Raw genomic sequence first — 72,089 nt, forward strand, 5'->3', positions numbered from 1 at the left:
AGGTTAATCTATTATACGGGAATAGCTCAGGTCATGAAGCACCAGCAATAGAGGTCAATAATTGTGAATAGCGCATACGGTGGAAATAATAAACAGGCCAAAAGCTTTTTATGTTTAGGTACCCCCAATATGTTAACATGGTAGAAGTCATCACTGGATACTTCGCATGAGATCTCACCTTCAGAAATGAAGAAGGTGAAGTGGAATCGGCAGAGTACAAGGCCTAACGGATAATGAAGAAACGTTGAAACCACCAAAAAGTAATTCAAATGCATAATCAACAATCAACACTCCATATTATCTATCATCAAGCCCACTTATTCCCAATTTAATCTAAGTAAAGTTCATAACCGCCAGATTTTATTGTCTACTCTAGACTAATGTAATGGAATTGTGAAATATAACACAATAGGGTTGTTAATTTAGCATAAAAAATTACTCCAAGAACATCTATTATTGAAAAGAATGTAACGTAAAATATGTCAATCAAAATCTAATAAGATACAACAAGACAACAAAAGATTTAAGCACATGATTCCAAATTGAAACAACAATAAATCATTTGTGTGACATTTATGTAAATATGTGTATATGTATGTGGCAACACCATAAAGCTTTATAATTTATAATCAAAATTTAACATAGTACTGGCAAGTGTACCTCCAGCAAAATTATTGGAGATGCGTACACTTATCGAAGATGCACCTGCAACAGAAAAATTTAACTACATTCGCCGTAAAATCATCGAAAACTTCGCCGAGAGTCAGCAACGTCGGCTTCAACGCGTTTTGAAGGAACTCCCATTGGGTGACCGAAGACCTAGCGATTTATACAATGAAATGCGTCGCACTGCAGGCGCCACGCTCAGCGAGAGTATACTTCACGATCTCTGGGTCAGCCGCTTACCACCGTACGCACAAGCTGCTATCATCGCAACAAACGTTCCAATTAGCGACAAAATTAAAATCGCTGATTCCATCACAGAATGCTTATCTCTGAAGGATGGTGGACATATCTTTGAGGTTAGCTCCGAATCGAAGTCGCAGGGTGAGTTGAGTGAAATACGAAATGAAATTGCTGCTCTTTCAAAAAGCGTAGGAAAGTTGTTGCGGAATGGCCAATATACCGAAAGACAGCGCAGTAGATCTCCATCACGTGGAAGACCCGTTATTCAACATGCGCAAAATTTTTGTTGGTATCATGCCAAATTTGGTGCAAACGCTACGAAATGTCGCAGCCGTCTTTTACAGCTGTACCTATTTCTCGTCAATAGGCCAGCTCGGCTAATTCAATATCAGAGCCCGGCAAATACTCTGATATATCAACAAATGCCGCAAATGGTTCTCTCGTACATACCTACGGTGAAGTTATACTCAAATTAAATTTAAATCTACGTCGTGAATTTCTATGGAAATTCATAATAGCTGATGTCACGCAGGGTATCCTTGGTGCAGACTTTTTAAGTCATCATGGTTTAACCGTCGATTTACAGGGTCAAAGTCTCGTAGATCGCAACACTCTATTCAAAACGCTGTGCTCAGTTACGCAACTTAAACAAGTATCGAATCTATCAACGATAAATTTTACGGAACATTTTTCTGATATTCTAAAGGAGTTCTCCGAAATCACATATCCATCACAACTTGGCGAAATCACATATCCATCACCCGTGTCATAAAGTAGACCAGTGGACAACCTATCTGCCGCTTATACTGCTTGGACTACGTTCAACATATAAAGAAGACATCGGTTCTACTCCATCTGAATTGGTATATGGAACATCATTGCGATTACCTTCAGAACTTTTCATCGAACAACCCAGCAATCAAACCCAAACAGAAATCTTAGTGGAGCTACGCCGTATCATGCGAGAATTGCGTCCTGTTTATACAGCTTGGCATACGAAGCAAAACATTTTTGTTCATGGCGATCTCAATGCGATGACTCTATCAGGCCGTCGTTATCAGCACCGTATTTGGGACCATACAAAGTTTTGAGCCGCTCATCTAAGTATTTCGAAGTGGAAATAAACGAGAACAAAGTCAAAGTTTCCATCGATCGTCTTAAGCCAGTTTTCACACCACCTACGACTCACTAGAAGGAGGGTACTGTGGCAACACCATAAAGCTTTATAATTTATAATCGCTAATGCAACCATGCATTTTAACATTTTGACATTTTATTGTGTATTATCCTTCATACTATTGTACCCTTTTATGAACTGTCAATAAATCTGCCCTTTTTCTCATCAACCATCGAGCGTGCAACAAGTATATCTTTCAATCAAGATATATGTATATGATAAAAGAATTTGCGTATAAACTGTGTAAAGCACCGAGATGAAGAGTTGGTTGGGCTCTTAACACTTGAGCTAAAATATTGCATATTTTATTACAAGGTATTACAAAATTTACTTTTTAGTAACAACTTTTGCAGTAGGTTAGTAACTAACTTAAGAACTCATTGCAATGTTATAAAATATTTAAACAGATTTTTTTACACTTCCAGTGACCTTTCACAAGCCATTTTACAATTGACAGCAACAAATTGTTATGGGAATTAAGTCAAGCGAAATTTGTCATGCTTCAACAGCAACAAAATTCATTTCGTTAATCCTATTCGAATGCATTGCAAATAGTCGGTGATCCCTGTGAGACATTTTTTTATTTCTTAATATTTAGGGTACTCACAAGTTCTCATAAAGTTATAAATCATAAATGAAAATGTTAAAAAAATTCGATGATTGTGAGCAACTCTTTATAATTTTGTTGTGATGAATTTGAAAAAAGCTGATTCACAGAAAAACAAAAATTTTCAATATACAACGAATAGAACGAGTCACAATTGTGTAAATTGATTTTGTAAGCAATCCAACAACAATTTTTTAAACAAGAGTAAAAGTTTAAAATTTTATGATTTTTCGACACTTTACAACAACTTGTAAAATATTCTTACGTTCAGCTGTGATATACATATTTAATTCGACGTAGGGATTTTAACTTTGGACAATTATTATTAATTTTTATACTCTCGCAACAAAAGTTGCTAAGAGAGTATTATAGTTTTGTTCACATAACGGTTGTTTGTAAGTCATAAAACTAAACGAGTTAGATATAGGGTTATATATATCAAAATGATCAGGGTGACGAGACGAGTCAAAAATGTCTGTCTGTCTGTCCGTCCGTCCGTGCAACGGATAACTTGAGTAAAAATTGAGATATCTTAATGAAACTTGGAACATCGTGAGAGGAGAGTTGCTTTCGAAAATGGGCAAAATCGGTCCACTGGCACGCCCACAAAATGGCGAAAACCGAAAACACATAAAGTGTCATAACTAATAAGTACTAAGTAATATAAATAAAGTTATAAAAGTAAAATTTTGAACAAAGGATCGCACTAGGAGGGGTATATTTGGATGTAATTTTTTTGGGAAAATGGGCGTTGCCCCTCCACCAAATCGGTTATTTGTATATATCTCGCAAACCAATTAAGCTAAAAATAGTTGAAACCATGAAAATAGTTGAAATCGGTTAATAACCACGCCCACCTCCCATACAAAGGTTATGTAGGTTGAAAATTACTAAAAGTGAGTTAACTCACTAACAAAAAACGTCAGAAACACTAATTTTTTACAAAAGAAATTGCAGACGGAAGCTGCACTCAAATTTTTTTAGAAAATGGAAAATGGGCGCGGCATCGCCCACTTATGGGTCAAAAACCATATCTCAGGAACTACTCGACCGATTCGAATGAAATTCGGTATATAATATTTTCTTGATACCCTGATAAAACGATGGAAAATGGTTCATCCATCGGTTCACAACCACGACAACTTCCCATGTAACTCAAGTTTGTATTCCATCCGATTCCTTCACTTTATAATATATATAGTACATAAGGAAGCAATGAAGATAGCGAAATAAAACTTTACAAAAATACTGTATATGATCTGTGGCATCACTTGTGAAAAAATTGTTGAAATCGGACTATAACTTTTCAAAGCCCCGAATATGGAATATGAAGAACCCAGTGTCCCATGGTAATTTTTCACCGAAAATTTCGTTAAATCTCTCAGGTATCTTAATTCAATTCAGAGGAAATATTTTTCTTCTAATAGTGTGTTTCTGTAGCTCTTATATACCTAATTATAGGATTTTCAAATTGGGTCAAATTGTGTGTTATCTTAATAAAAATATATCAATAAATTGCGATTTTTTATTTTTAATTAGTTGTTTTTAGTTTTAAATAGTTTTAATAGAGAAACAAAATCCTTCGTCCACGTCCTTGTAAATTGGAGCGCGCAACTACTTCATATGTACCTCCCTCTAAAACTATTACTTGGATGGACTTGTTGTTGTAGAATGGAATAAGATAAAATATGGTTGATTTGTCAGGGTTTCAATAAATACCTATCGGCATTTAATATTGCACTATAGGGTGTGTATGTATATTAATCTTCCATTATAGATGTCAATTCGGATTATCATAACTAACTGAAGGCTACATCTTGTATTTTATTCTTAAGCAATGGCTTAAAATAAACTGATTTATTGATTCCAGAAAATTAGTACAGAAATATTACAAATAATTGGATTTCCATCTGTCATATTCTCATGTACATATATATATATATATATATAACTACAATATGTATACTTCTGACTTCTAGTAGTCTATAACATCTGTATATATTGCTTATACATACAGGGATCTGTGTGCCAATTATGAAGCGGCTCCGAAATTGTATGATTTTACAGAATAGTGTTTCATTTCCTGCTCACCTATGCAGAAATACACCTTTATTTGTCTGCATATGTATGTGTATGTATGTACATATGTACGCTGTATTTACAAAACATATATAATATGCACATATGGCGAATGTTTGTGCATTTACAGTTGTCATTAAATGCAGCAATTTTATGGTTTTTCATAATTAATTTAGCAGCAACACTTACTGCAGCACACACCCACTCATACATGCACGCGCAGAGAGATGCATTTCCACAACAATGATTACACACGAAGACACATGAAAATATGCTCCAATACATATGCGTCCCTCGCTTCAAATGTGACAATTTTAACAGCATTGTTTATTAATTTATTTATTTATTTACAAAACACAATGTAAACAAAATTAAATTGCATTTGCTGCTGTTTACACACACACACCCACTCATCCGCACATGACAGTGTTGCATGTATGCTGGATTGTTTTTGCATGGGCTTGTTGTTGGTCCGTTGGGATTGTGAGGATTTGACACAACACCTGTCTATGTGTAAATCCCTAATATGCGACTTCGGTGATTTCGACACCGAATGAATGGAAATTTTGAAGGTAATACCAGAAATTTGTGTCAATTAACAATTAATTGTTCGAATTGTTGCTGTCACCTGTGATGATCCCAAATGGGGTTAATTGAGTGAGTGCAGCAAAAGAAGTGGCTGTCGGTTGACTAGTGGGTGGTGTGCGTATGTGGGCAAGTGTGAAAGTGATATCAGTTGTGATAATGACACTGAATTTAATGCCCCAAAACTGAAATTCAATTATTTCATTTTCTGACTGCGCCATATTTGCATAATAACAATTATATAGAATTTAAAAATCTTTAATTTGAGAATAAATTTTTAAAATGATTTAAATAACAGATAATACCATTATCTATTAATGTTAAAAGTTTATAATACACTCAATTCAGAGAGAACCGAACATGTGATACTTATCCAATTATATTTTCTGTAGTTACTAATTATAACGTTGGGTTTACTTATTTATATGACACGGCTTGATATTTATTTAAATATTATACATGGGACCGAATTCTGTTGTATCGTGGCGAGTCTCTATATTTTGGGTATGAGGTTGACACACATCCGTCAATACATTCTCTTACTACCAAAGCTGTCAATTAGTTAACAAAGTTAACAAACTAAAGTTAGACTTTTAGATAGACTGATCTTACCAGTTCTTGGTACTAAACATCATTTATATTTTACTAAATATTATTTTGAGATAGTTTGTGAGCAAACTATAGAATTCTGAAATGAAATTCGGCGTTTACAACACTTTGTTAAATTTTCAACATGTTTTATGGGGAAATATTTTGTTAACTGATCTTGCAAAACTGGAATCTTGTAAATTAATTAAAAAAATTAATTTCATACACACGGCTTGCTGATTCTGAGCACCATGTACCCTTCAAAAGATAAACTTCGCAATAAAGGTGGAATATGTAATATTTGAACAGTTTTTATTCAAATCATGTATAATTAGGGCCGCATTGCATCACATGCAGCATCTATTGTGCCACAAGGACTTTCCAATTTGGCTATCCTACTTAGTGTTCTGAAGTGTGGCCCAATAATCCCATTTTAATGTAAGATTAGAAAACACTTTCCTTCTTGAATATAAAATTTCTAAAAATAATAGTAGTTGGTAGTTGTTATCCGATTTTGTCCATTCTTAAAACTTAGCTTTGACTAGGTAGGTAGATAAAGTGTTAACTTTTTTAATTAGTTAATTAACTAAGATTGATTGATTACATCATTGTAGTACATTTTATTATTTTTATTTTTGGAGGAGGAGTTCGGTAATTGAATTATTATTAGATTGGCGACAGAACCGTTTTGTTTCTAAGCAACATAGTTTTATATATGTATTGAAATATTATAGTGACTAAAAACATCCTTAAATATATTGATCTCAAAGATTTGAACATTCTTTAACTTTGAAAATCTATATAATAGGTATATTAATTTTTTGTTAATTTTTTGCCCGGAGCACATTATAGATATTGTAAAGAAAAAATGTGTGCGAAATAAGATATCTTCCAGTTTGATAATTCTCTTAGTTTGAGCGTAACCCTTTTTTAGGGGGCAGGAGGGTGTGTGAGAAGGAAATATCTTCACTAAGGTTGATTGATATCATTTAGAAGTAACAAGACATCCTCTAAAGTCAAGCTTTGGAGGGTGTTATTTATTGCTCTTATAATTGATTTATGTGCATATCATTGATCTGAAATCAATGTTAGATTAATAAACTATTTTATATACTTCGTGCTAGAGTATAAAATTGACAAACAATTGTTGGATGAATTGGACTACTTATTATCAATGAGGTATCAACCACTTACCAAATTCATATTTCACACACGTAAATTCATAAAAGTTTGCTGCAACAGCGAAAAATACTGAAACAAGACCAAATAAGTTTACTGTCTTTCCAAGAGCTTATCTACCCAGCGATTTATCATAATCAATCAGGCGTCATTATTACTTTCTAAACAGATAAACGAATGGGTTACAGCCTAGAAAATTTTATTGATAATTCATTTGCATTTATTTACTTGTAGTCTTTTTATAAAACCATAATAACCGGATGAATAACTTAAAGGGATGTCATATTCTGTTAATTAAATTTCCAAAAAAATAAACTTTCCTCCCCCAAACTGGCCGTTAACCAAACCCAAGAAGTTTGATTGATTTCATTTCGAATAAACCGGCTAATTACTTTAGCTGCTTAAATACTCTTATTGCCTTTAGCTATTACAAATTGTGAGGTACTTACTCAGTACTTTATCGTAATGTTGTTTTATTGGAATTTCGCTCGCCGCCGTACAAAATTACAAACACAAGTAGAAAATTTGTGGGGAGACAAGTTAAATCAATCACAAAAGTTGTAAATACTTCGATAATAGTTCATAATCCAAGTACGCCATTGGGCTTATTTTGTTTATCATACATAAGGGTTGTACTTAGAATTTATTTTTATGTAATTTTTAGTGCAAAACTAAATGCACAAAATGTGAGAAATACAGAAAACGAAATATTAGTAAATTAAACTATCAAGTATAGGTCGGAAACATAAAAAACCGCAGATAAGTATAATACGGTCTTCCTGATAGTCTAAGTACAAACATATTCCCTTTATATTGTAAAAAACCACCACCTGAAATGACATCCCTTATGTATACATTTGAGCCGAGTAATTATTTCCAATACATAGGTAATTATTAGCCAAGTATTGGTGATTGTATTGCCTCCCTTCTGTAGCAACATAATTGTGATTTCTAAATTTCAATGGCCATTACTCCAGCAAGAAGCATTATTCAGCAAGCAACATTCTCCAGCCTCCAATAACTTCTTGAGCGCTGCAAAGCATAGTTTCACAATTTAAACTTATTCGAGTTATTTTGGCCTTGGGCGATTCCATTAAGTGGTATCGTTGCGAATATGCTTGTGTGCTATTTACTCACTCATACAGATGCAGATAAATTTAACTATATATACATATATAGACATACAAATATGTATGTACCCCAGCATTATTCATGTTACATATGCATACTCTTCCCTTAGACTAGATATACTTACAGATACGATGCCAATCAGTTTGTGGCAGATGCGAATTTTCTCAATATCAAGTGATATTTTATGGATATATGTATGTGTTAAATATTGGTCTGCTTATATGAACATAATGTATTTATGGTATTTGTCCTGTTTATTTCAATGCAATGATGTATTTAGATACAGTTGTTGCTCAAAAATATTTCTTGTAATTCGGCATTTGTAACAAAGCTTTGTATTAAATATTGCTAAGCGAAAAATATTAAATTTTTTTTTTAGTTTTTGATGGAATTAAAATCCCGCTAGATGGGTTTGATAAGAGTTAGCCAATTCAGGATATAGATAACAAGTAAGGATGGTCTGCTTTTAGATGAGATGTATTTTTCGAAAATAAAAGTTTTTATTTTTTTCGGACATGCATCCAAGTTTGATACTCTATACCTACTATCATATAATTGATTATACATATTTGATAATTAATAAAAATTCTTTTCCAAAAGCCCTTTTTCGATTTTCGAGAATTAATTTTTTCGAATTCGGAAGCTAACTTCGAAAAACGAAAAATGTAGTTTTTAACTTAAGACTCAATCTCCCTAAAAAGTTTGGTCCAATACCCCGCCGAGTGTTATACAGTGATATTGGTGACAGAGAATTTTGAATTTATTTTGTTTTCCAATAGTGTGGGAATCATATATTCATTATATGAAGGGAGTTATGGATTCTTTTGGAAGAAAATTGTCACATAAAATTTAGATTTTCGAGTACATATTAGTTTGGCTAAAAGGTGTGGCAACTGCTTTATAATAGTTCCGCTTTAATAATCGGACAGTGCAGAGATTTTATATGTAGTGTCTTTCGGAGGATTATCATAGTATATACATACTTATACTCGTATGCATCTACCAAAATGTTGTTGTATTCAGTAGCCAGGAATATTCTCCTTTATATGTATAAAGCTAAATTTTTTTATTCTTGCTCATATCGAGGATTTTTATATTTTTTCATTCTCAAAGCAGCCACTTTGTTTTACCATACAACTATAATTATTTTTAGGTACCGGAACACAATTGTAAAGTGTTGCATGAGTATGTATTTCTTTTGTTTATCGGTGGGTCTGTTGCTACCAATTCTGTTGTGCAATATTTTCCAACGACCTCTCACACATACACCTACATATGTATGTACATATGCGCTTGTATTTTATCGCCCGCCTGCGATTGCTTAGAATATCTACTTCAGTAGCGCTGCGTCCGGCTTTTCAGAACTACTTTGCGTCCAGCCAAAGTCTGACACCCGGACTATTTGAAGAGGTTTGTCAATGATTAGAAAATTGTTAAGGCTAAGTCACGACACCAAAACTCATTAATTATTTTTGAATTTTATTGGGTAGATGGATTAAGCCCTGCGTCATGAAATTTTAATTTAAAAAATATTTCTGTCGGCGATTTTTAGAAATCAGGAAGGAATGAAAAAAAATCGGGAAACTTTCAAAGAAATTTAAGCACTGGTTTGAGATATTATAGCTTTTCAAAATAGTCTACTGTATATTACAAATTTTCGCTAGTTTAGGCTTCATCTGACTAGTTCCTGGCTTTGAGCCTTCAAACAAACTTTTGTTCTAAATACTACATCAGCAGCCATTTCCTGCTGGGCATCCACTTTATTGATTGTGTGTCTGTCGATGTGTTAGACAATATTATTTGCAATTTTAATAGAAAACGCAATTTATACGCTTGTTTTGGGATTTCATAATAACGTCTGTGATCTCGTCTTCATGCGCTTTACTGCCCTTCGTTCGCTCTTATATGTCTTTATATGTACATCTGTATGTATTCTTGTGTTTGCACAATGTTGTTGATTTTTTAATGCTATTTATGGCATGTGCACCATCTATTTGTGGTGGATTTCATGCTGCATCTACTTTCAATTTGCCCACTTTCACGCTTCATTGCTCCCACATTTTCTCACTCGAATTGTCGAGCATTTCGATAAGTACTAAGTACTTGCACAACTTATTGCTTCAAGGGAATTCATTGTTCGCATATTTGTCGCTGCATTACATATTATGAAGTGCTAATCGCGATATCCGTGGATCTGAACTTTCGGCTTTTAGACTAAGTAAAGAATTAAATCGTTTAATGTAAAACCACAAAGGTTTCTCTGTGGAAAGTAGATGTCGCGTTACTATATATGCAAATGACCAGAAATAATAAAAAACTGATGAATTTTTGCGTGGTTATGTGGCATCATCAATTCACCCTAGAGTCCAATTTAGAGTCATCTGCATGTGATGAACCCAATCCAAACTGCTTTAATAGTCAACATGCTTGATTCCTCTCTATTTTACAAAGCAAATCGTTTCATCGACTAGGGAACCAGTAAAAGCGACTATGTTTGTACCGATAGTTTTATTAAATTTAAACTATTTTTAATGCTTTCATATCCAGCACAATTAATTCAGGTTAATCGAGATAATTGCTATAGCTCCAACAGAAAACTGCAAATAAAACAAGTAAGGAAAGGCTAAGTTCGGGTGTAATCGAACATTTTATACTCTCACAATTTATTGATGTAATTTTATAAAGATAACACAATTCGACCCATATATTCGGTATAAAGTTCAATAGAATAACGAATCATAATTAGGTATATGGGATCAGGGGGAAGTTATGACCCGATTTTAACCATTTTTGGTACAGAGACAAACTGTTATAAGAAAAAAATTCAGAGGGAATGAATTACATAAAAATATCTGAGGGATTTACCTATATTTTCGGTGAAAAATTACCCTTAGGTATTGAGTTTTTCATATTAGATATCAGGGGCCTTGAAAAGTCATGGTCCGATTTTGACAATTTTTCCACAAGTGATGTCACAGCTCATATACAGAATTTGTGCAAAGTTTTATTTCGCTATCTTCATTTGTTCCTAATGTATACATATATGTATTATAAAGTGAACGAATCAGAAGGATTCAAAATTGAGTTATATGGGAAGTAAGCGTAGTTGTTAACCGATTTCGCCGATATTCCACCACCCGTGTCATGAGGGTGTCAAGAAAGCGTTACATACCGAATTTCATTGAAATCGGTCGGGTAGTTCTTAAGATATCTTTTTTGACCCATAAGTGGGCGATGCCACGCTCATTTTCCATTTTGTAAAAAATCTCAGTGCAGCTTCCTTCTGCCATTTACTATGTAAAATTTGATGTTTCTGACGTGTCTTGTTAGTGAGTTAACCCACTTTTAGTCATTTTCAACCTAACCTTTGTATGGAAGGTGCGCGCGGTTATTATCCGATTTCTTTCATTTTTGGACTGTATAAGGAAACGGATAAAAGAAACGACTGCAGAAAGTTTAGTTTATATATCTTTATTGGTTTGCAAGATATATACAAAAAACCTATTTGGGGGTGGGTCACGCCCACTTTTTCAAAAAAAATTACATCCAAATGTGCCCCTCCCTAATACGATCCTGTGTTTCAAATTTTATTTTCATAACTTTATTTATGGCTTAGTTATGACACTGTATAAGTTTCCGGTTTTCGCCATTTTGTGGGCGTGGCTGTGGACCGATTACCGATATGACCATCTTAGAAAGCAACCTCCTCAGGGTGCCAAGGAATATGTGTTCCAAGTTTCATTAAGATATCTTAATTTTTACTCAAGTTATCGCTTGCACGGACAGACGGACGGACAGACATCCGGATTTCAACTCCACTCGTCATCCTAATCATTTATATATATATATATATCCCCATATCTAACTCTTTTATTTCTTGGTGACACAAACAACCGTTAGGTGAACAAAACTATAATACTCTGTGCAACATGTTGCGAGAGTATAAAAACTTAAAAGTTTAATTTCAACACAATGATTGTAGTTTGTAATTAATGACAGGTACTTGAATGGTAAACTGCCGAATGCTGAATGCAAAGACCAATTTCGTTTAATCGTCATTTGCAATAAAGAAACTTGCTTGGGCACTGCAGTTAGGAATCTCAGCTGTATATAAAGGTTATTGGGCCCGCTCTTGTATTGCTGTTTTACAGTTAGATTGAAGCGGAAATGGCAAATGGCGTGATTGCAAATTTTGTGCAGGTGCACTTCCGCTAAGTGAGATATGAACAGCGTCAGCTAACAAATGACCTTAACTGCCGTTATTTGCGACATGAATTGTTGAAGTGATTGAGGTACATTTGAGGTTATATGAAATAAATGAAAAAATTGTGAATATATCATAACAGACATTTAGTAAGTTATGATTCCTCGAAGTTATCATTCCGCCATGTAGTGCGTGATTATGGCCTCGGGTTTTGCTGCTATACTTCCTAGGCTGTTTGAAATAACAATATACTTTTATTACAATCGGAACCAGTATCATCTTAATCGAATAGGAGAACTGACGCACCACAGTAAGACCATATCAGGATCATTAAAATTTTGTGGGTTTAAAATAGAAGCTCTCTAATATAACCAAAATCTTTAATAGTTGTTTTCTGATCCATCACATTCAATAACAAAGTTATTTAGACGATTAAATTCGGTACCAAGGGATTTCCTGATAAACGATAGCCAAGCTATTCCAATATTAGGCTAACAGAAGCCTGATATAAAAAAAATAATAAAGGAATATAAATTATTAAATAAGGACCCTTGCTGAGAGCAGTGGTTCAAGATTTCATTTTGCGTTCCGCCGGTCTAAAAATCTTCTATGGAAATTGCTTATGGTGCTCAGACATAATGAATACATGGTTCGCTCAGAGTCGTTCACAATTTGATGATATTGGGACAACTAACTAATCAACCTTAGTTTTGAGCGCAAATTTAATTCAAGGCCAACTGATAGCAATCCTGTATTCTTGAAGGTCGTCATATTGGTCCTCTGAAACTACATATAACTTTATAAATAATTCTCTCTCGCATCAACGTAGAGTTCCGATTAATCCGTTTGTTGACACCTCAAACTCAAAGAAGAAAGAATTGGCTCAAAGTTCTCTAAAATCGTAAATGAAGTTATGTAAGGCTCCATAGTGTCCTTCTAAAAATCTGTCCAGCTACGTGGCTTTCCAGGGTTCTGAGTCGAGGATTGAAGATCACAAAATCGTTATTCAACTAGGATTTTAACGAATAGAACTTATAACACAGCAAATGCCTTTACAGCCGTTAAATTATTGCTGCTTTTATGCTTTTATTGCTCGCACTGTCTATGGCTCTATCATCTCTCGGCCCTTCTCCTTCTTTCTGCAACATGTGGCAAGCGGAAAACTTCATCATGCCGAAAAAAAATTCGCAACGGAACGAGAACTTTGCGCTTCCGCATTTCATTTTTTTCACTGATGACTTCGCTGGTGTTGCGGACATCTATGGTTCTGATGTTGGTGGTGATGCCACTGCAACCTTTTCCACGGGTCAATAACAGCAGTCGACATCTAAATGCTGCTGTCAAAAGCACATCTACGTATCTCGCTTGGGACTCATTGGATGCTTCATGCTCCGCTTGTTGGTGTTGTTGTACTATTTGCATCGGTTACTGTTGTATCGAAATTTCGCCGAGTCATTGCGCCATTGCAGCACTACAATAGATGAATGTTCTCACATATTTTAAATTGTAGTTGCAGTTGTTGCATGTTGTTGTTGTTGTTTTTGTTATCACTTAATATTATTGTAGTTGTGCGAAATTACTTATTTGCCAATTGTTTGCTGATGTTGCCAGTTGTGTAGTTACAACTTGTTTGTTGAACAACAATTCAACAATGCGGCAATCTTGATTACTGTCAGTGGCATAAACAGCAATAACAATAACAAATATAATGTTAATAGCAAGAAGAAGCAAATAAATTCGTCGATGAAAGCATGCGCCTTTTCGCACAGCATTTTTCATTAATTTCTATAAATTTTTTATAATTTTCTTTTTCTATTTTCGAGTCTTTCAATTCGAGCAATCTTTGTCTGTGCTTATAAAACTACTCTCTCTCCCCCTCTCTCTCTCAACCATTATCGTTCTTGTCCATTTGTCCGTTTACTTATTTACTTGTCTGTCTGCACACTTTGTTGTTGTTTATTTTGTTTTTCTTTCTTTCATCTTTTGTATTGCCTGTCTGCCATTTGGTCTACGCTTATCAGCCTTGTCTTCGCCTGCTTCTTCCAAACCTATTTCTTGGCTCTTCCTTACTATTATCATCAATGTTTTGTTGTTGGCTGTGAGTTGTTTTTGTTGTTGTAGCAATCATTTGTCTGCGGCGCGCCATTCAATTCGTTATTTGTTTGTCCAATTGCTTGTTGATGGGGTTCGGCTAGTCGATAACGTTACACTCAATATACTCTCTCACACACACACACTCGCAACTCACTCTATCACATTGCCTTGCAATTTTCATTTGCTTTGCCTGTCAATGATAGCAGTTGGTATTTTATATCACTAAAGGAAGCGCAGTTTTTTAATATCTTGTCATTTCATTATGAGCGCAATTATTGGCCTGTCTTGTGGATGGTGGACTGGACGCAGTTGTGAGCGATGAAGGCGCAGACAAATTCACATAATTGTTGTTATGTCTTGAGGTTCGCCTTTATTTAGGGGCAGTCAACTTGTCGTCTTGCAGTTCATTACATTCCAGAAGACGATTGCTTTGTACAAGTATAGCGCACGGAGGTTCTATGCCTAGGTTGTTAGGTATTTTAAGGAAATATAAATATAAGGGAAGGTGGTTGCAGACAAGAATCAACTTCAATTTCTATTTAATATATGTTTTAGCTTACAATTTTTTCTTAATATTCAAATTTCATTTGTTAAAAGATAATAGGAGAGATGAATACATGTACAAGTTGCACATCATACCCGAAGGCCGCTCCTTATTAACTTGAAATTCTTTAAGATGTGGTTCAATACCGTTGAAAAATACTTAAGAGCGATTAGACTTTTGTACACTATATTGTAAATTGTATTCTCTTTGATACCCCAACTGGTAAGTTAATATAAAAGTAAGTGTATTGAATATGACTACAATTTACTTTATTTAAAACGATTAATTAATGTCAAAAAGTAAAAATTGCACCTCAGAGGTCAATGTAAGAAGCAGAGAGAGGCCTTTTAAGTAAGCTATAGCTTATAATTAAGTTAATAACTGGCGTCGCCAACTGATATCAAGGTCTCTCTCTGTGTTTTTTCCTCTTCAGTAAAATTTCACTTAAATCTTAAAGAAAATTAATTTTTTTTTTTTTTTTTTTTATTTAGAAGAGAAATAATTATAAATAATTACTCCACTTATATATACAAAGCACTGGCTGCCAAGGCCTTCGGCTTGAATAATCATAAATCTAAGGTATAAAATTAATACGATTACAATTCAAATAGTTAATAGTGTGTTAAGAATTTTATATACGATTACTTAAAATTTAAATATTTAACTTGCTAGACTTTAAGAATTTTACAGAAAGGTTAACGTTATTGTCGTCTGTACGATTAAGTAAGTCCGAGGGTTTCATGTTGCCAAAAATCAGAACTCTGTGCTGTTGTAGAGGTGAGCATCTGTCGAGGATATGGTTTATTGTGAAATCTCCAAAGCCACATAAAGGGCAATTAGGTTTGTTTGTACCATTCAAAAGGTGTCCATGTGTGGCAAGTGTATGTCCAATCCTGATGCGAATAAATGTTTTTATATTCTTGCACGTGTTGTTATTTGAATAATGTGGTGTTTTCCCTAATGGATTTGCAAGTTTGTAATGATGGTTGTAGCTTATCCAATCGTTTTGAAAACAGTCGTTGATGTGTTGTTTGACATACTGCTTAATATCTGTCATGGTAAAATAAGCTGATGTATGTAGTGGTTCTTTGCTAGCTGCTTTTGCACGTATGTCGGCCATTTCATTTCCTTTGATTCCAACGTGTCCAGGAACCCACATAATTTTGATTTTGTTATTACATTTGTTTATGAGGTTTCGAATTTTAGTGACCATAGGGCAATCGTTTAATTGGTTGAAAATGGCATCTATGGCGGATTTACTATCACTGCAGATAAAGGTTTTATTTCCACTATTCAAAGCAAAGAGTACAGCTTCTACTATGGCAGCTGTTTCAGCTGTGAATATTGAGCAGTACGATGGCAAAACAAAGGCAGCTATTGTGGCACCGACCTTATTTGTCACAGCAAACGTGGTAGAGGTATCACTTTTAGATCCGTCTGTAAAAATAAAATCCCACTCATCGCTATATGGTCCTATACTTTAATTATATAGTTGTATATATTCGGTGTTGCTGGTGGAATTCTTCTGGTGCTGTTGTATGTCGTTAATGCGGCACGACGATAATGTCAGCGATGGTGGAGTTAATGGTGATTGAATCAATGAAGGGTACGTAAATAATCCTATTTGTTTAGAAGTCATGAGACAGCGTACGATGGTTGAAGGTTTGTGGTACGTGCGTGAACTTTGGATAGCGCTATTTACGTCCTTAAGTATTAACTCATTTCGACACAGAAGCAACTTTGGGATGAGCAACATAGTGTTATATGAGATTCTCTGGGATATATCTGGTAATCCGGATTCTGCTAAAATTGCTTTGATCGGTGATGTTGGGAAAGCACGTATACTCCTTCTAGCTGCTGCATGATAAGGTGCTTTTAAGAGTTTGATATTGGTTTTGGCACTGTGTCCGTAAATAGCAAGTCCATAGTCAATTTTTGATAATATTAAGGCTCTTGTGACATTAATGAGCGTGTTTGTGTGACATAAACAATGTTTCGATGATAAAAATTTAATGATATTTAGTCTAAGAAATAAGTTTGGTCGGATATATTTACAATGTTCTTTATAAGAAAGAGTTTTATCAAATATAATACCTAGTATTTTTAAACTTTGGGTATGTGGGATTTGGATATTAGACATTGATAGAATAGGGAAGGAGCAGTTGTGTTTTCTACAAATATGAAATGTGGAGCTTTTGTTTAATGATATCTTCGCGCCGGATATTTCGGACCATTTATTGATATCATTTAGTATCTTTAGAAATATACGTTTAACTTGATTCAGATCTTTAATTTTTGTAAAAACCACAACATCGTCTGCGTAAATAAAGTGATGCGTTCGAGGGTTGGAACTTATAATGGTGCTGACTTTATTAAATGCTATTATGAAAAGCGTAACGGAGAGCGGTGAACCTTGAGGTATACCATTGTATAATTTAAAAACTTGTGAAGTGCATTTATTGACACATACGGTAAATTTTCGATTATATAAAAACGATTTTACAACGTTAAACATTTTGATGCCAATTTTCCATCGCTTAAGTTCACTGAGTACCATGTGAGCTCCGACTCTATCAAACGCTTTCTTGAAATCTAGGCTAAGTACCGAAGCGTGGTTACGGGTTGCCAAGTTTGTGGATACGAAATGTTCGAAATGTAGTAGGGGGTCTATAACTCCCAACCCTTTTTGAAATCCGAATTGGTGCTGGCTTATGAGTCCATTTGCTTTAGCGAACCACATTAGTCGGGTAGAGATGATTTTTTTCTAAAGTCTTAGATATACAAGGTAAAAGGGAAATTGGTCGGTAATTCTCAATGTAGGAACTTGGTTTATTGGGTTTAGGAACGGGAATGATTGTGGAAATCTTCCATTGTTGAGGGTATACACCAGAGTTTAGTATTTTATTATATAGTATGACAAGTCTATATTTAAGGGAGTATGGGATATTTTTTAGGATGGGATACGATATTTTATCAGAACCAGGGGTTTTTCCTCTTAGCGTTGAGATTGTAGTTTCGAATTCATTAAGCGTAATATCAGCTTCAATTTGAAGCGCTTTTGATGAAGGTGTTGGGTTAGTATATGTTTCATTCTCGCTTTGAGCTTTCAATGAGTTAAAGTTAGGGGGGAAATTTGGATCGGAAGAGTATGATGACCACGTTTCTGCAAATTTTTCTGCGATTTCTTGAGACATATAAACAGGTCCAAATTGTGTGTTAATATGGGATATATTAAATTTTTGTGAGGACCCCCTGTTAGCATTTTTATGTCTGACCATATTTTTTTTAGGATTCGAAGTTGGGTTTATGTTGGCTGTTAACTCTTCTAATGATTGCCTTTTAGCCAATTTTAACTCCTTTCTAAAAATCGCGTTAGCCTTTTTATATTCAATCAGATTAGGGTCAGTTCTGTTAAGTTTAAATTTTTTCCACACATATTTTTTCTTGTTTCTAAGAGTTGAAAGTATATTTGTCCAATAAGGCAGCTTTGTTGAGAACATTTTGGTGTTATTAGAGGGTATGGCAAAATGAGCTGCAGATCGAATAATTGTTTTAATGGCAAATGCTTCAGCATTTACATTTTCACAAGGGCGCCTAGTATTAGATAAATATGTTGAAATATTACAGAACTTTGTACAGTCAGCCTTATCAGTCAAAAATTTAGACCTTGGTTTGATATTGTAAGATTTAGGAATGGAGAGGGAAGTGACTATTGGAAAGTGATCGCTATTGTGAAGATCATCTATTGTATGTGAAGAAAGTTTTGGTGCTATAAGGGATGAGGCTAGGATAATGTCTGGATGGGTAAAAGTGCCATGTGTAGAGAAGTGTGTTGGGAGCCCATCATTCAAAACGATAAGGTCATGTGAAAGAATTATATCTTCAATGATTTCACCCCTTTTATTCACAGTCAAGGATCCCCAAAGTGGACTCCATGCGTTAAAATCTCCCAAAATAATAATTGGTGTAGTGAATGAATTTAAAATATTAGAAAGTTCTATATAAGAAAAAGCCTTCCCCTTCCTCGGCTTCCTCCGGCGGGTACTGCATCGAACACTTTCAGGGCTGGAGTGTTTTCGTCCATTCGGACAACATGACCTAGCCAGCGTAGCCGCTGTCTTTTTATTCGCTGAACTATGTCAATGTCGTCGTATAACTCGTACAGCTCATCGTTCCATCGTCTGCGGTATTCGCCGTTGCCAATGTTCTGAGGACCATAAATCTTGCGCAAAATTTTCCTCTCGAAAACTCCTAGTGTCGTCTCATCTGATGTTGACATCGTCCAAGCTTCTGCACCGTAAAGCAGGACGGGAATGATAAGTGACTTGTAGAGCTTGATTTTGGTTCGTCGAGAGAGGACTTTACTGATCAATTGCCTACTCAGTCCAAAGTAGCACCTGTTGGCAAGAGTTATTCTGCGCTGGATTTCGAGGCTGACATTGTTCGTGTTGTTGATGCTGGTTCCCAGGTATATGAAATTGTCTACGACTTCGAAGTTATGACTGTCAACAGTGACGTGGGAGACAAGACGCGAATGCGCCGACTGTTTGTTTGATGACAGGAGATATTTCGTCTTGTCCTCATTCACCTCCAGACCCATTCGCTTCGCCTCCTTATCCATGCGGGAAAAAACAGAACAAACGGCGCGGTTGTTGCTTCCGATGATATCAATATCATCGGCGTACGCCAGGAGCTGTACACTCTTGTAGAAGATTGTACCTTCTCTATTTAGCTCTGCAGCTCTTATAATTTTTTCCAGCATCAGGTTAAAGAAGTCGCACGATAGTGAGTCACCTTGTCTGAAACCTCGTTTGGTATCGAACGGCTCGGAGAGGTCCTTCCCAATCATGACGGAGCTTTTGGTGTTGCTCAACGTCAATTTACACAGCCGTATTAGTTTTGCGGGGATACCAAATTCAGACATCGCGGCGTAAAGGCAACTCCTTTTCGTGCTATCGAAAGCAGCTTTAAAATCGACAAAAAGGTGGTGTGTGTCGATCCTCTTTTCTCGGGTCTTTTCCAAGATTTGGCGCATGGTGAATATCTGGTCAGTTGTCGATTTTCCAGGTCTAAAGCCACACTGATAAGGTCCAATCAGTTTGTTGACGGTGGGCTTTAGTCTTTCACACAATACGCTCGATAGAACCTTGTATGCGATATTTAGGAGGCTGATCCCACGGTAATTGGCGCAGATTGTGGGGTCTCCCTTTTTATGGATTGGGCAGAGCACACTGAGATTCCAATCGTCAGGCATGCTTTCTTCCGACCATATTCTGCAAAGAAGCTGATGCATGCACCTTATCAGTTCTTCGCCGCCGTATTTGAATAGTTCTGCCGGTAATCTATCGGCCCCCGCTGCTTTGTTGTTCTTCAAGCGGGTAATTGCTATTCGAATTTCTTCATGGTCGGGTAATGGAACATCTGTTCCATCGTCATCGATTGGGGGATCGGGTTCGCCATCTCCTGGTGTTGTACTCTCACTGCCATTCAGCAGGTCGGAGAAGTGTTCCCTCCATAATCCCAGTATGCCCTGGACATCGGTTACCAGATTACCACCTTGGTCTCTACATGAGGATGCTCCGGTCTTGAAACCTTCGTTAAGTCGCTTCATTTTTTCATAAAATTTTCGAGCATTCCCTCTGTCTGCCAGCTTCTCAAGCTCTTCGTACTCACGCATTTCGGCCTCTTTCTTTTTTTGTCTGCAAATGCGTCTCGCTTCCCTCTTCAGCTCTCGGTATCTATCCCATCCCGCACGTGTTGTGGTCGTTTGCAATGTTGCGAGGTAGGCAGTCTGTTTTCTCTCCGCTGCACTTAACACTAGGTATTTCGGATTGTCTTTTGTTGTTGGAGGGAGATTTGGGAAATCGTTAATGGGAAATGATTGGGTTTTTTTTTTCTTTTTGGTTTGGGACTTGATGATAACAGGGCAAACCTGTTATCACCAAGAGAGTGTCCCCCTTGGGGCATATTTCTTGTAGTAAACAGTGATTATATATTAGCACTCTATAACACGTGTTTTAAATGAAAAATATGACACTTTAAATATAGTTCAGAGAGAGGGAGTGAAAGAGCAAAAGAAACTCACTAATAGCACCAAACACAACCGTTCGCTTCAGGCATCAGTCGATGACTGGAAAATTAATTTATTTGATAAATCTCGTATTTATTGTATATGATAGTAAGCGAGAGCGATCAATTTTGCTGTCGTGGTCATATTATCAAAATATTCATAAAATATACGTTAAACATGTTCCTTTAACAGATCAGCTTTATTCAACGTCAATTTACGGCCACATCAATTAATTATTACTAAGTTTCCGAAACTTCCTCTTTGGTATATCATCATTGACTTCGGTTTTTATATAGCGTGTACCTAATTCAGCAACCTATAACGAATATATGTATGTTTCTGCTATCACAGAGTTCGAATATCATTCAACAAGCGGCTTTTTAGAACCAGCAGCATTGCTCATCAAAAATTTAGTACGAAAAACTTTTTCACCAGTTTTCTATGAAATACTAAATCTTGTGGGTAAGCCTTGAACTAATTAAAGGAAAGCAGTGAAATGTTTACAAGTATTTTGGCAGGGTGAGTCTAACCACAAAACATATGGTCTCCATTCCAGTGACTGCTTCTCACAGAAACTTGTCAGCACGCCTAGTATGTTCTTTTATATTAAAACGAAGTTATATTGTTCATAAAAGCTCGGCTGTTTTTCGTAATTGGCATATACTTATAAGTTTTTCCTTGTCGCCATAATTGGTAATTGAAATAATAGACACAGTCTTCCGCGCAAAGCCTAAATACAAAGCATATCAAAATACTAAACCCCCACCCCCTCAAGCAAGTTTCAACACAACCGAGGTAACTAATTTAAAAGCAGCTGCTCACAATGTCGCCTAATGTTTACAAATTAGTCCAAGGGACACAAAATGGCTGCGAACGATGAGGCGGAAGGTCGGATGCTGTTAGTTACGAGAAGATCAAAGCAAATAAATACTCACGGTCAATTATTGAAAACGACGAAGAAGCCAAAGATCAACTGAAACGCAACAAAGCGCCGACAGACACGCATAATAAGGATGTGCCACTAGCGGCGGCGCCGATGAGAGTGAGTGCGCAATGGTGGGTGCGAATGAGCGAAACGAAGGCGCTGTCGGAACGCAGTTGGCGTGAGTAATGACTGTGCCGACTACGTTGACTGGCAACCTAATGAAGCTTAAATTATGCATTACATCAAAGTCAAAGTGATTTTCATGCACAGATTTCGAATAATTACACACTCACACACGTGTTTATTTAAGTGTGAGTGTGACTGTAAGCGTTTGTATTTGTATTTGGTGAAAAGGGCGCAGGTTGTTGCTTGATTGATGTTGTGTGACAAATAAAGCACGAACTTTGATTTATTAAAACTTCGCATACGCATGTGAGATAACAATGACAAGCATTAAAAATTGCCGCGAGGCATCAGGCAGGCAGCCAGGCGCAACCGTGCATCTATGCGAAAACAATTAAAGTGGATTTAATTTCAGCAAATTTGCGCATAATTCGTATAAACACAAATGCACAGCGATATAGACATACATATGTATGTACCTAAGTGTGTGTTTGTGTGAAATTACAAAATATGTGTGTAGCTGTGCGAGTGCAATAAATGAATATGTGAATGAATGGATTCGTGTTAGCTCGAATTTCGCCGCAATTTCATAGCATTTGTGTTGACGTGGCGTATGAGTAACATTTTAGCACAGTGAACGATGCGGCTGCGATTCTACATATGCGCTACACACAATATTGTTATTTTGGGTGAAAGGCACTACATTGAATTGCGTTGAGTTGGAGGCCGAGATTCATCAGTTGTACAACACAGTTGCATTCCCACACGGTGAGACTTACTACACTGGCATATGTGTTTGGGTGTGTGCGAATTAAAAAGGCGGAAGGAAAGGCTGGAAAAGTGAGCTGCAGTTACAGTAGACGCCGGCTGCCACAATTTTGTGCGCATTAATGCACATGTACATTATTCTGACACGCTACTTCAGCCGCTGTCAGCCGCTCAACGCATAGAAGATAAAAAGGTAATCATACGCCACAGATATATTGTACAGTGATTTGGATCATACATTGCCTGCGGCACTTCTTTATGGTTATATTCAAATTAATATGGTAAAGAAGACAAGAAATATAGTTGGCATTATAGTAAATTGAATATTAACTGAGAACCGAATACTCAGGTTTTCATATAATAGTCTCCTGTGGGAGACTCTCTATATTTGTTCCATCCTTTCTTTGGTACCACAATAACTATTTAAGGAGCCCTGTGGTTATGCCATATTATAGGATATATCTACATAGTTTTACTGTTCGAATAAAATTCATTTTTTATGAATTCTCATTAAGTTTATCTGAGGGTTAGCGCAACTTTTTCATGATCAACATAAGCTTACTCGATTTCTTATGGCTGTTATATTGATAGATAATCTTAATTTTTAATGTATTCTGGTAGACCACTGTCAAATACTCCTCCCCTTAAAAAATTAGTGGGCTATGATCGTAAATAACGGATTTATAGTCAAATAAAAAAAAGCCCTAACTCATTCGAAATTTTTTTAAAGAAAAAAGCCCTAAGTCATTTAAAGTTGAATTTAAAATAGACATACAATCAAAGCCACAAAAGAAATTGCACTACATTTTGTATCTATTCTTATTCTTATTGTTTTGCTTTTGTATTTACTTTAAAAGAAAACGGGATTTCCCCGAGTTTGTCTAGCACAAGCATATTTTTTGTGCTACGTTGCGTTCGTCGGTACGTTTTTGTTTTTTGTGTCAGTTCAATTAACGTTTTTGTGTTGGAAACAGTTTTTTGATTGAAAGTTTTAATAACATGAATTGTGCAGAAGAAAATTCTGATTCAGATGATGTTCCAAAAAGGAAAAATACTGCTAACAAATCCGAATGGAAACAAAATGTCAATAAAAGAAAAAGAATGGAAGGCGTGGAATATTTGGGTATATCAAAAGAAGAACTTTGTCAAAAACCTTCTAGGCAATTAGGAGAGCCATGTTCATCACTATTTTGTGTAAAAAAAATGCTAAGCTATCATCAGTTATAGGTCAGCGCAACAAAAACCGACGTGACTTTCTAAAAAAATTACTAGAGGAGTTGCCAAAAATGGAGTCACACTATTGTCGAAAAGATAGCAAAAAGTTTTACTTCGAATCGGATTTTTCCTCATCAGGAGATTTACAAGCTTTATGTCAACGAGTGTGAATCCGAAAAAGAAAATGGACGCCTAAAATTGTCGTACCCAATATTTACGCAATTAATAAAGGAATTAAATTATTCTATTTTTAAGCCAAGAAAAGGTCAGTGCAATTTATGCGTATTACATAAAGCTAATAATGTTTCCGATGAGCTATACGAAAAACATAGAGAAGAAATCGGAAAAATGGGTGCAGAAAAGCAAAACGATATCAAAAATGCTGAATCCGGACTATGTGCAGTATTCTGTATGGATGTGCAGGCAGTTAAATAAGGAAAGCGAAATAACAATTGAACAGAAGTTTTTAATAAGTGGTCATACGCAAATGGAATGTGATGCATCGCTTATATACTTAAGCTTTTCTTAAATTACAGGCAGGGGCATTGGAGATCATACAGTAAGCATGCTTCGAGCCTTGGCGTATGACTCGTCAGGATCAATTTATTTTAAAACAAATGTAACAGATGAATATCAGTTACTCCCACAGAGATCAAGGTTTCCGATTGAAAATGTGTCCCCCGATTGTCTTTATAAAGAGAAAATAGCCATATCTAAAAAAAAGTGGGACCATTTGCAAGATTAAAAAAAATTTCTTCCAGCAGATTGCCACAATTTTTATGATAATTTACCTTATAAAACCTAATTTGTTCTCAGTATAATAACATCTGCCTTGAAATATATATTTTAGTTTTAATTATTTATTTATTTTACTTCAAACATGAATTATTATATAAGTTTGTCCTAATTTTAACTTACGTCAAAAAGCCCTAACTTAAATTTATTTTCAAGAAAAATAATAACATAAAGCCATATGTCAAATAACTTCAAAGAAATTAAAAATAATAACAAAATTATACCACAATTGAATTTGTTACCTGTTTTGAATAAAAATTGCAATAGAAATGTTTTTTGCATCTTAAGTTTTTAAGGTTTTATTCAGTTTTTTCCTTCTCCTGAAAAGTAACGAAAAGTGTAGATACGCCTTTTCTATATTAAGCCATCGTTATGTTTCTTTCATCGTGTGTTTAGCAACTCAAGGTTCTTAATGGTCACTTTACTCTGTTCATTGGTAAAAGTTGGAAGAGTAAGGCAATCATAATGAAGCATTTCACAAACAGGTTTGGAATTTCGGGGTTGACAGTTCATCTTATATGAATCACAAAGCAAAACCATGAACAGGTTTTTGCGTTTTGAACTTTCACTACTTGTGATCATCTACTGCGAACTTCTGAAGCCCAGAAGTTGAGTTAAAGCATTATCTTTCAAATTCAGATCTTTACCTTTATTTTCTTATCTATTTATTTTGTTATTTCAAGATGTTGACACCATTTTTAATGAGCCATTCTACAGCTTTAAATTTGACTAGAAGAATAACACCGTACCAGTTTAGAGCTATTATATTTTATAACTATTTATAAATGCGCTTGCCTTGAGTAAGTTTATAAATAAATTCGATAAGTCTATTTGAAAACCATAATATATATTTACCTCATACAAACGTATAGCATATGAATTGTCCCACTGTCCTGTCTACAAGGAGATTAACAGAGTAACGTCACATGTGCTCCAGCATGTGCGCCTTTCGGTCGCTGTATGTGTGTGAACGAGTGGCGCGTGTGAGTACGATTACAACGTGTAAATGTCCTTCACAGATGCGCCGGCTGTCAGGCCTGTCCGAGAGCGGACAAATGTTACAAGCGAATCAGCAGCAACTAACGACCAGCCGACAGCCAGCACCGAGAAGCGAGCAGCCAGTAGCCAGTAGCTAGCCAGCAAACGCACCTCTTAAGTGATGCTTTATAGTGAGTTTAACAGGCAGCAGCCATATATGTTCCGTTGCATGAAAGTCGTACACTGCCCACTCGTTTGAAGCGGCTTAAATGCATGAAGCGCTGGTCGCTCGGACTAGCGAGCATTTGTGTACGCCTATTGGCACCATGTGTGTGTGTCACGTCCATTTAAACGCGAGCTACAGCAGATGCGAACATACTCGCACATCGGTTTATGGCTGAGTGTTTGCCGGCATTCACGAGTGGAAAAGTGATGCGTAAAAATCCGCAATTCCCAATTCACACTCACAATGTACGCAGCAGCTGGCATTCGCATGCATACAGTGTTGCACAAATTTACACAACAACACACATTTACATATATACATATGTGCATATAATGGTATATAGATGGTAGAATTCATCAAATGAATGCTGTAGTGCGGCGCTCTCGACGCGTCGTAAAATTCTTTGACAAGCGGAAATTAAAGTTGCTCGCCGCTCCACCCCGGCTGCTGCTGTCGTTCACGCCCAGCCTTTTGCACATTCCGCAGAACGCTTTCAGTTTATGCGATTAAAATTGAAATGCAATTTAACGCTACACGAGTCACATTCATGCGCCGGCGCAGGTGCGGACGTTGGAAGTGTGGCACACAAGCTGCCGCATAACAAAACTCAACTTCGCTGCACAACGTTGCCACAACATTTAACGCACAGCAAATCACTCATACGACTCGTTGCCTCAGCTGCCAACTCATTTTACACAGCCCCTTACCCTGTGCCGACAACGCCATCCGCCAAGCTGGCGCCGCAGCCAACAACATTCGCTTGACTTTTTGTTTAAATGGAATATGAGCACTGGCGGCGGTTTCTTCTTACTGTCTACTTCAGCGAATTCACACACGCTGCCACAAAGCCGGTATTTTTCTACAGGCTGCAAGGCATTTTCCACGGCTGCCTGCCTCTTAACGAGCACAAGAGAGCCTACTGCCTTGGCAACTGCCAACTGCACAACCACCCAGTGCCCAGTCTCCACTCGTGGCGGGCTGTCAGCCTGTGGTAACGTCTTGGCAGGCGTCACTTGCATTCATGCAGTGGCTTTGCCACAAAACTCCCTTTTAATTGCATCGTGCAGTTATCCTGTTTTGCCTTTTCTAATGAGTGTGTTATTTTAGTGCGCAAAATACTAAATTTACATTGCCTCGGAAGCCAGCTGGTGTGTTTTTCTAAAATAATACAAAATAGCGGCAGATAATCGTTTAAGTATTTAAAAATCAATTCAATGAATACGGTACTAAATTAATTCAATTCCAAATTATTTTTGAAGTATTTAGATACACCAAAAACTTTGGTATTACTACAATGGAATCGAATATGGTGTCATCCAATGTTCAAAACTGTTGGACTGTTCGACTGTTTGGATTCTTAACAAAGTAATATTTCACAATTGCCAATAATGGAATGGGAAATGAAATGATTACTAATTGACTGTGGCTCTGTGAGAATTGAAAGAGAGATTTCGAAAACAATGAGGTTGAGTAATTGAAGACATCCGATAGTATTTCATCAAGTTAGACGGAGAAGTATCCAGTACAGTGTGAAACCGATCAGTCAATCTTAATTTGCTAATGGATCTATATTAGTTGAAAAAGGTAAGACATTGTCAAGCTTTCCAGTCCCACACCTTCTTGATTACCTTCGACACTTTTTTTCAAACGTAAATAAACCTGGGTAGCATTATTGAGAAGCCTTACAAAATCCATAAAGGATTTGTGAAACTCAAAAATGGTAAACATTCTAACATTCATTCAAAACGTGTTAATTTGTATCTTATTAATGAAGGGATTTGTATCTTATAATGTCATTATAATGTAATCTGAGTAGTAGAGATAACATCAGAAGACAAAGAGCAAGATTAAAGACAATTTTTTTAGGTTGAAAACCAGGTGGCGGTCCCTCTTGGTAGACAAATACAAATATTTAACTGTGTTTCTGTCAAAAAAATCGTGTCATAAAACCATTTGGAGTGAGCATACGACTATTAGTTCCTTATAAATATTTGTCAGATATCGTCCACGTACTTACTCCAAATTGGAAACGATCTCAACTAAGCACCTACAAGCGGTGCAAGCGCCAGCGTCATTTACCTATATAACGTATTTTAATCGTAATATATTCAAAATTTAGGTTTGCCTATTGAAAACTATAAATTTTTAAACATTAACCCACATTTAGAGTGCCAACGCGACAGAACTCAATTTCATTTATGCAAATATTTACCAGCCATTTGTAAAACAACGGCATTTTAAATATGCATGCATCTAAATTGGTTTTCACCGATAAATTGCCTGCATCGTTTATGCTCATATTTCAATACGGCATCCGTACGCACACATATGTATGTAAACTCGAATGCCGTCTAAATGCGAGCAAAGCTTGTCAAAGTGTTTACATTATAATTAACATGACAAAAGTGCGATTAAACGTTATTTCTGAGTTATTAAAATTCAGGTCCACAACAAGTTCGTGAAAGCATGCCCACACGCCCACACAAACACAAATAGAAGTCAATAGATATTTTGCATCAATTCGAGCGTTTAAACTGTTGGCTTCTGCCACACTTTTCAGGCGCGTAAATGCGTCAATGTGCTCATACAGAATACATTTCAACATTGAACACTCATACACATCATTCATATATATATACCAAGTAACAGCCGCCTACACACATGCATTTGGCGCGCCTATCGATTGAATGGCAGTAATATTACAGTTATAAACAATAACCGCCAATTGAATGAAATCAACGTGAAGCTGCTCGGTGAACAGCAACAAAAACACCACCAACAACTTATTGATAATTCGATTTTATGATGATATTTGGGGCATTAAAATCAATGCTTGACTATACATATATGCATTTGACACTGTGGCCCTTGCCGTGCTGGTGGATGGCAAATGGTGCATGCAGCGCGTCAATGGCGTTAATTTTTGTCTGTATTTCGGTAATTGAACGCAATGATAACAAAGTCACTAGGCAATTTACAGGCATTACATATGCCATGTGTTTGGCTCACACATGCATAAATATATGTACGAAAATAATTGTTTATATTTATAGGAGAGTGTGTGATTTAAATGCGTTTGAATGTAGTACAACCGAAGATGAATACAGTATTGTGCAAAATATATATCACAATTGTTAATATACCCGTTTAAAGCAAGCTAATTGATCGATTTGGAAAGAAGTATATGAATGGTATATGTATATAGTAGAAATATAAATATAAGGTGAGCTACAACTACGCATACTTGTTATGTAAGATCATTATATAAATCGAACGATAATTAAGACAACGAAACAAAACATTAATTGTACTCCTAATATCTGGAACCACTCCTTCGGTTGAAATATTCTACCAAAATTACATAAGTTCTAAAAATAAACGAAATCGCTTGATAACTCCCTCAGATCTCTATATATTGTACCATACCTTGATTTAATTAAAGTTTTGTCTTCAATATATTTCACACTCCTTGAATGTCTAAGATTTTTGAAAATATTTAATGTTCGGTTAAATCCGAATTCAATAAATAATCCATATATACCTCATATCGTTGTAATCGTACTTTTAAAAATATAACTATACTATAGCCTCATACGATGTAATAACGGGCGCTTTTAGACGTGTGGTTTTCAATGAGGCAATTCTTTTTTTGGAGTTGGACTTTTTGCCATATGTTAAATATTTCCCAAAATATTTTAATATATACCCTTAATATATACTCTCTGCTCTTTTATTTAATAGAGCACACTGCAGGACCGATCAATAACAGCATAGTTCCTAACTCACAACTTTCATTGCTCGATTGACCAGTACCTACATATACAATATAGAACTTAACATACGCAGAAGTGATCTCATCATCGTTTATAAAAAAGGCAAACTTCAGATTATTTACAGACTATCTGACTGACCTTAAAAATCTAAATTGTCAAGTGCAAAGTAATACATTGTATTCCTATGTGAATGTAACAATCAAATGCATTAGTCTCAGCAGCATCTCGACAAATAACGTCACAGTTTAATAAAATTGTGGGTTTAAGTTTGCAAGTAATACGACTTTAAACCTACACTACCTTCCTACCTACAAGTGCTTAAGATTTAGATTAGTAAAAACATAAACCCACACATTTTTGGAAACGATTTCATTGTTTTACTTCATATTCAGTTTTATCAGAGAATTTATCATTGCTGGCTTACACCCATTCGTTGTCATTGTGATTCGGTATCTTCATCCACAATCGTGACTGCAAAGGGAACGCCGCTAGAAGCACAAGCGCTTAGACAACGAGTTTTGTTTGTGGATGCATGCGCAGGCGTGTTAGATGATATTTGTGGCACGTGGCTTGCCATTGCCACTGCCCCAGAAGTTGTCTCTTGGCGCTAAAGCCACTCCGGCTCTTCTTGTATGCTTAGTGGTAGTGCTCATATTTACAACTGCAACGAAGTGGTGTTGGTTTGTGTTGCTGTCGCTGACGTGCCTCGCATTGTAAATTAACATTGCCCTATGCTCACCAGCCGCTGGTGCTCATGGTGCACTGCATGCTGGTACTCAATCTTATTTTCAGTGATATTTTTTTCCAGAATTAATCATATTTATTTGTTTATCAACCAAATAGTGAACACTCAGCGGTTTCGATTGGTTTTCAGTGATTTTGGAGCAGAAATTAAATTTCTGATAGTACACTCAAATTTAATGCAAGAAAAATTATATATTAAGGTTAATTTATAAATATTAATAGGAATCTATGGTAATTAATTTGGAGATTGAGCAGACCCTATATGATTCATATTTTTTTAAGAAAATACTAATGTTTAGGTTATAATATTGTTTTTAATTTGAAAAATAAGCAGGTGGCATCATTATTAAGAAAAACTGATTTTCGAAATAAATCTTTAAAAACGTTTAGGTGGCCACACTGTTATAGCTAACGCATTAAATAAACCCTTGTAAAATAATTCTCAATATTCATTTTCATCAAGCTTAAATGATATTTACATACTTTTTCTTACCATTTTATAAAAGCGGTCTGCTAGCGCTACGGCTTCGCAAGGGTTTAAACATACATACATTTCAAAAGCAATAAGTTTTTTACACACTTACACACTTATACTTTCTTGCGTGAGTTCATTTTAAACAGGTAAATTGAGGAAAATTCGAACTTAAAATTATATTTTATTTGCAATGAGCTAAAACTTGATTACGACCTCTAGCCTTGGGTGTTCGTTGTCTTTCTCTCTGATTATGAAGGCGTTGGGAACGCTCAGAGTTCGACGCCCTAGTGCGACCTTGTTCTAATATTTTGTTCTTCAAGCCGATGCACACGCTCCCTACTCGACTCTCAATCGCGAACTTGGGAGGTTTTTAAATTTTATTCAGCAAGCAGCAGCGAGCGCTTGTTACTTTACTCGCTGCCACGCGATTGCGATGCGAAGAGAATTATTTGCAAGACGATTTTCAGTTTCAGGTGAAGATTCTCCATCACGGAGTCTTTTGATACCCTCACCTGGGAACTATTTCTAGAAAGTAATCGGTGTGAATGTAGCTTTCCAATCGTTAAATAATTTTTGAAATCGGCACAGTAGTTTTTGAGTTTATTCATTACGAACATACCTACAAATCTTTCCTATTTATAATAGTAGTATAGAATACAACACCGATTTTAGGTTCATCTCGCTCACAGCTTTGGTTTCTTAACATTATTAAGAAATATATAACATAGCATCTATGGAAATTTCGCAATATTAAATTTTGAGAGTATCTTAAATTAGATAAGAAATATTAGTTTCACGTTATTACGCTTTATTTATTGTGCCTTTGCGCTAGTCCATCGTCGCAGTTCTAACAAAAAGCTGAAATGTGTATATAAGACCCATGTGGTAAAATATGCGATAAAAGGTCATAAGTCGATGTTAAACTATTATGAAAATGAATGAAATGACAATTGAAATCGATTTCATATAAAAAGCAAAGCAAATAAATATTAATTTTTATAAAAAGAAATATATTATATGCCAGTATAATAAATGATTATATGTATGTATAAAGGAAATACGTAGATTGCTCCGAAGCATGAAATTTGAAGTAGAAGCTATCTTCGTCTCGCCATTTGATGCGCTCTGTTAACAAAAATAAACTACATCTAAAAGCTTGTAAAGCTAGTTTGTTTGAAGAATTAGTTACATTGTTCGATTCGCAACTCTCCAACCCTGGTCGAAACGAAGACACCTAATGTGTATGTGAATTTAGAAAGGTTTTGAGACCGCTGTTGCCCTGGTGATACGAATTTCCGACCGGCCCGGTCTATGACCATATTTCTGTATAATTATAAGAACTGTAATAATTCTGCCCCTCCAATTCATGTCGCTATGCCCTGCGGCAGCATCACATTGGCATAACAATCCACCGTCAAATAAACATATACATAATCGTAATCACAAACACAATCGCCGGCAAAATAATCGTCGCCAAACCGCCGTTGGCCATTTGTGTCACGCCACATGAAGTGCTTAGTTCGATTCAATCTATGTATGTATGTATATTGAAATGTATATTTATGCATATGGAGAAATATGCTCATATTTTGGAATATATATTCTGACTATGTACTTCAGTAACTTCTATCGGGGAAATAAATATGTACCTTTTTTCAATAATACTCTCTAATGTTTATCTATATATAGTCGTTGCTGCTGATGAACTGCAAATAATTCTGACTTGTGATGAATAAATAGATGTAGGTATACACAAGTAACGGTAGCCAAAACTTTAATATATGTATATAAATATTTTGAACAGTTAAATAAAATCAGAATAAAATAATCTGTCAGAACTTCATTTATGATTCTAAATATTCCATGGGAATTGAATGCTATACATATTAAATATTTAATATCAACCGAACGCTAGAATTCACAAATTACTTGCGATTGCTTGGAATTTAAAGAACACAATTCAAAAGCAATCCAGACGATAGTAAAGGCAGTTAGTAAATCTTAATTAAGCTTTCAAATAACAATGTTACTAAAATCAAATCTATTGAATATATGACAGTCTAAAATTATTAGTAATGTGACGAATCTTAAGTCTTTCACCGTTTAAGTATTTGCATTGCGTGCTCGTGATATAACCCCGAGCATTGTACACATACCCATATAATCTCTTGTGCACATATATCCATATACACTAATATTAAATAGGTATATAAGCAAATAAGTTTGTTTGTGTCCGCTACAATATAAACAATTTTGATTTATTTGACAATTTAATCAAATATCTTAAATCATATAAATCTTAACCAAAACATATAATAATATTAATATATTGATTTGATGAAATCAGCTCTGCATATGGGATAATATAAAAATATGCTGCGATGTAAACAAAATGTACACGTATGTATGTATATTGGTAGAACGGGACTAATAAATAAAAATTTGTCAAAAAATATAATATTTTTTGCATTAAACTTTTTAGACACAGTAGTACGAGGGCTGCTATATATATTTCTGGCCTGATAATGAAAATAGGAATATTTATCAACGAAAATGGTTTTATTGTTTTTCAAAATATTCTCCATCAAGATTTATACACTTTTGCATGCGCTCAAGCCAATTTTCGAAGCACTTTTTTTGAGCGATTGTCAAATTGTGCGGGATCCAACGAGAACAAACCTTTTTTACGGCCAGGTGTTCATGCAATATCGAATGTATGCTGGTGGGAGAAGTTTTTGGACGACCTTCACGGAATTCGTCTTTGAGCGAGCGTCGGCCAAGATTGAATTCGTTGTACCAGTTTTTCACAGTGCTATAGGATGGTGCTTCATAGCCATAGCGATAATCCACGTCGAAAGTTGTGAAAAATGATCGCACGAAAATGTTCACGAGTTAATTTCATTTTTTGGCCGAGATGATTTTTTTAATTCCCTATAAATAAAACAATTCACGAATAAATGACAAAACGAGTGATGTTATGCTAAAAAATGTCAAACTTTCCAATGGAAATGTCAGATTGCATGCCAGAAATATATATAGCAGCCCTCGTACAAGGAATATGAATTTATATGAGTTACAAGTTATGAGAATTGCGGATCACAAGCAAATTACGTCATACAGAATTCCTTTTAATCAGTAACGAAGAATAACGAGTAGTCTAAAATTATATTTAAGAGAGCATATAGTGGTAAACACATCGTTGCTACCTCTTTAAAAACACATTAAAATCGCCAAGATAAATGTTATTTTGTTACTCCATTCTGAATTTTAAAAGCAGAAACATTTAGATTACAATTGAGGAACCAGTGTTTGCCATTCGCACAGCCGGCTATTCGTTTAACGATATATTTGTATATATTATGTTATATATTTTCTTTTTGCTGTTCATAAGAAGTTGGTTGGTTTTAGGTGATTTCAGCTATTTTATCAATATTTCGAGCGAGGACCGTAGAGTTGAATTACTTTAAAAACTTTTATCAATAAAAACAACCAAATTTATAGCGTGGATAATAACCCGCAGAGTTGCAATACAGTTTCAACTCGATTTGTATTCGATTAAAAGTTAATGTAGTGAAATAAGATTTTCCTTTTGTATGGTAAATCTAACTCGGCGCTTTAATCGACCGGTTAATTAATCAATTAACTCCTGTGTGAATAGGCTATAACAGTATACATTACACAGAAAACTTTCTTTGTACCGTTAGGATAAAGTACGATTATAACAAAATCTATAATGATAATGAAGTGCCCGTGTAATTTCGGCAATATGAAAATAATTATTCAAATATACACACAATTTAAAGCAATTTAAATCCAATTGATTTTAATGGTATATATTTTCAGGCGGTGTGTATTAGAGGCAGGTGTTCTAGGAATACGTATTATCATATAATCTCGTTATAATATTACGTATACCCCATCTGTCAACGACAACATAACGAAGAACTCAATTAATGAAATAAGTTGAAATTTATGCAATTATTTATATATTACAAATAAAAAAATATAAAATCTGAAATAATTAAAAGCATCAGGAATTATATTTCCATATTTCTGAAAACATTATTTTAAAACATATTTCCAAAGACTTAGTATGATTAAGATATTTTAAAAATCTAAAGTTAACTATAGTTTCGGACCTTCTCATAATCGTCATATGGGGATTTAAAAAGGTATAGTTAATTTTCAAGTCGAGGTAATAATTTGTACTAAATAATATTTCGATACTTTAAGAAGATTGACTGATGAATCTTCTTAGCTATATTCATGGAGCACGGAAAACAACAGTAAACTGTTGTGATTCTATATTTAAGGTACCACACGTTTCATTAAAGCTACAATCAACTACAAAGTCATAAAAATATGATTTGCAAAAGAACAAGAGAATGAATTATAATCAAGTGACAGAGCCAAAATTTGCATTTGTGTAACATTACAGTGACACTGTTTGGGCGAAGGAAGAAAAACTACAGCGCAGCTATAGACTGTGAGCTGCAAAGAGCTGACAGCGATAAGACAACTGTTTACTGGTGAGCGAGTGGGTTAAAGGGGCACTCAGTCGCTTCACCGAGAGTAGACAATCGGGTGATTCTTGACTGCCGCTTGCTTCATCAGCTTTATAATTTCGGTGTATATATACTGGAGGAAGCGTCTCACCAACTTCGCTTAGCTAGGCATGTCGCGCATAAATTATACACGTACTAAAGAAATATTATCTTGAATGTCGCGACTTTTGTGTGACAAATGCACCTGTTTCCTGCTGCAACGAAAATAAGAGCGTATCTTCCTTTCCGTAAACATATTCTGCTATCTGTACAGAAGCTTACGCTGCTACTTCGTATGCGACTCGAACTACGGCGGAGTGTAGTTGGATTTAGGTGGGTTGCTTTGTATGTACAAAATGATAGATCTCAGCTCTCGTTGGCTTAGCTGGCTTTCCCGACGACTAATGTGCTATGCGCGGCTGTGATTCAAAAGCCATTTGTCAAAAAGGGAATGGCAAAGCAAACTAACTGCTTAGGTAAGTAAGGTCAGCAGCGATAATAAAATAGCAAAAGGATTTAGTGCCAGGAGATAAATATTCTTTCGCAAAATCTTTATAAGTCACCTTCAGTTGATGCTAAAAACATTAGTTTTATTTGTGCGTTTTTAATGGAAATTTCGGCAGTTATATTGGGGGTGAATGCGCATTCAATGTGTCGCGGATGTGCATCCAAATGTCAAAGCTTTGTGTGGTAGCAACTGAGGATGTCATAAAAAATACAATTCGGCAACAGCAAGTACGCAAAATCTATATATATAAGGAAGATAAATTTTAGATGTAATTGAAATGCAATAACTGTAATTCTACCTAGACATTAGTTATCTTCAGAATATTTGTTACATATTATAAACTTGGGCAGAATATTGGATAATAATAATTTGCAAAAAAATAATATGATCCGAAGTGATTAATACATCTTTAGTATAACGGAGATGTGTCTAGTTCTTTACGATAGAGCTTCAATAAAAAATTCACTAATTTCTTGGATGGTTCTAAAATGGCTCCGAATGGATTCTGAATTATCTAAAAAATGCTAGGATTTCAAATGAAACCATACAGTTTCATAGCTTTCATATTGAGTTAGGGCTGATTGTACTATATTACACTGCTGAAAACTATTTTTCTCACAGGGACTTTGTGATAAGTTTTATTCAAGTTGGTGTAACGTCATTAACAATATATAATTATATAGTATTAAACACGTCCAGCGTTTGGTGAAAGGTACATAAACATTTCTGACGTCTTAATAAATTAATAATACATTTTACGCCATTAATTGAACAGTGCTATTTACATTATTTTGGATTTCCTGTGAGAATCAAGATAAATGCTGGGATCCATTATTCCAATTAAAGAGGGAACAATTGAGGGTCCAAAAATGATAGAGGATAAGGGCTTCGAGCAAGAACTGAATGAATGAATGGGAAAAATTCGCCTAGAAATGTCTTGTGAACGTTGTCCAACATTTTCCAGGAAACGTCTCATCGGATGTTAGCATAAATCAGGACGGGAATGATGTGAGACGTGAAGAGTTTGCCTGTTCGTCCAGAGAGGACTTTAATTTTCAATTTCCTACTCAGTCCAAAGTAGCCCCTGTCGGCAAGAGTGATTCTACCTTGGATTTCAAGGCTGACATTGTTATGGCTGCCATGCCCACAACCATATAAAAGTTATGCCAAAAACTACTAAAAGTTAACTCATTAAAATTTCACCGGAAAGATCGGAGAGGCAAAATCACACCACTCCTACTTCTTATAAAAGACAATTCTAAATTATTTCCTATAAAGCACCGAAATGGGTTGCAATATAAAACTCAATGCTACTTCACTAGTAGAAAAGTGAGTAAATTATCTACTGGCATATTATGATTATAATCCAATCTCGGTTCGTCGAGTAACATATACATACCATACCATAACTCGAACTTTTGAATTGACAATAGCGTTAAGAAATCAAATTTCATATTAATTTCCTTCCATAACACAAACTTCTCTAACTCGAAATTCTCCATAACTCGAACTTTTGAATTGGCAATAGAAGTCAAATTTCATACTAATTTCCTTTCCATAAATCGAACTTTTTGACCAGGGCATAATTAAAAATTTAAAATTTTACTATCGAGGCAGATTATTTAAAAGAGTCGCTCTGTATCGTATGGAGGCGAACAAAAACTTTGAATTACACATATGGATTGTATAAATCATGTAACAAAGGCATGGGATACAAATTTCAAAAGCTAAACGAAAGCAAACTGCAACAAACAAAATTACAGAATACATATGTTAACAAGTTAATGATTAAAACTGTTTATAAATCTATATATTACAGCTTTTTGAAAAATTTATTTTTTAAATAAAATTTCTATAACTCGAAATCTCTCTAACTTTAAGTTTTTTTTGTGGATTATGGTGATTCGAGTTAGAGAAGTTCCATTGTATATCATTCTACAATATAATGTTACTTCAACACATGAATTTAGTATCCAACCTTTGTGATTACAAATTCAGAAAGAATAAATTGATCTATACATCCCCTAACCCCAAGGTGCCTAATATATTTTGTCCCATTGAACTTTAATTTAACTTTATACCGAATAAATCAAATAGCTAAAGTTAGCAATGTATATGGAATTGAAAGAATACATGTATTACGTTCGATTTAGAATAAATAAATGGCAATCGAATGGCTGCTCAGTAAATATATATTTTCGAATTATAATATTGCTTTAAAATTTGACGGAGTCTTTAATTACTGCATTAATAAAGCGTATATTCGAACAAAACACAAATTTAAATTACTCATCAATGCGCTAAGACAATTTCGATGTGAGTGCCACCAACTGCATGCTTTAATCAATTATCTTTGTAATTATGGTCCTTCGTTCGAAACAATTGTTTCTGTTGCTGTTGTTTTGATGCCGGCTGTTTTCTGCTGCACTTAACTAAGCACCTTGGCATGTTCGGCTGCTTAGCCGCTGTTTTGCACGTAATAACTCGATATCAAGGTAAAATGTCAAATCAGCCTAAGCTGCCGAGAAGATGAATGTGGCTTTGCGGCTTTTACTTTATTGCATGAACATGCACAGCGCAGTACATACAAATAGCGTTACGGTTGCCGGTGTTGCATAACGATTCAACTACGGTTAGTCCGTTACTAAATTGCAAACTTTGGCTTTAGCTTCGGCTTTGGCCATGGCTTTGCCGCTCGTACCGTTCGAATGGCTTAAAGGTTGCAACAAATTTTATGACATAAATTCCAATATTTTGCTGTGCAAGCGTGCCGTCTCCCAAGTTTAGGACTGTAATTGTGCATCAACACACGTACGTAGAGAACTAGCGCTAGTTTAGGTTGCGGCAGTTCACTTTATTTCTACTCACGCTCACTCGCCATCATCAGCCATTTGGCTTGGAATCGTTTTACTTTGACTTTTTGCCTTGAAAGCAGACATTTCAGTTTAACACTCACTCGCTTGTGCCGCGCTCTTCCTCGATATTACCATTGTAACGTATAGACAATATTCCATTTTCCATTCGCCAGCTGTTTTGTCTTTATAGTTGTTGTTGTTTGTTTGTTTTTAATAGCTAATTTGTTAGCATTAGCCTTTTGCGTTTGAAACTCGTAAATATGCCGCTGTCTCGACTGTCTCGCTTGCCCTTAAAAGCGACACTTTCCCCCCTCCACCAAACATACGCCTCCTCTGCGTGTATGTGTGCGTGTGTGTGCGTCCATAACTCCAGCTCGCAGTTGATTTCTGCTGTTGCTGCTACTCGCCGCCAATTTCCTTTGTTGCGCTCTAAGTTGCTTTAATCTGCGCCAGCTTCAGCGCTTACACCTTACCGCCCCCACGTTTACCACGCCTTCATAATACAGTACATTTGCCGCTGCTTCGAGGACAATTTACTGTTGTTGTTGCTGTATGGTATTATTTGTCGTAGCAAGTCATTTATTTGGATTTTGCCGCACATTGACACTGAGACGTTGCAAACAAGCTAGCCATGGACTCACACACACTCCCTTACATATATATTTCCGTCCTCCCACTCATATAAGTACCCTCATATGTACACTGGCATACCACTCAAGGACTGACCTGTTTTGCCTTGGTGTATATATGTGTGTTTGTTCATTGTATCCTTTGGGACTGTCTCTCGTATGTTCATACATACTAATTTGTCCTCCAGGGTCTATGTACATACTCCACCATACATATTTAAAAGGAACATATAGTTATATATGTAGGCATGTACATTTGTTTATACAGATATTATTATTTGTAAGTATTGCAAGCATTCATTATATGTACGCGTATGTGTCTTCCGTCTTAAGAATGTGTCGAAAGCCTGCCGGCATGTGGCTCTTTTCAGTTGCTCTATATAGTACTCGTATGTTTGTATGTTTGTTTGATTTTCCTTCGTAACAACTAGAAATATTACGTGATGTTGGCAACTCCATAAATGCGAAAAAATTATTTCCAAATGAACTTAGCTTAATGTAATTATTTATATCCCCACTATATCAAACTGTTTCGAGTTTCTTAGACATGAGCTTTATGAATGCACAAAAATACTAAGCTCATAGTATACTATACGGAACTTTAACAACAGCTGACACACAAGCTCCTATATATAACCACTAAATTGTTTAAGTAACCATCGATCCAGAGTGCGTGCCTTTAAAGTGGTCCTCTGATATCGGCAAATATAGGTTAATATGGTTAATTTATATTTTTAATGCCTCTTAGATTACTGGTGCACTGTTACAGTTTACTGTTACATAAATGTCTCTAGGAGGGATCTGATTTTCATAACAACTTCAGATGATATAAGAAATCAAAAGTTTGCCAAATATGGCAATCGACCCTAGGTCATTCGGAGTTGACGTACAAATTTTAGTGTCTTAATATACAACTTTCTTCTGGAATGTCCCGCCTTTGCGAGATCAAGAAAGAGATTTCTTGGCTCTCACTTTTTGGAGCAGGCTCGCGAAATAGCGAATATAGAGGTTAAGAATCTCTGCAGATTTGTAGTAGGTTCAGGGCGCTTTAGTGACTCCTAGTTTTGTTAATCTAAGGGGGATCCAGGCTTCACAAAGGACTATATTTTAGAGTCTACATGTGTTTTTTCCATTTGGGAAACAGCCTTGCAACCTAACCTAACCTAACCTAATATACAACAAGTGACACAGGGATAAAAGTTTTGTTCAACTAACGGTATATATCAAAGTGATTAGGATGATGACTAGAGTTGAAATCCGTATGTCTGTCTGTCCGTCGCTGCAAGCACAAACTTAAGATAAAATTTAAATATAATGATGTACTTGGTCTTTGGCGAAATGAGAAAGTATTGTAGATGAGTGAAATCGGACAATTCCTATAAATACAAAATGGAGAAAGACAAAAAGCTATAAAGTGCTATAAATATGCCATAAATAAAGCTAACAAGTAAGGAAGGGCTAAGTTCGGGTGTAACCGAACATTTCATACTCTCGCAATTTATTTATTTAACTTTATTAATATTATAAAATACACAATTTGGCCCACATATTCGTCATATGTATTGTATAAAGTCCATTGAAAGTTGGAAACATTAATATTAGGTTAGAAGCACCGAGGTCCTCGTGTTCGATATATGGTCCGATTTCGGCGATTTAGGCGTGGTTGTGAAGCGATTTGGCCTATTTTCAAATCATATCATTGGGATATAAGGAAACTATTACAAACCAAGTTTTATTGAATTCGGTCGAGTAGTTTCGGAGATATGGTTTTTGACCCATAAGTGGGCGATGCCACGCCCGTTTCCCATTTTGTAAAAAACTCTGAGTGCAGCTTCTATCTGCCATTTCTTATGTGAAATCTAGTCTTTCCAACTTTTTTTGTTAGTGAGTTAAGCCACTTTTAGTAATTTTCAACCTAACCTTTGTATGGGAGGTGGGCGTGGTTATTATCCGATTTCTTTCATTTTTGAACTGTATAAGGTAGTACCTAAAATAAACGACTCTAGAAAGTTTCCTTGATATAGCTTTAATAGTTTGCGAGATATGTAAAAAAAACTTAGTAGGGGGCGGGGCCAAGCCCACTTCCCCAAAATAATTACATTTAAATATGCCCCTTCCTAGTGCGATACCTTATTCCTAATTTTGCTGTTATAACTTTATTTATGGCTTAGTTATGGCACTTTAAGTGTTTTCAGATTTCGACATTTTGTGGGCGTGGCAGTGGTCCGATTACGCCCATTTCCGAACTTAACCTTCTTATGGTGCCAAGAAATACGTCTTCCAAGTTTCATCAAGATATCTCATATTTACTCAAGTTACAGCTTGCACGGACGGACGGACAGACGGACAGACAGACAGACATCCGGATTTGAACTTTTCTCGTCACCCTGATCATTTTGATATACATAACCCTATATCTAACTCGTTGAGATTTTGGACTTACAACCAACCGTTATGTGGACAAAACTATAATACTCTCGTTGCCACTCTCCATACCAAGGTTATATTGAAAACTACTCACTAACGAAAACGTCAGAATCACAAAATTGAATAGAAAAGATGGTACAGAACGGCTGTACTCATGTGGAAACGGCTTCACATGCGAAATGCGCGAAAGTGCTTGTGTTGTAACATATATTTAAATTTGATCTGATTCGTTCACTTTGGAATATATAAAACGCGAATCAATAAAGACACCGTAAAAAAACTTAACACAAATACTGCATCCGATGTGTGGCATCACTTGAGGAACAATTGTCGAAAACGGTCTATAACTTTTCAAGTCCCCAGATATCGAACAGTACATAAGGTACACAAGTTTCCATATTTCTAATATTAAGTTATTCAAACATCCCGCGGGCCTTATAGAAGTTAAAATCGTGGATATAATGCAGTTCGGTCGCATAAATATTCGAAATTAACCCCAGCCTTTATATACTATACAACTCGATTTTCGTTATTTTAGTGGACTTTATGTTTATGAATATACGGGACAAAATGTGTGTTATCTTATATGCAGACAGCAGTCAATGCAATTCCAAATCAATGCACGTAGACTTTACTTAAAAAAACATCATGCCATCCCATTTATATATCTGGTACTCCTATACCACATCACAATAATGCTAAGTACCTAGGAATCACCCTAGATGCTAAGCTTCACTGGAAAGATCATGTTAAGAAATAAAGGGGTGAGCTTGATTATTTGCTAAGTGTTACCATCTAGTCCACGCTTTCAATCGAAAACAAGCTGTTTATATATAATAAAGTACTAAAACCAATTTGGGCCTATGGAGCTCAACTATGGGGTTGCTCAAGTCAAAGCTGTATTGCCACCATTCAGCGCTTACAAAATAAGGTACTAAGAAGTATAGTTAATGTTCCTTGGTATATTAGATCTGCTGACCTTCACCGTGATCTTGGTGCGGATTCAGTAGTAAACGAAATAACCACGAAATGAGGTTTATACAGCATGTAATGAAGAGGCATCCAGACTCATCGGTACTGCTGAACGAGAAAACCGATTGAAACGTAAGATACCTTCAGACTTAGCAAGGTAACTGTAGCCGCAAATAAATTCCTCTAACATTTAGCTTATAATTATATTATTTTTAACTTATTCGAATTGAATTGTTGTTAGTATTTAATCATTGTATACTAGGTACAATTGTAATAAAAAACAAGTAAGGAAAGGCTAAGTTCGGGTGCAACCGAATATTTTATACTCTCGAAATTTATTGAATAAACTTAAAATATAAATATACAAAATTTATCCATAAATTCGGCATACAGTTTAATAGAATAACGAAAATCGTAATATATACTATATGATGGCTGCGGTAATTCCTGACCCGATTTCTTTCATTTTCACCAGCAGGGTACACTATATGCAAGACTATACGCTCACTTAATTTTGCTAAGATATCTCACATATTAACCAATACATATATGTAGATTAAAGCCCACCGTATTTTTGGAAAACCTATAATTAGGTATATGAGGGCTAGGAGATGTTATGACCCGTTTTTAATAATTTTTGAAACAGGGACACACAATAGAAGAAAACAATTTCCTCTGAATTGCATTAAATTATCTGAGAGATTTACCCAAATTTTCGGTTAAAATTTACCCTTAGGCGCTGAGTTCAACATATTCGATATCTGGGGCCTTGAAAAGTTATAGCCCGTTCACGACAATTTTTCACAAGTGATATCAGAGATGATATGCACTATTTGTGTAAAGTTTTATTCCGCTATCTTCATTGGTTCCTTATGTATATCTTATAAAGTGAAGAAATCAGATGGAATTCAAATTTGAGTTATAAAGAAAGTAGCCGTGGTTGTGAACCGATTTCGTCCTTTTTTTATCCGTGTTATCAGGGTGTAAAGAAAATGTTATATACCGAATGTCATTGAAATCTGTCGAGTACTTCCTGAGATATGGTTTTTGACCCATAAGTGGGCGATGCCACGCCCATTTTTCATTTTGTAAAAAAATCTGAGTGCTGCTTCCTTCTACTATTATTTCTGTGAAATTAAGTGTTTCTGTCGTTTTTCCTTAGTGAGTTAACTCACTTTTAGTAATTTTCAACCTAACATTTGTATGGGAGGTGGACGTGGTTATTATCCGATTTCAACTATTTTCATGGCGTGTGGTGGGGTACGTAAGAGAACCAACTGCAGAAAGTTTGGCTTACATAGCTTTATTGGTTTGCTTGTTATATATAAATAACCGATTTGTGAGCGAGGCCACGCCCACTTCCCCAAAAAAACTACACCCATATGTGCCCCTTCCTAGTGCGATCCCTTATTCCAAATTTAATTTTTATACTCTCGCAACAAAGTTGCTACGAGAGTATTATAGTTTAATCCAGAATAAAATTTTTTTTGGTTGTAAGTCCTAAAACTAAACGAGTTATATATCAAAATGATCAGGGTGACGAGAAAAGTTCAAATCCGGATGTCTGTCTGTCGGTAAGTCCGTGCAAGCTGTAACTTAAGTAAAAATTGAGATATCTTGATGAAACTTGGAAGACGTATTTCTCGGCACCATAAGAAGGTTCGAAAATGAGCGTAATCGGACCACTGCCACGCCCACAAAATTTCGAAAACCGAAAACACTTAAAGTGCCATAACTAAGCTATATATAAAGCTATGGAAGTAAAATTTGGTATGAAGAATAGCACTATGAAGGGGCATATGTGGATGCAATTTTTTTGGGGTAGTGGGCGTGGCCCCGCCCCTACTAAGCTTTTGTACATATCTCGGAAACTACTAAAGTTATATCAGGGAAACTAGAGTCGTTTCTTTTAGGTACTACCTTATACAGTCCAAAAATGGAGGAAATCTGATTATAACCACGCCCATCTCCCATACAATGGTTATGTTGAAAACTACTAAAAGTGGGTTAACTCACTAACGAAAAACGTCAGAAACATTAAATTTCACATAAGAAATGACAGATGGAAGCTGCACTTAGATTTTTTTACAAAATGGAAAATGGTCAAAAACCATATCTCAGGAACTACTCGACCGATTTCAATAAAACTTGGTTTGTAATAGTTTCCTTAGATCCCAATGATATGTTGTGAAAATAGGCCAAATCACTTCACAGCCACGCCTATTTCCTATATATCAGAACTTTGAAGGCGATCTGAATCGTTTACTTTACAATATATAAAGTAAGCACTAGTGAAGATATCGGTGCAGAACTCTGCACAAATACTACGTTTATAGTGTGGCAGCCCCATTCTAAAAATCGCCGAAATCGGACCATAGGTTTTCAAGGCCCCATATATCGAACATGAGGACCTCGGCGCTTCTAACCTAATATTATGGTTTCCAACTTTCAATGGACTTTATACAATATATATGACGAATATGTGGGTCAAATTGTGTATTATATAATATTAATAAAGTTAAATAAATAAATTGCGAGAGTATAAAATGTTCGGTTACACCCTAACTTAGCCCTTCCTTACTTGTTATAACTTCATTTATGGCTTAGTTATGACACTTTATGTGTTTTTGGTTTTTGCCATTTTGTGGGCGTGGCAATGGTTCGATTTCGCCCGAAAGCAACCCTCTCAGTGCCTCAAGGAACATGTGTTCCAAGTTTCATTAAGATATCTTAATTTTTACTCAAGTTACAGCTTGCACAGACGGACAGACGGACGGACGGACAGACATCCGGTTTTCAATTCTACTCGTCACCCTGAGCACTTTGGTATATATGACTCTATATCTAACTCGTCTAGTTTTAGGTGTTACAAACAACCGTTATGTGAACAAAACTATAATACTCTCTAAGCAACTTTGTTGCGAGAGTATAATAATTGATTAAATAATATAATTAGACCATATTAAGGAAGCAATTGCACAGATATGGGCAGGTTCTCCCGATATGATAAGAATGAATCTCAATGCCTCAGTTTATTATTATACCGACACTGAGTGACATTATGCAAATATCTTCAAATTTTCAACAATTTATCGCGCAAAACGGTGCATGTTTGCCCGAAAACATATCATTTATTTTATTTATATTTACTAGACCTAAAATTCATTATTTTGACTGAATTTGGTAAATGAAAATGTTTTTAAAAAGAAACATATATGACCTTCATGCTTCCATTGGTATATTTTTGAAAAATACATATCTATATCAAAATCGGACACAGTTTTGACTACTATCTCGTTGCTGTTGCTGAGACAAGAAAATGTCGCTGCAAGCTAGATTCGGAAAATACTGTGGAAACGGAAGTGGAACGGTTCATTTTGGATAGATCTGAATAATTTACAAATAGTAATCTTTGTCATGTTAATTCACTTGGAGCGTGAATAATACTCCTTAAAACATTTTTTACACATAATTCATGTTTCTTAGCACTCTTCATAAAATTTATATTTTTACTGTAAATACCAAAACTTGTAACATTAAATATACATACCTAGTACAATCTCACGAAGTAGTACCTAAACTAGTGTTTTATTATGGTGTCTTTAGTTGGGAGTCGGTTAGGTTAAGCAGATCGGACTCCGACTTTCGAGTAAAATCTTCCTAAAAAAATTTTATCCGAAAGCTACAGAGTTTATCAATTTTTTAGGAATAAGGCTCCTGTATTCAATACTATTGACCCTCTCTCATAAAAGCATTACGAACTTCTTTGACTGCTTTGTTCTATCATCTTGTTTTCAGTTAAATTTTGTATATTTTTATTGTATTTCTGTATAATATTTTAATAAACGATCTCAAACATGATATTAAAATGCGTTAGTAATTTATTCTACAGAAAGCAAACGAACTAATTGATAAACAAAATTGCTTACAACATTTTTTGAAAGAGATGTATGCAATTCTTTAAGTTTTCAAAATTGAATGCATGTCTTCACTTTCATAAATTATTTCATTTATTTATTTTTGCAAATTTATAGAAGAAAGAAATGCTTGCTTTTCATGCCGAAATTCACCTTTCACACATGTACTCTACACTACATTATTATATCAGAATGTACGAGAGAAACGCACATGTTGAAATTTGAATAAACACTTTATTTTGAGTGAGTGTGTGGGTGTTATTCATAGAAGCTTCTCTGAATGGAGTGCATATGTGTTGTGCACATTCGCCTTTCTAACTCTCCGATATGGAAATCAATTGTTGTCATCCATCGATATCACTTGAAAGCACTTACACGGCTGAAAAGAGTGAAAAAACGAGCAAACTTTAAATTGACAATACAGTTTGAAGAAACAAATGAGAAAACTTAAAGAAAATGCTAACAAACTTGCATGCTTACGACTGCCAGATGACAGACACATATGCGAATGAAGCTAAAAAGAAAATTGCAAAATAACTTGACTTTATAACGGATGTACGCACACATACATATGCTGGTATCTAGCATATGTGTGTGTGTGTGTGTGTGCAATGAAAATTGATTGCACAACAAGCCAGCGCTTGTTAAGGCAAATACACAACCGCAAAACACACAGCCACATAAGCGATATATTTTTAGTAATGTCTCTGAGTGAGTGGCTGTGTGTGGCCATACAAATTAAGAATATGCAAGGATATGCTTACATAAGTATCACTGTAAGTTTGTATGTATATGTGTATGAATGAAAGCTTTTGTTGTTCGCTGTGCTTCTTCTTCTTATTGTGGCAGATAGTGCACAAAAAATGGCAATGCAAGCGGCTTCAATTAAATTTTCCATTTATTATTTTAATACGTTTACATGCTGCTTCCGCCGCACGGCACTCTCTCACTGCCAGCTACACTCCTCTGCATGCTCCATATTCTGCATCAGCGTCGGCAATCAACCGTTTATCCACTCATCCATTTTGCTCATACGACCGGTCATACATACCAATGCTAGTGGTGAATTGTTTTGAGGCTCACAATAGGCAGCTGGAGACTGGCAACTGCCAACTGCGAACTGGACCACTGAGCCTGCTCACTCCGCCTGTGCAATTGACCCCGTCCGCAGCATCACCAAACTACAACAGTATGTGTATGTGTATGTGTGATTGTGTGACACATTCGATTGCAGTTGTAGTGGTTATTTTATTTTATTGTTGCATTTCTGTTAAATGGTATTTGTATAATATATTATTTTTATTCTATTGCGGATGTTGTGAAACTGTTTTCAATCTCTCAATTTGCTATTTTCATGCTTGTTTTTGTTTTGCTTCGATCACAGTGATATGCAAAAACAAAAGCACACATACACATATAACGCAGCAATGCATATGTTTGGCATTTAGAAAATCCTCTGCAAGGAAATACTTATATAATATACATATATGTATGACCGATGTGTCTTATGTGAGTGTATGTGCAGCTGTGGTTGTGTAATTTTGCTGCCACAATATTATCCTTGCATTGTTATTTTAGTGTTTTTGCTGTTGTTGCAAATTTAATTTGATTTTCTCTGCATTTATTGATATCCTTAAGCGATATTTGACTTTATTTTATTAGGTCTCATAAATGCCAATGTTTCTGTGTTCGCTACAGTCTCAGTATGAAAACAAATGTCCTTTTAATATTTTGCCGTTTTATTCGTCATATTATTGATAATATTTGATAAGCGTGTGTTTACGACAAAGACAAATTTTATATTTTCGTTCAGTTTATCAAATTGCTTTCTCTATGGGATATCACTTTGCGTGGAGTTAATATTTGCTTATCATATTAAATTTCAATTTCAATGCAACTTAAAGCATAAATATTATTTCTATTAAAATAAGGCAACAATATTATTATAACTATTTCGTATTTGATATTGAATGACCATGTATCTTCCTGATACCTAATTTGTTGTTATTCAAATAGAAATATGCGTGAAGAACCAGACCCGGAAGACTGAGGAATCATATTCCATAAAGACAGATGATGTATCTATTGACTTTTTATCAAATACCTTATTTGACTTTAGCATGATGAAGTACAATGAAATGTTAGAGTATACAATTTGGCTACAAACACTACATCGAACATGGCACAAACTTTCAAAATGTGTTAAAACGGTACTGGAAACTGCACATTTGGCAGAGCCATTCTTTTTAAATAATTATAATTGAAATTCCTTCGTCCAAGTCCTTGCGAATTGTATTCCGAAGATCTGTCTAAAATTTAACCAAGTTGAGTAATTCTTGAGATGGAAAGAAAGTTTAAGTTTCCAGTGACAATAAAGTGCGGGAGCGCAGAACTTCTTTAGACTGCGTCTACAAAAATGTTGTTCGGTTTGACCTTGTTTTAGGACAATATTCTAGAGATGTAGTAGAAATTAATAACACAATAATAAATCTGTTCTGACAGCCGACGATATGCACAGTAACGCGAAATGGTTAACATATTGATACCAAGTAAATGATATACAGTGACTCTCGAAATTGATCACGGTATCAATAGATACCCAATCGAAGATAAAAATCTAATATGTATATGTTTTGATGTTTTCTTAATTTGTTTCCTTTGTTATAAAGGTACAATAATGAAGAATTAAACACAAGTAAGATTTCATCAAACAACCATAAATAAAAGCAATAACGAAACTAAATGTAAAATATGTCAATGAGATCACCTTAAGAGTTTATAACGTCTTTGATTCTTCTTGGCATACTACTGCACAAATGTGCGTATGTTTCTGATGAAATTGAATCCCACACCTGCTGCACCTTAAGCCATAATTCGCCCAATGAGCCGATTTCGCCTCCGACTGAACTTTGGTTCATATTGGTAACGGTACGTTTAATTCCAACCAACAAAAGTATTCAGTTGGATGTGTATATGATTGCGTATGTAAGACAGAATGAAAGAAAAAATGGCTATTCAACAGAAGCGTGATCAATTTCGTGAGTCACTGTACATCAACATTCAAGCTAGCTAGAAAGCTTAATTTAAAATAAAGGGCTAGATTCGGGTGTAACCGAACATTTTATACTCTCGCAATTAATGTAAAATGGATTCAAATGGGCCTCAAAACTATGTTATAAAGAAAGTAGTTGTTGCGAACCTATTTCGCCAATTTTCAAACTATATCATTGGGATGCCAAAGAATAGTTTTGAACAGAATTTCGTTGAAATTGTTCAAGTAGTTCCTAAAATATTTTTTTTAACCCATAATTAGGCGGTGGGTCTTAGTTATAGCACTTTATAGCTTTTCCATTAACGACACTTTGTGGCCGTGTCATTGGTCCGATTTCGCCCTTCTGCAATACCAACCTTCTCATGGTCCCAGAGAACATGTGTACCAACACGGACGGACGGGCAGACATACGGATTTCAACTCTATTCGTCACTCTGATCTAAATATTTTAGGTGTTACAAACACTATACTCTCGTTGCAATATGTTGGGGGAGTATAAAAATTGTTTTGTATCTGAATTATCTACAATAGTATAAAATGTAGTTATAGAAATTATTCATTAGATATATGGGTCCTAGTTGCAGGCAAGAACTCTTTTATTTATTTTTAGTGAGTCATACTATGCTAAATTCATTGTTGTCATATGTTTAAATTTATTATTAATTTATTTATTCCATATAGGAATTTTAACATGCGGACCTAACATACTCGTTTTATGGGAGATGGACGTGCCCATTACCCGATTTCAGCCAATTCCAAAATCCGCTGTTGTATCAATTTCCTACTTTATAGCTTTCTTTCGTCACTTTTATTGTTTTTTTTTCAGAGCATCCGATATTTATTTTTTTCCAAACACCAATTCCATTTCCTCCCAATACCGGAGCTGGTAAACACGATTTTAATTGTTGTGCGGAGAAGAGTCCGAAACAGCGTAGTTTGGCAATTGTTAGCACTTTACCCTTTCATTTGATATTTTATCTTTCTTCCGATATATCTGTTGAACGAAAACGTATTGTGAAAACCAAGTGTACGGTGAGGCGAGCGTTCGCCTGCAACTGCAGTATTTCGTTTACTATTTCCGGTCAGCAGGCGCACACAAAGCCAAAGCTACATTTTGGCCAACAGTTCCACATTCGGTGTGTGGCTGGCATTGAAAGCGCCGTTGAAGATGAGGAAATGGCTTTGGTCAACGCTTAGTTGGTTAGACGTGTAAGCGTCTGTGTGCGTGTTTGATTTCTAATTCGTTAAAGCTTCATTTCCGGTGCAGTCAAGCATGCAACCATGACCAAGCCAACAAGCAAGCGCAATCAAAGTGCTAAACGCCTGGGCGGACAAGCGGGCGGCCAGTCGCTCGGTTAGTGTGCAAGCAGAAAGAAAAGTCAGATGTCAGCCGCATGGTGGGGGGCTGGTAATGAAATTTTTAAACGACTTTCATTTTGCTGGCAAATTTTCAACGCAGCACTTTGTGTTCTTCTTTTACCATTAACAAAATTCGCACTTTTATCTTTATTATCTCCTACTCATTCTGCTGTTTGTTGCATGTCTGCTACGCGATGGTTTGTTGGGGTTTTCTCGGGCTACTTGCGCGCGCACGCTTTTTGTCATTGACGTCTGATGAGCTATCATTGTTGCTCACTCAGTTGTGCGCCGATTGGTTCCACCTCCTGCCACACTAGCCTCGGCCTTTGGCTTTTTGTCTACGAAAGCATTTCTGCAATTCTGCTAACCGGTGACTTTTCGCCTTTGCTTCGATGGTTCATTGCCAACGTTCGTCGGGTTATGAACATTTTATGACAGACCAGCCTATATCGCCCACACTCTCCAAGCTTCTGCGCCTCGACGGGAGAGTGTGTGTGTGTGTGGTGTACAGCTTCGACATCTGCAGCAGTGTGTTCTCTGTCGTATTCAAACGCTTTAATTCTTTCACTTTTTATATTCCTTTTATGCGTTTAATGCTCTTTTTCATTATATAGCTGCTGACCGTGCAAATTTGTGGTTTTGTTTTACAATTTAAATCAATTTAAAGTTTGCCGCTACACTGCTTTGTGCTGTTCCTCCGCCCCTCCCACTTTTATTTTAATTCTTTAGATTTCATTGTGGTTCAACTTCGTTTCCAACTGTGTTCTTACTTCTTCCAGATAGCGGCAACTCTGTTTGCAGAAACTGAAAAGTATAATAAAACGAATGCGCGTTGCGGTGAAGTTGCTGAAAGTTCGTTACAGCGGAAAAAACTTCCTCCTTGGGGAGCCAAATTCAATGGGCAAACGGAAGAGGTACAACGCTGAAATAGGCTTTTAAACTTTAACAGAGGTCACTCAATGAGGGCTGATAAGGCATTCATTTGGCAAACCAAATAATTTATCCCGAGTATAAAGTCACTGATGCACTTTTGTGTAAAAGACTTCAAATATAATTCGCATCAATAAGTGCAGAAAATAAAATAATGAACCAAGAAGGAATCTTTAAATTGGGATCATTCTCATGTCACGATTCATATTATGGCCCCATTCATTTTCTACATCGAATATTGTCTCCTTCTCCGAAAAGTTGAAGATTTTTATACAATTATTATTTTTTTGTTTAAACGTAATTCGATATGGTTTTACATTTCATATGATTGCAACTAGTAAAACAAAACAAAATTGTACTAATAAGCAATTTTTTTCTAATTTTAAAATATAAATACAATATAAACGCTTGTAGGACGCTTTTTTTCAGAAACTAAATATTACGTATAATACTTCTTATGTTCATATAAGTTCATGGAACGTTGTTCGCTTTAGTCTACGCCTGTAACTTTTACTCTCTCCTAGTCGTCGGGCTTCAGAATTTACATGATTCTGCAACCTCGCTGAATGTTTCAATGCTTCTTCGTGAATAACTTCCCGGACCATTTTTATATGAAGATCACGGTGTAGATCTGAATTACGTATTAGATATACCACGTGGCATTTACAAATTTCCGTAGGACTTTATTTTGGAACCTTTGTGCCGCTTAAGTCTATATCGGTGCAGCGCATCCGAGAAGTTTGTTTGATATTGTTAGCTGCGGTTTGTTACCGATTAACCAGCTTATTTTGTTATATCTTAGTTTTAGTTCAGCAACTTTTTTCGTATGTGCTCTTTCCATTTCTCCATTTCGGCTTTGTATCCAGCGTTATGGCCAGATATTTCGCAGAGGTGGAGTATGCAATTACCACATTACCAATATGTAAGGGAATATATCAAGCACTTTTATTAGTGTAGTTTACGTGTATTGATTTCGTCTCGTTCTCTGTGTCCATTCCACTATTTTGTTAATTGAGGATTGCATTCTGTTGGCCGTAGGCATATCGCAAGTGAACAAGATATATAAGAGTGGCCTCAGGATACTACAATGGGGTGCAGGGTGGTTTATGATTGCCACTGCTTGATTCTGAAGTAACGGTTGTTCAAGTAAGAGGCAAGTAGATCGGTTAAAAAATGTAGTAAGAAAAGTCATAATTTATAAAGTAAATCATAGTGCAACACTCTAATGAATGCCTGAGATACGTTTAGAAAGACAGCAGCTCATATGTAAATATGAAGTTGTTTATTCATTTAATTAATATTTAAAACTGAACAAATTATTATTATAAGATATATGTTGATAGGAAAAATAAGTTATTCGCGTTTTCTCAAAGCGAATCAGCAATCAGCAACATAGTTTTTTTTTCCTTTAAGGACAAATATGAGCTTTAAGGCCAATATTCGAAAATAGTAGGTCTAGTAAAAAGAATCCGTTATTTTCAAAGAGATGACTTTTGTCATTTATATCTCGCATTGTGAAAGGCGGCAAATAGTGATAGTGACTCGATAGAAACGGAAGCTTGTTTGGGAGGTTCTTTTGCATGCACCTTATAGTCCAGGCCAGCACCATGTGATTATTACGTGATCCTGTCTATGGCAAACTTTTAAAAATAGATTAACCTACTAACGAATGCTTCTATAATAGTGGCTTTATGACATTATCTTCAAAATCTCAACAACTTTAAACAAAACTGTGCATATTTGGCATAAAACGAATATTTCTAGCAGTGGTAAATAAAACCTTTCATTTAATGCAAAATTATTGAATTTCTTTATACTAGACTTAAATTATCGCTATGATGAAATGTTAGTTTTGTCAAATGTAATCCACTGTGTTTTATATGGTAAACAGAAGAATTCAAATTTTATGCTCTAAGGAAATCAAAAAAGTAACGAGCAAGGAAGGGCTAAGTTCGGGTGTAACCGAATATTTTATACTCTCGCAATTTATTTGTTTAACTTTATTAATATTATATAATACACAATTTGACCCACATATTCGTCATATACAGTGGCTCACAGCTTATTTCGTGTAAGCAACAATTTTGATAATACTGATATGAACTTAATATTTTTTGCTCTGAACTAAATGAACGAATGATGCAATTATATTGATAATTTAGTTTTAAATACAAAACATGTAAACAAATTTACAAAAGTATTCAAATTCAATATTTTATTAAACAAAAATCAAAAACACTCATAATTCATGGGTCACAGCTTATTTCGTGTGCTGATTTTCGTTCATGTGATACATGCAAATAACGGATGCAGAAAACTAACGGTAAATCAAAGTGTGAACTATGAATACTTAAGAAGCAGTTTATGTTCTAAAAACAGTGCAGATCAGTTGCAATTACGCGGTATATCAACATGGGTCCACGCACTTCAATTGAAAAACGCGAATTAGTTATTAAACATTTTCAAAGTGGAAACACGCAAAAACAAATTGCTGAAATGGTTGACTTAAGTTCATCTACAGTCCAATACATAATTCAGCGCTTTGTACGTGAAAATCGCGTGCATAACAAGGGTCGAAAGGCTCCTAATAAAATATAAGAAAAATAAAAAGGCCCGTTTACAGTTCGCAAAAGACCATTTAAACAAGGACAATGCTTTTTGGAATACGGTAATTTTCGCCGATGAGAGCAAGTTTAATCTTTTTGAGTCAGATGGTAAAGCATACGTATGGCGGAAACCAAATACTGAGCTTCAAACAAAAAATTTACGCGCAACAGTAAAACATAGTGGCGGTCATGTAATGGTTTGGGGGTGTATGTCATCTGCAGGCGTTGGTCGATTGGAGTTTATAGACTCCACTATGAACAAAGAAGTGTACCTAGACATACTGAAGCAAAATTTGCTTCAAAGTGCAGAAAACCTAGGTATACGTGACACTTTTCGCTTCTACCAGGACAACGACCCTAAACATAAATCTGGTCTTGTACAAACTTGGCTCATTTGGAATTGTCCACACCTCATCCAAACACCTGCACAGTCATCAGATTTGAACGTTATTGAAAATGTATGGCACATTCTGGAAATTAATATTAGAAAACACCACATTTCTAGCGTCCAAACTCTAAAAGCGGCTTTGAAGGAAGAGTGGGGTAAAATATCGCCAGATTATACAAAAAAATTAGTGGAATCAATACAAAACCGCATGAAAGCTGTAATCGAGCAAAAAGGCTTTTCCACAAAATATTGAAATATTATTTTTGTTTACTTTTTATAACTTTTTAGTAAGAATTTTTATACCACACGAAATAAGCTGTGACCTATGAATTATGAGTGATTTGGTTTTTGTTTAATAAAATATTGAATTTGAATACTTTTGTAAATTTGTTTACATGTTTTGTATTTAAAACTAAATTATCAATATAATTGCATCATTCGTTCAGTTAGTCCGGAGCAAAAAATATTAATTTCATATCAAATGTTGCTTACACGAAATAAGCTGTTTTTTTTTTTTTTTTTTATAGTAGGGGGAAGCATCGAAAGCCGAAGTGCGGAACTTTAATCCGCTAAACCTAACCTACTCCCAGCACAAAACACTCCCACGGAACCACCGGATTAAGTATTACTTCATGGGAGTGTCAAGACAATTTAAGTCTCCTCTATAGCGCGGACTGACTGACGCCTAGCCTGTTGTAGATGTCTCAATTCTGTCATTATTATGGCTGCCGCTTCGCTAACAGCTTTCCAATTATCAGAGGACTGACACATAAGTGCAGTCAAATTTTCCACCGTCAAGTTACCACCCATGGTTGTTATCAACTTTTCCCTTATATCTAAAAATCGAGGGCAATAGAAAAATACGTGCTCAGAGTCTTCTATGGACTCTGCACACACCGGAAGGTACGGACTAACGTCATTACGGAATTTGTATAGGTAACTTCTGAAGCACCCGTGACCACTTAAAATTTGGGTCAGGTGGAAATCAAGGTCACCATGCTTTCTATATATCCACGAATGGATGTCTGGTATTAGTCTGTGTGTCCACCGTCCTTTAGTTGAGGCTTCCCACCGTTGCTGCCACTTCAAGATGCTCATTTTCCTCTCGTCTAACTTTTTATTCTCTGAGGGGGGCGCTGCTACCATATGCAGTCGCACGAATTCATCTCCCTGGATGTCAATAGGTGGCATGCTGGCCAACACTTCAGCAGCATCGCTAGATATGGTTCGGAAAGCACTTATTACTCTTATTGCCGACAGTCTATGTATTGCGTTTATTGGTCTCGCATACGCTTTAACATCTACCGCCTGAATCCATATTGGCGCCGCATACAAAATTACAGAGCTCATAGCCTTTGCAATTAAAAATCTTCGGCTGGAACGCACGCAGCCCGTATTTGCCATCATTCTTGATAAGGCGTTATATATTTTGTTTGCTTTGTTCGACGAGTACGCCAAGTGCTCCTTGAATTTTAACCTTGAGTCTAATATTACCCCCAGGTACTTCAGCTGTGGCTGCGAGATAATCTCACACTCCCCAATAGTAAGAGTTAATCTTTCCTCAATTTTCCTTGTGCTTATGAGCAAGCTGTGAGTCACTGTACATATGTTGTATAAAGTCCATTGAAAGTTGGAAACCCTAATATTAGGTTAGAAGCACCGAGGTTGATATATGGGGTCTTAAAAACCTATGATTTCGGCGATTTTTAAAATGGGGCTGCCACACTATAATCGTAGTATTTGTACAAAGTTCTGCACCGACATCTTCACAGAGATCTGCATTGAGTAATAATGAAATTAGTGCACAAACTCATGAGCCAAACAAATTGGTGTAAATGAGTACTAATACAAATATCAAAAATGACAAAGACTCATTTCCACCAAACCAAAAAAAAACTCATAGTAATTCTGCACTATATGTGCCGTCAATTTATGACTCAAACGAGCGTATATTAAAAATTTCATTTTACTCACTTGTTCATTGGTCACGATGAAAATAAACTTGAATGAGCTCGCTACACTGATCGGCATGAGTGGAATTGTGACTTCGTAGCTGAGCACGAAAGTCAAGATACCCAGTGAGAACTTCGTCACATTACATGTTTCATTATTTCATTGAACATGCATTTTCGTGCGTCTTTATTCATTTTCAATACATTACTATTAAAAAAAATATATTAGAACCTAAAAGTATTAACTTTACTGTCATTAATTAACTTAAAACATCAAATGTAATACACGACATCAAAGAACAAAACACATCGTTAGTCATTTCCCGCAGGGCACTTTTGCCTAGCGGCGGCACAGCCTTCGTCAGTTTTACTTTGATCCTATTTAGCTATACTATTGGTGTTATTTTGGTGGTATGGCTCATTTTTGTTTAACTTGACTGAATTATTGGCTCATGAGACAATTGAGCACTTCAACGATACGTATGAAGAGAAACTTACTCATTTTTCATTCTCTCGCTTTGTGTGCTGTGCGTAAATGTGTTTTAGTGGATCTTTGTGTTTGATGATTTTTGACTTATATGCACTAATACTATTTTTTGTGTTACTCAACCAATGACTCAAAAAAGGGAATAATTGCAGTTCTCTGCATCTTCACTAGTGCTTACTTTATATATTGTAAAGTAAACGATTCAGATCGTCTTCAAAGTTCTGGTATATAAGAAGTAAGCTTGGTTGTGAAGCTATTTGGCCTATTTCCTCAACATATCATTGGGATGTAAGGAAACTATTACAAACCAAGTTTCATTGAAATCGGTCGAGTAGTTCTTGAGATATGATTTTTAACCCATAAGTGCGCGACGCCCACACCCGTCTGCCATTGCTTATGTGAAATTTAGTGTTTCTGACGTTTTTCGTTAGTGACTTAACCCACTTTTAGTAATTTTCAACCTAACCTTTGTATGGGAGGTGGGCGTGGTTATTATCCGATTTCCTCATTTTTGGACTGTATTAAGAAGTGGCTAAAAGAAACGATTGCTGAAGTTTGGTAGCTTTATTGGGTTGCGAGATATATACAAAAAACCTATTTGAGGACGGGGCCCCTTCATAGTGCGATCCTTTATACCAAATTTTATTTCCATAGCTTTAGTTATGGCTTAGTTATGACACTTTATGTGTTTTCAGTTTTCGCCATTTTGTGGGCGTGGCAGTGGTCCGAAGGCAACCTTCCTATGGTGCCAAGAAATAACTTAGCAACTTTGTTGCGAGAGTATAATAAAAATGTAATCCGAAAGAAGTAGAAAGAATCGGCTAAATATGGCGGATGCCGATGCTGATTTTTGTGGCCGATTTTTCTTCAATTATGTTATCAAGTCTTCTGATAATGACATCATCGAGTAGCGTAGACAAAATAGGCAACAATGAGATTGGAGGAGATATGACGAGGCTTCATTTGCACTTTAAATTTATTTAAAATTTTTTTGCTTGCTAGTTAAATGTCAAATTAACCAATTTGTGAGCATATTCCTCGTTCTTATGCATAGGCCATGGAATACTGGAAAATATGATAAGAAAAGTGAATATAAATTGAGAAACAAAGCGCCCTTGCATTAAATCGCTTTATATTGTATATTGTAAGACCCTTGTATTAGGAACCTAAGAATATGCAGGTTTCACTTTTCTTCCATTTGTGGTTGGAGATTGTTAGATAGCCTTAATAGCATTAATCAAATATTAAATATCAGTCAACATTATTATTTAAGCAGCAAAAGGTTTAGCCAAAGAATCAGCTTTAAGAACTAGTCACGAAAATACAAGTAACAGAATGTCATTAGTACAAATAGTTTCGGTTGTCGAAAAATGGTTGAAAATCGCTTTGTGGCAAGGAGAATTCATGAATAACGCCAACACAAAGATATATTCCGAAAAACTATAATAAACCAGATTTCTTTGGCTTTGGGCTTTTTCACGCAGGTACAGTAAATATTCAGGAATCAGCAGATTATATTGTCACGAATTTCAATCATCTCAACTCATAATTCTGGCAACTACTTTCCCACTCCATCTACACGCTTCCACCACGCCACCAATACAATGGCGGTAGAATGCGCACAATCAATAACGCATAGTTATGAAATTCAATTACAGACAGACATTGAATAGACTTTTCGTGTGGCCAGCCATGTGGAAAGTTTTTATTTGGCACAAGGAAAAAGTAAATTCACACGCTGTCGCCCACAGATAACACCGCCAGGCACGACGCAACCATAGTCTGCGCAAAATTTGGCGTATTGTGGCAGCCACAAAAGTTCCACACGTACGCCTAAAACTATCACCGAAATCAATGATATTCAAAGATGCGCCAGCCGCCCATATCAAATAGGGCGAAAAGAATAAGTGCAAATACGGAATTACAACTGGTAAGTGGCACGAAGCAAATGAAACGAAAGAAATGCAATAAACCAGTTTTCGCAAAGCCAAAACTTCGCCATTGACTCGGCGCTGTAAGGGCGACGTGTGCAGTGAAAGTGTCAACTAGACGCTTTTTCTCTTGCTCTACGCTTTTGTTTTTGCATACATCGTATGCGCAGAAGGTCTTTAGAAAATTGTCTGCTTTTGTACCACAAAAAAAGAAGAAGAAAAAAATAACAGCAACAACAACTATCTGAAGAAATCATCACATTGTAATAAGGATGATGACGAAAAAACCGCAAGCGAAGCACCAGTGTCCGGCTGCTGAGTAGCTGAGTGGCTGCACGGCTGCTGCCTAAGTTAACTCGTAAGCAGTGACATCGATCCGACGCACAGCGCTCGAGCATGCGAACTCGATCTACTGGTGGTAATGATGTTTCCATGAGCCGTTGCTGGTATTCTCAAGCGGTCAGGCTGCGTGCTGGCTGCTGGACCCTGCGCACGTGTTTGACATTTCTGATAAGCTTCTGCTCGGTGGGGTGGGAATGAGTTGACAAAATACTTACTGCTTTAGTTTTCTTTCTTATGTCAAGTATTTTCAAGTTGGTTAGCAAGTTTTCTTGGTTTAGCAGTTACTTCATGCCTCTCTATTTAGTAGTTCCCCTACTTCTTCTAGCCACAAACTCGCAATTATTTGCTATTGAATACAAATGTGGAATTTGCGGGTTATCTGCGGTTTGCATTTGCTTCATTCACACAAACGTTGATTTGACATGAATAACAGTTAATATAGTTTATCTATCTACATATATGAAATGTGAAGTGATTTTTATATGCTTTCTGCACTTTTATGTTCAGAAAGAAAGCGCTTATCTGCAAGCTATTTGGATAGGCGAATAAAAATCATTATTAAATTATTACTCGCAAATAGATATTTGTTATGTGACAATGTCCTCAATAATATGTCGAAATACAATTTATTTTACTCTCGCGATTCTGTTCAATAAATATATATTATTCTCCATCTGTGTACTTGATTTATTACTAAACTTTTTGCAATGTTTGGACAATATTTGTGTGATGACCAAAATTTCTAGTATTTTACTGTGTTTACATCCATCAGCTGTTACTAATAAATGCAAGCAAATTATAATTATGAATAAGAGGCAGGAAAATTGATCCTGTCTTAGTTATAACTTCAAGCAATCTTAAAATAGTATTGTCCATTATAATTATTACTTATCAATATATTTTTCACATCATTTTTTTTTTCAAATTTTGTTTTTTGATTGCAGTTTATTTTGAATTTAATTTAATTCTTGTATGTCAAAATGTCAAAAAACAAATGATTGTGGCAGAAGAGCTTAAAGCTTTCGGTGTGTTCAATGCAATCCATTGTAGTACATTTCACAACACCACAAAATTTAAATGGTTTATGGAACCGTATTGTAGTACGGAACACCATTTGCTTTCAAACAAAATACGGAACACCGGTGATACACTTACGGTTTCTGAAGCATACTATAATATGTAATACCTGTCTGTCTCATGCCTAAGACAGACACATGGTTTCTGTACTACGATATGTACTACAATAAAAGCTCAAGAAACCATATACCAGCATAGTGACTCACATGTAGTATTGTACTATGTTTACATCCATCAGCTGATGTCACGTCTCATTGCTCACATCACCCTAATTCGTCGGAAAGAAATCCAGTTCTTATTGTTTATTGGTTTCCGTATATGTGTACTTACAAATAATCCCTCTTATCTCCCTCCTAAACATTTCGCCACTATGTAGGATGGGTCTGTTGGCCAAAGACAAGTTTTGACACTGGTTAGAGTCAAACAAAAATAATAATCACTTGCATTACCTTTTGGTTCGGTACAATTCTCTTGTGTTCTGGGATGAGATGGTGTGACAGTGTTGTACTTCTTAAGTTGTGGTGGGTGTTGTGTGTTGGTGTGTTGCGTTTGGAGAGGGGACATAGACTCATTTAAAAACATTAGTATATCAAATAAAAATTGTCTGGGTTCTTGATTAGCCCATGGTAATAGCAGTCTCATACACGTTACACAACATGTATATGGAATCCAGGTTTTATCTTTGTCTCACAGAAAATCTAAAATTTCGAAGCTGAGATTTAAAAGTTAATTCTCCATATACATAACGAAAACTGTCGGAGCCCTTAGAACAAATAGCTAAGCTTATTACCAAATGGGTAACATTCGACCACTACTCCGCCTTCTTCTCACATTATGCTGTTATGGAAATCGTTGAAAATAAATTTTAAAACCTCATAGCACACATTATTTCTAGAAAGAAAGTACATCGAACCGAACTTCAGAATATATGATTCTATGCTTTCGAATAGCAATTAACCTGAAGAACAACAAGACGGCGAGGGCCGATGGATTACCGGCCGAGATATTCAAATACGGCTGCGAAGAACTGATAAGGTGCATGCATCAGCTTCTTTGTAGAATATGGTCGGAACAAGTATGCCCGACGATTGGAATCTCAGCGTGCTCTGCCCAATCCATAAAAAGGTAGACACCACAATCTGCGCCAATTACCGTGGTATAAGTCTCCTCACTACCGTATATAAGGTCCTGTCGAGCGTCTTGTGGGAAAGACTAAAGCCCACCGTCAACGAACTGATTGGACCTTATCAGGGTAGCTTTAGACCTGGAAAATCCACCATGGGCCAGATATTCACCATGCGCCAAATCTTGGAAAAGACCCGAGAGATAAAAATCAATACTCACCACCTTTTCATCGATTTTAAAGCTGCCTTCGATAGCACGAAAAGGAGCCAAATATATATATGTATCTACACTGATCTCTCTTGACAAAATATTTACTTTGGAAAACAACACCAGAGTTGAATTCGATACAAGACAGTAAATGGTTCAGGTCCTTCTTCAATGCAAAGTTTTTTGGCTTAGAAATTTATACCAGGTTTTTGAGAATTTCTTAAATATGAAAGAACTAAAAATTAATATATATGTAAGACTCTATTAAAATAAAAATGTTGTGTATTCATATAAAAAAATTATACTTTGAGCCTGGATATTCTATAAATATTAATAATATCTTTTATATATAATAATAAATTATAAAATTCCCTTTTTGCTTTACCCCGATTTCGTTCTCTTTATATATTAAATATAAAACCTAAAAATCTCCTGTGTTTCATGAAAAATACTCGTGGCGTCATATGACGCGTTAATATGCCCAACCCACACAGAACACCCCTTCGCTATTTAATGAATAATATTCAAATTATAAATGAAAGAGATCGTAAAGCAAACATCCACTTTGCTCAATGACCCCATAAACTTGTTCACAGCGACAGCAGCAGCAGTTCGTTAATACCGCAATGCAGCGCATAAAGCAGCCGCACTACTTAAACTTCGGTAAACATGCTTAATTATTCCATTAAAGAATTTCTTTGCTGCTTTTGTTTTTCTCTTCTTCCTTTACCCCAACAAAATTCAACTTCAGAAATTTCTTATGCGACCGCTTGCATTCAAAAACCACCGCATACTTACCCCCACACTCTCCGCATCATCATTTGCTGGCTCTTCAGCTTCCAAATGCAGACATTGGTGCATAGAATGATGTCCCGTCGTCCTTTCTCTTGAGATTCTGGCGATGCGGCGTATTGGACGAAGCGCTTGAACCGAAACTCACCAAAGTTCAATTAAAACTTCTGCCACTTTGCTTTGACAAAAATTCCACCAGCCAGTGGCGCAAGAGGGAGATGCAGGAGCGTGAGTGTGCCGCTTCAAATCGACCACGAGAAAAGGTTGGGTGCCAGGCAGATGCATTCTTTGTGGGACGACCGAATGGCAGGGTTAAGTGCAGTTGAGAGAGTTAAAAGCGAAAGACGTTGCAGCAAGGCGAAATCTTGGTGTGTGGCAGCAAAGTCAATTGAAGGTGCCAACTTGGCGCGAGTACGAACACGCCGTGGATAATAACCAGCGTGCGGAGAGCATCGACTATTTTAGTTTTGTCTCCGAAGATCGAGTGGTTGGGCACATTATTGGCAGCAGTCATCATCATCGCTGACATTATGATCCGGTGAATGCGCACTGCTGTCATTCATAGTAAATACTTATTACATATGTATATATATAGAACTATATATGTGTAAGAATAGGTGCTGGCGTTGACAGCAAGGAGAATGCAATGTCAATATGGCTGGTAACCGCAAAAATTATGAAAAAATTCGCATAAAAAAAACCTAAAGGAAATTGCAGAAGAATGCAAAGTAAATGAAGCTGAAAAAAGTACACAAGGAATATGCAAAAATGCAGATAGACACCTCATAATGCTAGACACTTTCATGGCACGGTCTTCTTAGCTGCTGGGGGCGTCGCATTGAGCACGCATACCGCGTACTTCGCCACTAATTTGAATATTTTATTTAAGTAAAATACCACAGAAAATGTACAATCGCTCTCAAACTGCCATAGTTATTCCATAACGCAGGAAATGACATGTCCTAGGTGTGCAGAGAACAGTGGACATACGCGGTGAATATTGCTGAAAATTTAAATGTGGAAATTGGAAATTTTGCTTAAATTGGAAGTAAAATACAACCATGATTTTGGATATTAAAGCGTTAATTATGATTTGAAAATGGGAGGGTCTGGCCGTTCTATGACCTTAAATTTAATATTGTAATCAATAACACCGTATAACACCGACATGGCATTGGACCAAACTAGTTTCTTCTAACTAATAAACTTATCTTAGAATTTCTTAACTGATATTTTTATAATCTCTCAACATGTTGCACAGAGTATAATAGCTTATACTCGCACCGGTATTTTGTAAGTCCTAACACTAAACGAGTTAGATATAGTGTTATATAAGTATACCAAAGTGATCAGCGTTCGAGTAGAGTTGAACTTCTGATGTCTGTCAGTCGCCAGAGAAGATATCGGAACAAAACTTTGTCCAAATACTGTATTTCTAGTGTGTACTTTTTTAAAGGAGATTTATTTCTTCTAACAGTGTAAGTCTGTGCCAAAAATGGGTAAAATCAGGCCAACAATTCCTCTAGCCCCCATTTATATGGATTTTCAAAATTCCGGTGAACTGTATACCGTATATATCGGTTAATATGTGAGATATCTTAGCAAAATGATATTCTTTTGATTGTGGATATAGTAGTATATGTAGGTGGCAAAAATAATTTAAATCGGTCCAGGAATTACCCAGCCCCCACATACTATAAATAATGAATTTCGTTATTCCAAGGGACTTTATGTCGGATATACAGGTCGAATTGTGTTGATAAAAAGCAAATATACAGACATAAGCATTGATTTTTAAAATTTGAATATTATCTATAGTGGAAGTCATGATAACATTTGACCAAGTATGTGTATCATTTAATTTTTGAAAAAAAAAACTGTTATTATTATAAAATTTTAGTCGTTTAAATCTTTATAGTTTTCTTGATCTTGGCTTTCTATTACACAAAGCTACCATTTTGATGTATAATTTAGTCGTTTGAAAAAGAACATTAGAACAATTTCTTCTACTTATTCTTCTTAATATTTTCTGACTAGTTTAAACCTAATTAGATGCATCCATACCATCACAACAGACGTTTCCTAGTTCTTGGTGGCTTGGTTCGTATTGCATAGCTACATGTTCCTCATTATTCATACACTATTAAATCAATGCGAGTAAAAATGTTAAAACATGCCATTATCGCATATTTTGTCACATCGTGTTCTCTGAAATCAATACTGGGAAACTTTAATTTGGAAACTTTAATATAGAAATATAAATAGCACGCGAGGTAGTTCGGCTGCTACTAGAAAACCTCTTTCTACAAGTCTAGATTTTGCTTCAACCATTAGTTAGCCAGTAACCAGACAATGTTAGACGGTCATTTAATAAGCAAGTCATCTAAAAGCTTTCCAAAATAATTTCAGTCAATTATCATATCAAAAACGGACAAATCGGATAAATCTAATGAAATCTTGCAATCTCTAACTTAATTTAATCTGCAAAGATTATTCGGAAATATTCTACTAAAATCGCACACTGTTTTTAACTGTACTAAGCCTTAAACAGCTGGAGTCTTCAACAACATTCAGCATTACTGGAAACTATAGCAAATAGTTACCTTAAGATTGCCAACACCTGGACTCGGGCAAAACTTTCGCTTTGACAATTTCTATCATCAGCCGCAAAAGCGTTGATGGATGAACGTGTGCTGAACGTTGATGTGATACATCTAAGCGTTGGCATCATAATTTTTGCAATATCTATTTTGCCGTCTAGTCACCTACCACCTACAGCGAATATCAAGCACTACTTCATGCAACTCCTTCAGCCAGCTCGGGAGAGCACCATGGTTGCATATTAAAACATGAAGTTTTGAGGTCTGCTCATAAATTACGCGGTGCATGCGACGACTTTTCAACGTCTTTGTGAAAATATGCAAAAAAAAAAAAAACAGGAATCCAAGGAGTCTGAACAACAAATAAAACATTGATATCAGTAATTTGAAACTCGCTCAATGTCATTAGCAGCTAGCGCATTATCAGCATTAATGTAAACTTTATACTTGCTCATAAAGAACGTTTATAAGAGGACGTTAAAAGGTTCTACATATCTAACTGCAGGCTATGTATAGGTATGTGGAACCGCATTCTCGCTCGTCGCTAAAAATTTGGGGTGCACTTCTTCAAAAAAAAAAATTAATAAATAAAAAAGAAAAGGAAAATTAAATATACTTATGTTCACATTCATATTAGTTATGTGTGAAATGTCAAAATGGCTGTCACACTCGCTGCGCGCCTCGTCACGTCAAGCTCATAATAAACGCGATCCCCAAGCATCACGGCGAAGATTTGCTGTGCCACCCGCTTCAGCGCCTTCGTTTCAGCTCCGACAGCGGCGCCGTGGTTTCCCGCCAACACCTTTTGCCAACATTTTCCGAGCACACAACCGTGCATGTTGCCAATGTGTGTGTGTGTTCGTGGCACCCCAAAAAAGTCAACAGTTCGCACCGTCACGCTATCACAACAAATCCTCCGCAGCGCCGAGCGTTCGCACGACACGCCATTAGCGGTGTGTCAGCTGCGGCGGCACTTGTGGCATGGAGAGTAGTGAAACGGGAAGCAGTCAGTGACACTCGTTGGACGCCGCTTTGGTTGGCATCCAGACGTGGCGCTCGTTGCCGCCACGGTGAGGCAACCGTAGACGCGAGAAAGTGTTTGTATGCGTGTAGTTGTCAGCGAGATAATTGTGGAAATAGCTAGTGAAAATGCTTTTAATGCATTCTTTATGAGGTAACAAACGAACAAACGTCTGGCGCTATTTAATATGGCAGCAAAGGCATGCGGCGGCAGGTGGAAAACACTGTGTGACCTTTTTCATTGATGAATTCCCGTAACTTTAAATTTTAACACATCAATTTATTTTTCATCTTCTACTGGACTACTGCTTTGCTGGATAGCTCCAAAGGCGATAGGCCTTGATATCTCGCTGCAAATACTAGAAATTATTAATTCCATTTGTAAATGGAGGAGATTATTTAACTTTAAAATACAATCATTCGTATCATAAGTGTCCATAATCGATATTCCTCAATTTAAGAACACATCATTGGTGTTTGCTTTATATTTGTTGAGATTTGCAGGAACTTATCTGCTATGAGCTGCTTCCCTATTAATTTGAACTTGTACTATTAACAATTCGAACCTCTGAAGGAAGCAAACGCCTAGGAATGAACTGCTTTGGGCAAAACGGAGTTTCATCAGGACAACGTCAAGCCAATACATCAATAGTGACTCTACATAAGCTCCGAAAGATTTGGTTGGGAGGTACTTATACATCTTCCTTATAGGAGCTGACATTAATGTTCCTATCTATGGTGAATAATTTTGCTGGTGAAAAATTCGAGCAAGAGAAGTGCCAATAGGGACGAGAGTTTTTTGAGAGTGATCTTATGAAATGACTTTAAAAATGCAACAAACTATGGAATAAAACGGTGCATATTTAACTTAATCGGATCATTATATACTAAATAAAATATTATATTTCTTTTTCCTAGACTTTATATTATCACATCCTTTAGTTTCGTAGAGGTTTTTTCAACCAGCATACATTAAGTGATAAGGTTTGGAAAAAAATTATATATGTATAGGGATGGCCATCGGCCATCACTACTCGAAGGCATACGCCACGAGGTGATCAGTGGGACATTTGCCTTGAAGATCGGTTGTTCAGGGTCCCGACAGCAAGGGAATTCTTTCGAAAATTTAAATTGATTTACATATACTGATTGATTAAAGGGAATTTACATATAATGAAAATGTTCGTAATATTTATATAGTATATGCATGTCTTCCTTATATGAGCTTATCACAAAAAAAAAAGTTCGAATACTTGTGTATCAATTTTCCATTTCCGATTACAAAAAATTACAAGCACATTAGTAGGGTGGATAAAGTTGGACAAATATAATTTTAAACAAGAGTTAATTTTATAAAGAGTTCGAGTGACACACTGTCTCGGCGTGAGATCAAAAAAGTAAACAAATAGTGCTCCGTCGTAAAATCATGGAATTATTATTATATAGAACCATCCATTGGCCAATGTTCCGCCATTCTTATGTATAAACTGACGTTCACTATCGTGCGACTTCTTCAATGTATTGCTGGAAAAAATAAGACGAGCTGCTGAGCTAAATAGAGAAGGTACAATCTTCTATAAGAGTGTACAGTTACTGGTGTATGCCGATGATATTGATATTATCGGAAGCAACAACCGCGCCGTTTGTTCTGCTTTATCCGGACTGAATAAGGAAGTGAAGCGTATGGGTCTGGTGGTGAATGAGGACAAGACGAAATATCTCCTGTCATCAAGCAAACAGTCGGCGCACTCGTGTCTTGTCCCCCACGCACTGTGTAGATAATTTCGTATACCTTTGAACCAGCATTAATACTAATAACAATGTAAGCTTCGAAATACAACTCGGAATCACTCTTGCCATCAGGTGCTACTTTGGACTAAGTAGAAAATTGAAAAGTAAAGCCCTCTCTCGACGAACTAAAACCAAACTCTACAAGTCGCTTATTATTCCCGTCCTGATTTATAGCGCAGCGGCGTGGACGATGTCGACATCCGTTAAAACGATACTAGGAGTTTTCGAGAGAATGGTTTTGCAGAAGATTTACAGTCCCTTAAACATTGGCGAAGCCGAATACCGCAGACGATGGAACGATGAGCTGTTTGAGTTATAAGACGACATTGACATAGTTCAGCGAATAAAAAGGCAGCGGCTACGCTAGCTAGGTCATGTTGTCCGAGGAGGAAAACGATCTAGCTTTGAAAGTGTTCGATGCAGTACCCGCTGGAGCAAACAGAGGAAGACCTTCACTCCGTTGGAAAGATCAGGTGGAGAAGGACCTGACAACTCTTGCTATCCCAAATTGGCGCCAAACAGCGAAAAAGAAAAAGGAATGGCATGTTGTTGTTAACTCGGCTATAATCTCGTAAGCGGTACACACGCTAGTAAAGGAAAAGAAGAATAGACTTAACATCTAAAATGTTATAATATATGTATGTATGCTAAATAGAGAATTCTGTTTATCAGAATGACGAGGATAATATGGTCAATAGCGCATTACTTAGAACAATACATACATTTTTGAAGTGAGTATCCTTAAGAAGTAAGCTACATTAAATCTTAAAAAAGGCAGTTTAAAGACACATGCCACAAAATTAAGACATGAGAATCGACAAAGTGTCACTTTTAATTGAAATGTCGTCATTTATTTGCCGTTTACACTGTTTGAGTTGCCTTTGTTGTTGTGTGCCGCACGTGGCGCAGTCAGTAATTGCCCATTTTACTGAATGGTCATTGCCGCGACGGCAACACAACTCAACGGTTTCATTTCATTTCATTTCACTCATTCATTTATTTTATTTCATTTCCGCATCCGTTGATATTCATTTGCACACCATTCACCATTAAACCGCTTGAACGACACCGCTAACAATATGTACAGCCACTACCAACAACAGCAATGGCACCAAAACTTGGAAAAGCGTCCATCCACCTTATCGCTAACATCACATCGGTTCAACGTCAATCTCGCAGACAGTGATGACTGTGCAGGCACATCTAACCAGCATGGAGCGTTGCCTCGAAGTTAAAACCTCGAATGCGCTACGGTTTACGGAACGCTACAAATCTGTATTCCACTTACTACTCTCAATCTCCCTCTGATCCACTGCAGTCGCCACTACTGGTGTCTAACTGCTTGCCATAGCACCGAATTTCCGTTTCTACACTCACTGCCACAGGCTTTGCTGGTTACGCCGATATACTAGTGCGGCCATTTGCTAAGCATCGCTGCCATTTTAGTCCCCCCAACTATGGTTATCGAGCTCCCTACACTTTTCGTACGCTCTTTTACTTCGACTCACATTTTGCTCACAACACTTCCGAGGGTAATTAATTCAAGGACTCGTCTGTTTTAAACGACTTACAACTTGGATTACAATTAGACAAGCGTTCCGTTTGTGCTGCTCTCATTTACAAGTGCGCTGATAGTTGGTAATACTACCTGACCACACACACAAGTACGTATAACGACACACAAAACGTTTATATCTGGTTGCATTATTTCCGTTTTTGGTTAGTCAAGTGGGACTAGGAGCTTGTTTTTGCTCCACAATTCCCTCAAATGACACTTATCATGCAAACCAAACGAAGTATTTAAATTTTTGTAAAATATATGTACTTTGTGAAATTAGTTAGTATTTCTCGTGCACACACACACAAGATTTTCTATCAAAGAATTTGATGTTAATAGAACAAATCAGGTCTTGGAACATCAAGAATGGAGAGCTTATCAAAAAATTACTTTGGCTTTGGACATTCTCCTTTCTATACGGAGAAAGTAGGGGATCGTGTAATATGTGGGAGTCATTGCCGGAGACTTTTCCCTGCGTTTAGCGTTTTGAACTAAAGCAGGATGGAATTGGTTAATGGAAGGCTGTAGTAATTACGACACGGCTGTTAGTCTTTCAGCCAGTTCAAACGGAAAATTTCCTATAACTCCCAGTCTAAACGAACTTGCGCAGCTGAATAAAACTTTAACCAAATCCAGGGAGAAGTTTATGGCTTTACCAATCACCATTATCGGGTCATACATGAGGTATTGCAAGTAAGAGAGATGTTCTAACATTTTAATATTGTTATTATTGGAGACCATTTCTTCGTATACATATCGAATATAATTGTTTGTATTCCTCCCCATGTTAATTTAGTCCCAACTGTTAATATAATTTTCCATAGCCCCATCTAGTGGCGAATATGGTTGCCTGTTTTGAATGCCCCGATTCGACCTAAAGAATACCCATTTATTAAAACGTATTACGATATTAAATTTGAGTGGAATGACTTTTTCCGATTTTTTAAAACAAAATTAACTTGCAAACATATTCTGCGGTAGTGAAATGCATACTAGCTACTCGAATCTCCAACCATTGGCCATACAAACCTTAAATTTTTGAATATGATCTTCAGGAACTGGATAAAAACAAATCTCTGTATTTCAGAAAAGCCAGCGAAGTTCAGATAAGTATAATAAAGGACAATTATTATTTCTCATCATCTAAAGACCAGCGATTCTGAGTTCAGAGTGGAATAAAAGTTTCAAGAACCGGTTTTTAAATTTCTTCGTAACTCGCACTGATGTTAAGACAGAGATGACAAAATGTTATTCACAGTAAATATTTCTGGATGCTAAGAGCTTAAATTTATGGTCTTCCATGGTATGGTTTATGGTATAGACTGTATTGTTCATCTGGAAGCTAGTGATAAACTCATAAGCTCAAACATCCGCTACCTCGTAAATATCATACTGGCTTGCCGTTGAAAAATTAGCGCACTTCACGAATTATTCGCGTTTCGAATTATTCACGTTGCTTGTGTAATCTTCATTAGCGTGTGCTGTGTAAGAAGCCAACGACAATTTTCCACCACAAGTAAATATAATATATGCAACACGACAACAGAACATGCCGCAGTAGTAACAGCAGCGATTGTTGGCCGTAATTGCAAATAAATACCGCTCTCCTCCTCCGCACTTCGCTCTTGCGTTGCGGTTTCAGTCGAAAATTCATGGAAACTCTTAATTCACACTCTCGTGCCTCTGACACACATTTTTTATTAATTTAATCCACATGTTAATTCTTCTGGTTTTTCTTCCATTTACAGGCGGCGCGCTTCGGCGAACAAGAATTCGTATTTTATTTTCCTATATGAGCGTTGCTCAAAGGCATTATAGTTTTATTGCATACATG

The sequence above is a fragment of the Zeugodacus cucurbitae genome, chromosome 6 (genome assembly GCF_028554725.1).
Source record: "Zeugodacus cucurbitae isolate PBARC_wt_2022May chromosome 6, idZeuCucr1.2, whole genome shotgun sequence".
Classification (NCBI taxonomy): Eukaryota; Metazoa; Arthropoda; class Insecta; order Diptera; family Tephritidae; genus Zeugodacus; species Zeugodacus cucurbitae.